Source organism: Columba livia, unplaced genomic scaffold (assembly GCF_036013475.1).
Source record: "Columba livia isolate bColLiv1 breed racing homer unplaced genomic scaffold, bColLiv1.pat.W.v2 Scaffold_135, whole genome shotgun sequence".
Taxonomy (NCBI): domain Eukaryota; kingdom Metazoa; phylum Chordata; class Aves; order Columbiformes; family Columbidae; genus Columba; species Columba livia.
In genome coordinates this window covers 311,902-382,094 of record NW_027043031.1, presented here as the reverse complement: position 1 = coordinate 382,094, position 70,193 = coordinate 311,902, and the positions used below count along the sequence as shown (strand labels likewise).

General features: G+C 53.7%; 3 protein-coding genes across 3 annotated transcripts in view; 1 reads left to right on the top strand and 2 right to left on the bottom strand.

Annotated features, from left to right (window-relative positions):
* The window catches only part of LOC135577731 (olfactory receptor 14J1-like), a 2,594-nt gene extending 464 nt beyond the window's left edge, over positions 1-2,130 (bottom strand). Inside the window, exon 1 of the mRNA XM_065047852.1 lies at positions 1,456-2,130. Coding sequence (XP_064903924.1) covers positions 1,456-2,130 — 675 coding nt within the window. The remainder of the gene's footprint in view (positions 1-1,455) is intronic.
* Positions 2,131-12,446: 10,316 nt separating this feature from the next.
* Positions 12,447-22,474, bottom strand: LOC135577757 (scavenger receptor cysteine-rich type 1 protein M130-like). The gene is given in 12 exon segments (XM_065047878.1): positions 12,447-12,727; positions 12,957-13,109; positions 15,096-15,131; positions 15,550-15,864; positions 15,947-15,997; positions 16,392-16,706; positions 17,047-17,361; positions 17,447-17,773; positions 18,292-18,597; positions 21,060-21,368; positions 21,640-21,954; positions 22,408-22,474. Coding segments are annotated over 12 exon segments (2,790 nt in total).
* A 22,533-nt stretch (positions 22,475-45,007) lies between these two features.
* Positions 45,008-56,830, top strand: LOC135577730 (olfactory receptor 14J1-like; the record flags this gene model as incomplete). The annotated part of the gene is made up of 2 exons (XM_065047851.1): positions 45,008-45,649; positions 56,588-56,830. Coding segments are annotated over 2 exons (885 nt in total), but the record flags the coding sequence as incomplete, so codon positions are not given.
* Between the last annotated feature and the right edge of the window lie 13,363 nt (positions 56,831-70,193).

Below are 70,193 nucleotides of genomic sequence, written 5' to 3'. Positions count from 1 at the left end.
GGACCTCAGTTCAAGGCAGCACATCCAAGTGCTGTATTCAGGCCTTCATGGAACATGCAAGAATAGCTGATGGTGTCTGTACTGAGTCGGGTTCATCTTATATACATGATATGCATGCTCATATCTCATCCATACAGTGGAAACATTGGCTTCTGACTTACTCATTCAGTGTTCTTGTGTTGAGGGATGAACAGCCTCTCTCAGCTGGGGTGAAGGGCCAGTGCAGGAAAAGGTGGTTATGAGGGGCTGGTCTGTGGTGACTGTGCTGGGCCAGTTTCCCCAGGTTGTCCCATGAACACGGGCACACACCAGCCCCTGCTCTGCTGGTGCTTCAGGGCTCTCCCAGGAGGCCTGGCTGGGAGAGGGCACTGCTGTGTGCCAGCCCTGCACACTCACACACTTCAGCCGTTCACTGGTATTTTCTTCTCTGGGGCATTTGCCAGTTCAGCCCTCCCACCCCCTCCTGAATTGTGCCACCCCCCTGCCCTCTCCCCAGCCGAGCCCGCAGAGCAGCCACACTGGAACTGGAACTGGTCCCACAGCAGTGGGGACCAGTGAGAATGAAGGACAGTGAGAATGTTCATCCAGCCAGCATGCTGAGTGGGTCTCCAGCACAGGCAGCTCCAGACCCAGGTCCAGACTGGCTCCCCAGGACAGCATGAGACATTTGGCCTAGGGGATCCTCAGGAAGGTCCTGCTGCCACAGTGCCAGGGCCACCTGCCCCAAGCTGCCACCTGCAGCAAAGGGTTTCTCGTTCCATGTCTTTCCTGCACACATACAGTGCCCCACTCTTCTCCTGGAACATCCCGTCTCCCCACAGAGCCCTTTCCCAAGAGAGCTGAGCTATGCTGACCTGGCCAGCTGTTCCTGCCCCCCTTCCCATGCTCCATACAGCCCCAACCTGGCGGTGCTGCTCTGCAGAGCAAGTGGGCTGTGGTGCCCAGGGCCATGGGGTGAGTCCGCAGATTCACGTTGGTCAGGGTGGGAGGAAGACCCAGCTCAGGGTGGCTCCTGCTCAGTCCCCCTCAGCACACAGACATGGCTCCTGCAGCCCCAGAGATCCCAGAGAGAGGATTCTGGGCAAACAAGTCAGTGCGGGGTCCTTTATTTCATTTATACACACAAAGATTACAGCTCCTTATTTACACAAAGACTATGGGACACACCAGACAGGTAGATATGGACACAGCCATAGGAAGACAAATAATTTTGCTTGTGAATAGCATTAATATAAGCAAGAAAAACAAACACTAAAGAGAAAAACAAACAAACAAACAAACAAAACCACAAAAGCTACAGAACTCAGGTTGAAATAGTAATGCGTTATATTACAAGTGACATGCAGAAGCAGGAGGTCACTTTATTACTGCTTTTGAAAAGCGAACAGTCATCACTTTCCTTATAGACTCCTTGAGTTCCCTGTTCCTCATGCTGTAGATGAGGGGGTTCACTGCTGGAGGCACCACCGAGTACAGAACAGACACCACCAGGTCCAGGGATGGGGAGGACATAGAGGGGGGCTTCAGGTCAGCAAACACACCAGTGCTGACAAACAGGGAGACCACAGCCAGGTGAGGGAGGCAGGTGGAAAAGGCTTTGTGCCGTCCCTGCTCAGAGGGGATCCTCAGCACCGCCCTGAAGATCTGCACATAGGACACCACAATGAACACAAAACAGCCAAATACTACTAATATACTAACCACAAGAAGCCCAGCTTCCCTGAAGTAGGAGTGTGAGCAGGAGAGCTTGAGGATCTGGGGGATTTCACAGAAGAACTGGCCCAGGGCATTGCCCTTGCACAGGGGCAGTGAAAATGTATTGGTCGTGTGCAGCAGAGCACTGAGAAACCCAGTGGCCCAGGCAGCTGCTGCCATGTGGACACAAGCTCTGCTGCCCAGGAGGGTCCTGTAGTGCAGGGGTTTGCAGATGGCAACGTAGCGGTCGTACGACATGACCGTGAGCATTGAATACTCTGCCACTACCAAGAAGACAAATGAAAAGAGCTGTGCAGCACATCCCATGTATGAAATGGTCATGGTGTCCCAGAGGGAATTCACCATGGATTTGGGGAGACTGGTGGAGATGGCGCCCAGGTCGAGGAGGGCGAGGTTGAGCAGGAAGAAGTACATGGGGGTGTGGAGGTGCTGGTCCCATGCTATGGTGGTGATGATGAGGCCGTTGCCCAGGAGGGCAGCCAGGTAGATGCCCAGGAAGAGCCAGAAGTGCAAGAGCTGCAGCTCCCGTGTGTCTGTGAACGGCAGGAGGAGGAACTGGGTGATGGAGCTGCTGTTGGACATTTGCTGCTGATGGTCATGGGAAACCTGTCATAGGAGGAAAAGATAGTGAAGGTTTAGATGAGACTTCTCTGGGAATAATCAAACCCATTTCCCACAGACCCTCCCACCCTGTCACACAAAGAGACACTTTTCTTTTTCCAGGAGAACGTCCTGGCTGAGCCCTCGTCGGTGCTTGATGAGTGTGCAATGAAGAGCAGGGTCTCTGCCCAGGGGCTCCTGAGGACTCAGCCTGACCCTGTGTGATCGGGTGGGGAGGGGCCAGTCCTGGGGTTCAGCTTTGTCAGCTGGAACCGCTCCTGGTGCAGAAGGGACTGTCAGCATCTGTACCCCCAGGCCTGAGAAACTGAGTTTGAGAGGTTTGGTGTTTCTACAGCTCCTTCTGCCCTCCCACCCTAGGGAGTGTTGTTGGGTGTCAGAAACCCTCAGCATTTCTGCTGCACTCAGGGAGAACAGAGCGAGTCCTGTGAGACCAGAGGGTGCCTGTGGGTCAGTGCAGAGTGAGGGCAGCTGCTCTGTCCCTCTGTCTTGCTCCAGCTGCCCTGGGCTGGCACCTTTCTGAGATGGAGCCTGATCACCCTCCCATGTTACCCTGAAAAGCCACCAGGCACTGCTGAGAACAGAGGGATCCACCTCAGACCATGACAGGTCTCATCCTTTCCTAAGGTCTCAGCACCCAACATTTAGTCCAGGACACACATGGCTCATTCCCCAGCCCCACAGACTGCATTGCCCACACCCCACAGGTCAGAGCAAAGCTGGGACACGTGTGCCCATGGACACACCTGCAGGAAAGGACCCACAAGATCAGGCTGTGGCTCTGCAGCTGAAACTGCCATCCCCAGAGAGCCTGACAGCAAGAACAAGATCCCAACAGCAGTGACCCAGAGCAGGGCAGCAAGAAGGAGAATGCGGTGAGGGTGGGTGTGAGAGAGGCCAGGGCAGAGGCAGCCGGGCACTCAGACAGCGTCACCCTTCCCCAGCTGTGCAGCACCTCCCAGACACCAACACTGCCGGGCAGCTGCTCTCAGCCCCTGTGCTCTGCAGAGGAACTGGAGCTGTGGCTGCACAGGAGCTGCTTCATGCCTTGGAGCCCCCGGCCCTGAGGGCAGAGGCTTTGCTGGGTGGGACAGGAGCCCAGGGGGCTGCTCACAGGAGGGATCTGCACTGCAGGGGGTCACAGGACTTTTCTCTGTTCTCCCTCCCATAACCATTCCGGGTTTGGTTTCCTCTCCTTTCTGATCATTTCCCTGCTGCCTGGAGATTCTCCCCTGGGAGGTGTTTCCCTGTCCATGTCTCTTCCCTGTCAGTGCTCACAGACCATCCCACCCTCTGTGCACTCCCCCTGGCCCTACAGATCCTGCCTGTTCACAGGGCACTGCCTGGGGGCATCTTCCTGTTTGCAGGCTGGAAAACAGGACAGGTCAGACTAAGGCTGACGGGTCCAGCCAAGGTGATGCAGGTGCTGTGCACAGGCAGAGGGGTGGTGAAGGGATGTCATGAGCCTTCTGGCAGATGTACTGATCACTCAGAGCTGCAGTTCAGGAGTCTCAGTGACGTGTTTAAGCATGAGAGCTCATTTTCATTTTATCCTTTCCTGCACCCCAACCCCTTGGGAGAGGAAACTGAAAAGACAGGCTCAGGAAAGCTCCTTATCTGTCTGGTAACCCTTGCACTGATCTTGTCCTTGAGGCATCCCCTTGGAAAAATCCTGCAGGTGATCTGGAGCTGTGAGCAGCCCTGACCCACACAGCACCCTCTCCACAGCAGAAGGACCCTGTCATTTTGGGTGTCACTCCTTCCCCCCACATCTTCTCCCCTCAGTGTTGTTGGGCTCTCCCGGGCAGGCTGAGCGCTGACCCTGGCAGGCGGCAGAGTCCCTGCCCGGCACAGCCCTGGGGTGCAGGGACCCTGCTCTGCAGGACAGCCCTGGGCACCCCTGCCTGCACATTTACATTTACACCCCACAGCCACCCTGGGGAGAACGCAGCATTCACGTCTTGACACTCTGACAGTGCAGAAGGCAACCCCTGCTCTGCAGCACATCCTCCCCTCTGATCAGAGAATCTCTGAGAGCTGTACTTACATCTCTCGCAGGCTCTGCAATGTGACAGCTTTCTGAGATCCTACCAAGATTTGCAGATGCAATGCCCTGCAGCCACAGGCTTCATATCTCTGAAGATTTCTCTCCAAGTGACATCTCAGCATCCTCCCACCCCAGACTGTGTTTCCTTCTCTCTGCCTGGCTCCTGTGCCCTCGGTGCTGCAGGCAGAGCCCTCAGCCCTGCTGCGTGTGCAGAGGAGCTGCTCCTGGGCAGAGCTGTCTCTCTGCAGCGCTGCCGCTGCCATGAGCTCCCTGTGTCCCAGGAGCCCAGCCCAGCTCAGCAGCACAGGAGCAGCCCAAGGCGCTTTAATGACCCCTCTGGTGGGTTTGGTGCTGAGTCCATGGACCTCAGACCCTGAGGGGAAGCTGAAGAAACTTCTCAGGAAGTCCAAGTCAGATGCAAACTCCAAAGTTTCCTGTAATATTAATGGGTCCCACTGAGGGACACAACTGAAGAACTGACCCCAGAGTTTGGTTAGAGCAGAAAACTGGAGGTAGAGATGACAGGTCAGAAAAGCAAAGTAAAGGTCTCTCTGATGCTGCGTAACCCTGGATGTGTTTCATTAACCAAAGGACTAAGCCCTGACCCCCAACCCTGGGGAGTCAGATCCTGTCCCTCCCATGTTGCCCAGGGCCCTTCCTGGGACAGTGTGATGTGGGGCTGTGCAAGGCCAAGGGCCGGACTATGGTCCCACACCTCCCAGGTTCCTGGCTGGGGACAAGGAGGGTTTGGAGCTCATTGACAACATTTCCTGACACGGGTGACTGAGGAGTCAGTGGGGTGAGGTGCCCTGTGGGACTTCACACTTACAAACCAGAAAGAGTTGGTCAGGATGGAACAGTCAGGGATGGAAAGTGGAGCTGAGGCTCCTGGGAGATGAGAACAAGGCCAAGAGCAGGATTTCAGGAGAGCAAGCTTTGGCCTGCTGAGGGACCTGCTTGGGTCCTATGGGATATGACCTTGGTGTCTGCAGTGCTTTTCTCTCTCATCTCCTCCCTCCTCTCTCCCACCTGCTGTTGTGCAGCGTTTTTTACCCTTTCTCAAATACAATATCCCAGAGGTGGTGCCAACATCACTGAGTGTCTCAGATTTGGCAAGGAGTGGGTCCATCTTGGAGCAGCTGAAATCGGCTCTGTCTGACATTGGTCAAACTCCTGTTGTCTTCCCAGAGAGGTGACAGCTGTAGCACACCCACACCTACCCCCAGTTCCAAAAGTTTGTCATTTAAACCCAATAGAGAGTGACAATGTGTTGGGTGTTACAAACTACATGATCATGTAGAAGAAATGGACAAGATCTTCTGTCAGCAACTCAAGGAGGAAGTCACCAGTCAATGAGCAGGTTCCTATGGGGAACTGTAATTGCTCTGACATTAACTGGCCTGGCAAAGTGGCAAGTGCCATCAGTCCAAAGGATCTTGGGCCAACTGCTTAACGTGTCTGCATTGTGGGCCAATGAGAGTGATGCTCAACTGGATCTGGAACTGGGAAACAAGGAATAGCTGGTGAGGGATGTGAACATCACTGTCCACCTTGGCTGTTGTGACCAGGACACAGTGGGGTCCCAGGCACCAGAGGGGAGGGAGGAAGGCCAGCAGCAGAGCACAGGCTGGTGGGTTCCAGAGGAGAAGACTTTGACATACTGGGGGATGGTGGGCAAAGTGGTGACATGGAAGTAGGTGTGAAGGGTGAAGGAGCTCAGGAAATCTGATCAGCCTTACAGGACAGGCTGCTCCAAGCACAAGAATGATCTCTCCAAGTACCCATGGAAAGAAGCATTTAACTCATGAGGCTGCTGATCTGAACCGATAGAGCTCAGGGCACAAAGGCAGCACACAGGAGGTGGAAGCAGGGGAAGCTAAAAACGGGGAATTTAGAAACCTTGGCTGTGGATGCAGAGAATATGCCAAAGCTGCCCTGGAATCGATACCTGCAGGGGAGGCTGAGGGCAGCAAAATGAGCTGATACAGCTTCCTTACAGAAAAAGACCAGGGTAACATAGACCTGCTCCTAAACTTTGTAAGAATAGAATCAGACAGGACTGAGGTTCTTCATGGCTTCTTTGCCTCCATCTTCACCAGCAAGGTCTCCTGGACTTTGTTCCTGAAGGCAGGAGTCTGGAGAACACCCAGCAGTGGATGGGGCTCAAGTCAGGGGTGACCTGAGCAAACTCAGACACCATTACAGAACAGGAGATGGGTCCCTTTACCAGCTCCTGAACACAAGTATCACTGCGCTGTGGCACCTGAGATTCCCAGGAAAACCTACCGGTTGGTCCAGAGGAGTGTGACTCCTCCTGATGTGTCCTGGCCTGTCTCCTCACTCACATGGTGATTTAGGCACCCACTTTTCTGACATATTCAGTCTTTATCAGGAGATGCAACACATCAATATGAACTGGAGGCTGCTGATGCCACCTGTTCTGGAAAGAGAGGGAAGGAAGAGCAGAGAACGAAATAGAAGAAATTTGGATTTATTGCTATTTATTTTAGAAATGCTCTCTGTTTGGCTATTCCTGAAATCTCTCTAATCATCCACACCAGACTTGAAGCCTTTAGGAAAATTATACACAGAGCCTTGGCTTGTAAGAGCATTTTGTATGTCAATGAGCCCTCTGCTGCCATGATCCTGAACTGCAGATACCGAGAGAATGAACAAACCTCTAGTGAAGTGAAAGGCAGAAGCAAACCCCAAGTTTTGAGGGTGTTTGGACCCCATGAAGGGCCATCACTGACACAGCTGTGAAGGAAACAACCAGTGCAGGTCCCTGTCCCTGGAGGCTGGTGGAGGAAAGACTTGGAGACACTGGTTCCAGGTGGTGATGGCCATGTGGAGGTGGCTCTGATACTGAGGTGTGGAATGACCTTAAGACCCTTGAGGTTTTATGGAAGGTATATATTTTACCTATTTACGACATCAGAAACACAGGGAAGATTTTCACTTAATACCAGTGTGTATTTCCAGTAGCTGTGAGCTTGGTTAAATGCAGTAAAGTGTTATATATGCATGAAATTTCTAGGAACACCTGTACATATTCATAACAGTTAAGGGTTAGCTCTCTGTTACCTCTTTAAGTCTTTACGTGTTAGTTCTTTAAGTGTTAATTAGTTAATTGTTAATTCCCTGTATCAAGGTGGTGAAGGTGAAGTCACCCTGCCCAGGGTAGGGGAGGATGTGGCTGCCAGCACCTCGGTACCACCCTGGTGTGTACATGGGGACAGGCACAGTGGGGCACAAAAGGTGCTAAGGAGCCATCACTGCCCTGTGGAAGCCTCTGGATCTCAGGGGGATGTGCAACTGCCACGGTGGGGCATTGTGATGTCACTGGTGATGTCACAAAGGGCCCTGCCCAGGCACCCCTTTAAATATGGGGCAGGGAGGCGGTCACCCCACCATGGCCTGGTCCCAGTGAAAGAGGAGATGTGGCCACTCTCGCTGCCACTGTGTCCCATCCCTGGAAACCGTGAGGCCACTAAGAGCCAAAACTTCCCATCCCTGGACACCTTGGGCCATTCAGGGCAAAATTTCCTGTCCCTGGACCCATTAGGGCACCAAGACCTAAAATGTCCCATCTCTGGACCCCTTGGGCCACCAAGAGCCAGAATGTCCCATGCCAGAACCCAGATATCCTATGTATGGAGACAGTGGGCCACTAAGACCTAAAATGTCACATCCCTGGATCCAGGATGTCCCATCCTTAGACACCTTAGGCCACCCAGGCCCAGAAGGACCCCATGAAGCCACCAAGACCCAGATTGAGCCATCCTTGGAAACTTTGGGGACACCAAGTCCTAAGATGTCCCATCCTTGCATCAAAGATGTCTCATGCCTGGAGACTTTGGGCCATCCAGGCCAAAGTGTCCCATCCCTGGACCGTGTGAAGCCACCAACACCCAAGATGTCCCATCCATGGACACTTAGGGCCACCAAGATGCAGGATGTCCCATCCCTGCACCCAAGATGTCCCATCTCCAGCGCTCTTGGGCTACCAAGGTCAAGATGTCCCATCCCTGGACCCCGTGAGGCCACCAAGACCCAGGATGTCTCATTTCTGCACCCTTTAAACCACCAAGACCTAAAACGTCCCATCCCTGGAGACTTTGGGCCACCCAGACTTATCATGTCCCAACTCTGGATCCAAGATGTCCCATTTGCAGCCATCTCGGGCCACCAAGACCTTAAATGTCCCAACTCTTGGATCCCTTAGACCACCCAGGCCATCCCTGAACCCCTTAGGCCACCAAGACCTATAATGTCCCATCTCTGGACCCCTAGGATCACCGCAAGCCAGGTTGCTCAATGTCAGACCTCCAATGTCCTATCCCTGGAAACTTTGGGCCACTCAGATCAAGATGTCCTATCTCTGCTCCCAAGATGTCGCATCCCTGGACACTTTGGGCCAACAAGATGTAGGATTTCTTCAGATGTCCCATCCATGGACACTTTGGGGACACCAAGACCCAGAACATCCCATCTCTGGCCCCAAGATGTCCCATCTCCAGCCCCCTTGGGCCACCAAGACCTAAAATTCCCCAACACATGGACCACCTAGGCCAACATGTCAATTCTGTGGATACTTTGGCCATCAAGACCAAGATGTCCTGTTTCTGGACCCCTTTTGGCTACCAAGACCAGCATGTCCTATATCCAGCCACCTTGGGCCACCAAAATGAAGATGTCCCATCTCTGGACCACTTGGGCCACCGAGAAACCAGATGTCCCATCTCTGGACATTGTGAGGCCACCAAGACCCCAGATATCTCATCCCTGGAGCCAGATTGTCCCATCTCCAGCCCTCTTGGGCCATCAAGAGCCAAAATTTCTCACCCCTTTATCCCTTGCATTACTCAGGGCAAGATGTCCCATCCCTGGGGCCCTTAGGCCACCAAGACCTAAAATGTCCCAGCCCTGGACACTTTGGCCCACCAAGACCTATAATGTCCCAACTCTGGATCCAAGCTGTCCCATTCCTGGACACTCTGGGGACACCAAGACCAGGGCCCGGGGGGACAGGGATGGGACATCTTGGGTCTGGGAGACCAGAGGCATCCAGGGATGGATCATCTTGGGTTTCAGTAAATCTCCAATGGGTTTGTGAGATCTGCAATGCGTTGGGGGATCTCCAGTGGGTTTTGGGGATCTCCAGTGGGTTGGGGATGATCTCCAATGGGTTTGGGGATCTCCAATGGGTTGGGTTGGGGGATCACCAATGGGTTTGGGGGGATCTCAAATGGGTTGGGGGATCTCCCATGATTGGGTTGAGGGATCTCCAGTGGGCTTGGGGGGAATCTCAAGTGGGTTGGCAGGAACTCCCATGGGTTTGGGGAGATCTCCAGTGGGTTGGGGGGGATCTCCAATAGCTTTGGGGATCTCCAATGGGTTTGGGGGATATCCAGTTGGTTTGAGGGATCTCCAGTGGCTTTGGGGGGATCTCCAATGGGTTGGGGGATCTCCAAGGGTTTGTGGAACTCCAATGCGTTTGGGGGGATCTCTAGTAGGTTGGGGGCCATCTCCAATAGGTTTGGGGATCTCCAATGCATTTGGGGGATCTCCAGCGGGTTAGGGTGTATCTCCAATGGGTTGGGGGATCTCCCATGGTTGGGTTGGGGGATGTCTAATGTGTTGAAAGATCTCCAATGGTTGGGTTGGGGGATCTCCAAGGGGTTGGGGTGGTCTCCAATGGGTTGGGGATCTCCCATGGTTGGGATGGGGAATTTCAAGTGGTTTGTGTTGGTGGATCTCCAATGGGTTGTGGGGTCTCCCATGGTTGGGTTGGCGGATTTCCAATGGGTTTGGGAGATCTGCAATGCGTTGGGGGATCTCCAATAGGTTTTAGGGATCTCCAGTGGGTTGGGGGTGATCTCCAATGGGTTTGGAGATCTCCAGTGGGTTGGGTTGGGGGATCATGAATGGGTTTGGGGGGATCTCCAATGGGTTGGGGGATCTCCAATGGGTTGGGGGGGATCTCCAATGGGTTGGGGGATCTCAGGTGGCTGGGTTGAGGGATCTCCAGTGGGCTGGGGGATCTCCAATGTGTTTGGGGGAATCTCCAATGGGTTTTGGGGGATATCCAGTGGGTTGGGGGGGATCTCCAATGGGTTTGGGGATCTCCAATGGGTTTGGGGATCTCCAATGGGTTGGGGGGGATCTCCAATGGGTTGGGGGGCATCTTCAATGTGTTGGGGTATCTCCAATGGGTTGGGAGATCTCCAGTGGGTTGGGGGATATCCGGTGGGTTTGAGGGGATCTCAAATGGGTTGTGGGATCTCCCATGGTAGGGTTTGGGGGGTCTCCAATGGGTTTGGGGGGTCTCTAATGGGTTTGGGGGATCTCCAGTGGGTTGGGGGATTGTGAGAGTTGGTCTGAAGATGGAGCAGTATTTGCCTGACCATCGCCATCAAGAACTGAGAGAACTGAGGCCCTGACTGAAAGAACAGATGGACAATGACTTGGAGAGAGGCCCAAGGAGAAGCATTGTGTTGAACTGTTTTCTCCGATATGGGGGGTCTCCTGCTTACAATGGCTGCTGTGTGGACTTTGCTGCTGCTTCAGCCAAACTAGCCCCCGCCTCCTGAAAGCTATTGTCATGAGGGTCTCTTTGACCCAGGAACAATAGCTGCCGTCCAGAAGATGTGTTCTCACCTGCAGCCTCAGTTACACATGTCCCTCACCTGCTCCCTCAAACAATGGCCAACAAAAAGGAGCATGCCCAGCAGCTCGCCAAGGGTCTTGAGGTCACCCAATGGACCAGAGAAAGACCCCTGAATGCTGGACATGTTGGCAAATAAAGCTTGAATCTTTCGAGCCTGCGCAGTACGAGCCTGGATTGCAAAGTCTAGGCGGAGACTGCCCTAAAACAACGGGAGCAAGGGGGGGTGAAGAAGCATAAAAGGTGACTCCAGAATGGACACCGTTGAAGATCTTCCCATCAGAGGATCCTGAATCACGGCGGAGAACCGGCAGGACTCCGTGGGACCGGAGATCAGAGGGACACTTCTGGAACTGGACTGGTAATAAACGCAACCTCATTTCTCATCTTTTCCTTTACTTTTCCCCGTTTCTTTCCCCTTTCTCTTTCTTACTCTCTCTCTCTATCATGTGCCACTTCACGGGCAAATTAATAAAGCAACACTGCTTGATTGAACTATAACCCCTTGGCTTTTTGGTCGCCTTAATTTTGCACTCTGAGATCAAGGTAAAAGAACCATCACGAGTCCATCATCGATGGACCGTGACACCCGCCCGCTCCCATCCCTCCCGCACCTGCACACAAGTGCTGCCCCGACACAAACCCGCGCTGACACCCCGGCGAGGCAGCAGGAGGGCAGGGCGGGGGCTGCAAGCAGCAGGAGGACGGGGTCCCAGGGCTGCCGTGGGGCCTCACAGCCCCTGTTCAGGGAGAACACGGCTCTGTGGCTGTGACAAGAGTGCTCGGGGTCTGTGACGGCCCAAGGCAGCAGGAGCAGCCCATGGAGACTGGGGCCCTGGCAGAGCCAGAGGAGAGGGCATCCCAGCCTTGTGTGTCCCAGAAAGTGGCTCCGCACCCTGTGCTGGTCACTGGGGAGCACAGCTGCCTGCTGATCATTGTGGGAGGTGATCTGGGGTGTGATCCCCTCTGGGCCATCTGGAGTTTAAAGGGCACGGTGATGACCTTAGGGCTCACATCTGTGGGGTCGCAGCCAGGACTTACCCTGGCACAGCAGCTCTGTCATGGCCTCTGCACTGTGGGACCAGCCTGGCCCAGGCAGGGCCTGGGGGAAAGAGCAGCTGGGGAATCTCGGGGTGAAGAGATGGGCACTGGGGAGCATCATAGGACCTGTTAGAGAGTCATTTTGACTAGAAACTGCCTGTGGCAAGCAGGATGGAAACCACCCCAGGGGTGTTTTTTAGTCTCTGCTGCCCCTGATCAAACTCAGGAAGATTTCCTGATGCCTGGGCAGACACAAACCAGCTCCAAGTCAAAGTCCACTGACATTTTTAATAAGAACAAATATGATACACAGTGGAAAAAAGGGGAAAGTAGAGCAAACTGTGCTGTTTGTGCTGCTCATGGGCAAAGGGAGGCGGTTCCCGGTGCTCGCGGCTCTCCCAGCTGCACGGACCTCTCCTCCCTCCCGGCTGCACCCACCTGCACAGCAGGGACGGGCTCTCCTGGCCGGGGGCTCAGGGGCTGCTGTGCACCCAGCTCTGTCACAGCCTTTGTGTGTCACAGATGTGCCAGAGAGATCTCTTCAGCGTCATCATAGCCCATGCTCCCCGGGGACAGGGACGCGGTGTCTCCTTCAGCTCCAGGGACCCCAGCACTTCTCTGGGAGCACAGGCTGCCCCCTGCAAGCAGCAATGCGGGACATTGCAGCTCACCCCATGGGGTCTGTGCACCACCTTCCCCCCTGCTCCTCACCACACTCAGCTCCTTCTCCCACCCTTCAGTCCCTCCACGGGAAACTCCTGGGGCAGGTTCCCCCTTCCCAGGAGGTTTAGGTCTCAGTACAGCAGCAACCAGGGTGGCAGTGGGGATGGCACCCCTGGAACCAGCAGCACTGAGTTTCCCTCTCACCTCTGGGTGCATCGCTGGGTCCTGTTCCCTCCTCTGGCATCCTGGGCATTTCCCGAGCTCGCTGTCCAGGGGCATCGTCCTCCCCAGGGAGAGAAACCTCCCTGGCATCATCATAGCCATCCACTGGGTCACCCCCAGGCAGAACAGGAACATCTGAAAAGAGAGGGGAGCTGGTGACAGTGAGAAGATCCCTCCTGCAGAGCAGAGGATGGGAGGCGCTGGTGTTGGCAGCAGCACAGGAGACCCCCAGGTCCTCCCCATCTCTGACGGTGACACCCAGTGACACCTCTGTCCATCACTTGTCTGCAGGCAGATCAGCCCCTTCCTGCTTCATTACCTGGTGCTGATCCCAGACCATCCTCCTCCTCTCGGTGCCCAGGGTAGGGCTGCAGCTGGGTCAGGGACTGCTCTGAAGAGGAGCCTGGAGAGATGCGCAGCGGCTGTTATGGGATGAGCCCACTGACCTGGTTCGTGGCCAGTGCTGCTGGGGAGGGGGGACCCACAGAGCTGGGGCTGCATGGGGAGGAGGGCTGGGAATTCACCCTGCTCCCCTGGGACAAGCCCTGTCTCAAAGGTGCTCCCAGAGCTGCCCCAGGACAGCTCTTCCCTCACTCGTCAGTGGGTGCAGGGGCAGGAAGAGAGGGGCTGTCCAGCTGCGATGGGCAAAGCGAGTTGGGAGGCAGCTCCTCTCCCGGGCCCAGGGCTGGGGTGCTCTCCCCACAGACCACACAGCCCCAGCACTGCCGGGACCACGGGCTGGGGGCTTCAGGGGATCAGCCCTGGTTTGGGGTGAGGGGACAGGGTCCTGCAGATGTGCCCACACCCACCTGAGTGACCAAACCTCTCCTGCTTCTCCCACGCTGGGCTGTGACCGATCTCCTCGTACACGGCCTCGGGGAAGAGCTCCTGGGCTGTCCTGGAGCCTGGGGACAGAGGCAGAGCTGGCATGGGGGCAGGCAGAGGGGCAATGGGACCCCACTGTGCTCCCCAAACCTGTTCCTTGGCCCACCCCAGGACTGCTCCAACAGCACAGCCCCAGGGTGCTGTCCAGGAACAGCTGCCACATCCCCAAGTGAGGGCCACATCACTGTGGAGAAGATCTGGGGCAGCATCACCCTCACCTCAGCCCCTTGGAGACAGTGCTCAAGCTGCTCTGGCCCCTGGGTCATCCTCTTGTCTGACCCCAGAGCAGCTCCCATGTTTCCCCTCCACCTGGAGCCGACCCCTGTCTGCCCCACGAGTCCATAGCAGGGCCCCCAGCAGGCAGGGCTGGGCAGAGGGTCAGCCTGGGGCCTGACTCCGTGGAGATGGGCCCTGCTGCCCTGTGTTCCTCCCGTCTTCTCCTTTGCCCCAGAGCGCCCTCCAGTACTACCCAGAGCACTGCCAGCCTTGGCCATCTCCCCCAGAATAACTTCTCCCCCAGGATGACATCTCCCCAAAGATGACATCTTCCCCAAGATGACATCTTCCCCAGGATGACATCTCCCCTGGTCCTGCTCTGCCATGTCTCTCCTTGCCCATCTCTTGCTCCCACCACCTCTGGGCTGTCTCCACCCTTTGCTGCTGCTGCCCTATAGCCAGACAGTCAATGGGGTGCATGGGACAGGTGGCAGCACACAGTCTCCTCCCCTCAGCTCTGCTTGTGCCCCTTACTGACCCCCCGCAGCACCCCCAGGCCTTCCAGGAGGCATCATTGGGAGCTCTGTGGAAGGACCCACCTCTGCGCCCAGCCCTGGCCCTGAGCGCTTGCCTGGCCAGCAGGGCCAGGAGCAGGCAGAGAAGGGCCCCCAGGATGATGCAGATGATGACGGGCACTGAGATTCCCCCACTGACAGTCGGACGGCCCCGGGTGGGATCTGCACGGGCAAGAACATGGAAGAACAGCACCAGCCCTGGGAGAGGTGGAGGCAGCACCAGACCTGATCCCCATCATACAAGGCAGCAGAGAGTGGAGGGCCCCAGGGGGGATGATGGAGAAGCTTCCACCCTGCTGACTGAGTTTCACCCCCTCCTCAACCCCCACACAACCACCCCAGTGCCTCCTCCTGGGAGTTTCATGCCCCAACAAGGAGCCCCTTGCACCCCACTGTGGGTCAGAGCCTGGCCCTGGGATACCCAGCCCTGGGGAGGACGAGTTACCTGCTCGGGGTGGAGATGCTGCTGTCCTGGGTGCAGCTGCAGAGGAGGAAAAGGAGAGCTGGGCTGAGGGGGTGGGAGTGCACGTACCAGGGAGCCTCCCCTGCGACACCCCGGTGTGTGTCTGTAGTGTCCCTGACATATGCCACCCCAATTGCCCCTCCCTTAGTGCTAGAAAGGGACCCAGGACAGGGCCCGGGGCCTCTGCTCTGGGCGGCGGGCAGAGTGGCACAGGCAGCCCGGGGATGGATGGTCCTGGAGCTGCAGGGCCCCACGGGCAGTGGCCCAAGGACACCCAGTTCCACCGAGGCTGCTCCCTGCTTGGCACCAGACTGCTGCACCCCACAGGAACGTTCCTGCTCTCGGGAGCTCAGGGGCCGTGCCAGAACCAAGCGGGTGAAAGGCCTTTCCCAGCTCCCTGCCAATACCTGACCAAGGGGTCCCAGCCCCCACTCACCCGAGCAGCGCACGGCAGCGTCTTCCTTATGCCGGCAAGCACGTCCATCCCCAGGCCGGGCCCAGCAGTCCTGCAGAGACGACTCCGTCCCCCGGCACTCCACCCGCTCCAGCCAGATGGGGCCCTGGCCCACCCCAAAAGCAGCCTCATGCAGGGCAGACACCGCGGGGCCACAGCCCAGCTGCCTGCACACCACCTGGGCATCCCGCATGTCCCAGGAGTCATCGCACACTGTCCCCCAGGAGCCGCGATGCCAGAGCTCCACTCTGCCCGAGCACCCGTCCTCGCCTCCCACGGCACGGATCTTCTCCCTGTCTGGAGAGGGCAAAGAGCTCCCACGGCACTCAGACAGCAGAGGAGCCAGGTGAGCGCAGCACGCGGAGGAGCAGCTCCCTACCTGTGCAGCTGCTGGAGTTGGGGCACGGGGCCAAAGGCTCTGGGGGCATTTCTGGGCGTCTTCCTGAAGAAGGAAACACTGTGGTGAAGGGGCTGGCTCGGGGGATTGTGCAGAAGAGAGCGGGGCTGAGCTCTGTTTGTGCCTGTGTGTGCCATCTTGGTCACAGAGCAGCAGGAGGGTGTCCATGGAGGGGAGGCTGCTCTGAACCCTCTCTGGTCTCCGCTGAGACCACTTGGAGATGTCGCTGCCTCCCCCACGCACTGCTGGGTGGCGACTGCTGCTGGACATGTGGGGCACTGAGAACTGTGGTCACATCTGTGCCACCAGCAGCAGAAGAGTCTGACATGGCAATGAAATCCCCTCCAAGCTCTTTCTCTGCATTTGGCCGTGCCCAGAGGGGAGCAGAAGCTGGGGTGGCACTGGTGCCTGAGTGGCTCAGAGTTACCATTGCAGGTGATGTGGGTCTCTTCTTGCAGGTAATCGCACGACTGTGGGTCCCAGGGGGTGGATGGACACTGCCAGAAGGAGCTGGTTCCCTTCTCACACTGCACGTAATCCAGCCAGGCAGTGCCAGACACCCTGCCATAGGGCAGGCCTGCTTCCAGGGATCCTCCGTCCCCACAGCCCAGCTCCTTGCACACCAATGACACCGTGTCAGGAGTCATCGAGTTGGAGCAAACGCTCCCCCACGTCCCGTTGTAGAAAACCTGGAGGCGCCCGGAGCAGCCGTCACTGTTCTCCAGCCTCAGGGCCACGAACTCTGGGAGGAAAGGCAGCAAGAGGCACAGGCTGGTGTGGGGCTGTGGGAGCCAGGACACCCCTGCGCTCCCCAGGCCCCCAGCCAGGCAGGGCAGGGCCAGCAAGTCCCCCTTGCACCCAGGGCAGAGAGAAGTCCCTGATGGACACAGCCCCTGCTCTCCCCACTCACCCTGGGGGACACTGAGCTCCCCAGGGACCCCGGTGAACTGAGGGCACCCGTGCATGGGTGTCTGTAGGCCGGGCTCAGGCAGGGGCTCAGCCAGGGACAGCCTTGGCCATGCCCGGCTTTCCCTGTGTCCTGTCCTCCTGGGAACCATCCCGGCACAGCTCCCGGCACACACCTGAGCACATGACACCCGCGTCCTCTTTGTGCCCGCAGTCGTGCTGCCCCCAGGGCCCGGCAGCGCAGTCCCAGAGAGCAGCTTCGGCCCCGGAGCAGTTCACACCGTCCAGCCAGATCTGCCCGGAGCCTTCCCCAAACCGAGCGGAGCCGGCCACCTCCACCGCCCCTCCGCAGCCCAGCTGGTGGCAAACGACGGCGGCATCAGACAGGTCCCAGCCATCGTCACAGACGGTCCCCCAGCTGCCCTGGTAGTAGATCTCCACTCTCCCTGCGCAGCGTCCGGGCCCGTTCACCAGCCGGACCCGCCGGCTTCCTGCAGTGGGGAGAAAGCCCATGAGCTGTCAGGGGGTGCCTTCCCCCCCACCCCATCATCTGGGGGCTCGTGCAGCGCCGCTCACCCCAGCAAATGACTCCCACGTCCTCCACAACCCCTCCCAACAGGGCACTCCCGGGCAGGGAGGTGTTGCAGAGGGTCAGGCTGGCCTCGTGCCCTGCGCACCGGACCCCTCGCAGCCCCACGGGGCCCGTCCCTCGCTCAGGCTTTGGGGGGCTGTAGGCTTTTTCTGCCTCTCCACACCGCAGCTGCCGGCACACCACGCTGGCCTCCCGCACGTCCCACTGGTCGTCCAGCACTCTGCCCCACGTCCCGCGCTGGAAGATCTCCACTCGCCCGTCGCACCGGCTCCCGCCGCCCACCAGCCGCAGGGACTCAGAGTCAGCTGGGCCTGGGAAGAGCAGAGGAGCCACAGCCATCAGCGGCACCGGGCAGCACGGCAGCCTCCAGGGAGGAGGGCAAGGGGGGTTGTCCGACCAAACAGGGCGAGAGCGAGCCCTGTGCTGACAAGAAGCGAGGGCAAAGCCCAGGCCCTATCTGCAGCTCACACCGGGTCTGCTGCTGCTGGGTGGTGGGATGGGGCTCTGCAGGGCTCTCTGTGGGGATGGGATGTGTTTGTCTGCAGCCACAGGGATGGAGCAGAGCCGCACCAGCCTGTCCTGGGCTCATCCTATGGAACCCGGGCTGGGCAGTGGTACCAGGGCCTAAGGCGCTGCCCTGGGGACAGGTGTCTGTGTCTGTTCAGACCTCAGCTCTCCCAGGGCAGAGCAGTCAGTCTGAGCAGGGAAAGCCCCCCAGGGATCCTCCAGGGAGAAATTCAGCCTGGTGCTGCCATGGGACCCCTGCTTTGGGTGGCCGTGTCTCACACAAAGGGAAACAGAGCTAATGCACCATTTTCCCAGCACTCACCTGAGCAAATGACAGCAGCGTTGTTCCCCGGGGAGCATGGGGAGGCCCCCAGGGTGACCACTGGGCACTGTCCCAGGTCAGATTCAGTCCCGTCACAGTGGAATGAGTCTCTCCAGACAGGGCCAGTCTCTCTCCCAAAATGCTGTCCTCCAGGAACGGACTCAGCAAACCCACAGTTGAGTTGACGACACAGAACGTGGGCATCCGAGAGATCCCAGCGGGAGGCACAGAGGGTCCCCCAGGTCCCCAGCACCTGGACCTCCACCCTCCCCGCACACGCTGTGCTGCCGTTCACCAGCCTGAACCCTGTGTACTCTGAGGACAGAGGAAGAGAGAGGGCGGGTTTGTGCCTTCGTAGCCTTGGTAGCTGGTGGAAAGGCCAGAGGGGCAGAGGCCTTTCTTCTCCTTCTGCATGGTTTTCATGCTGCAGACTGTCCCATGACCCCGCCGGCCCTACACCCACCCAGCACAGTCCTTGCTCTGTCCCCAACCCCCCGCACAGCCCCAGCGTTCAACACCCCACCCCGAGTCCTCACGTGTGCAGCTGACAGCAGCGCTGTTCATCTGGGGGCAGGCCTGGTCCCTGGAAGACCCCGTGCGGCAGGAGGACAGGAGGGACTCATTCCCCACACACTGCAGCTCTCCATCCCACATGGGACCAGCCCCTTCTCCAAAGTGACCTCCTCCAGACACGGGCAGGGCCACGCCGCACCGCAGCTCCCTGCAGACCACCTCAGCAGCCTTGGGGCCAAAGCCGGAATCACAAACAGTTTTCCACTGGTTCCCATCACGGATCTCCACACGTCCTGAGCAGCGGCTCTTCCCGTCCACCAGACGGACAAATCCTGGAAATAAACACCAGCAAACCTGGGAGTTCCCAGAGCCCTCTGGCAGTTACTTGGCCACATCCCACATCACCTCCAAGGAATCCCTGGACAAACCGCACATTGCACATCCCAGCGGAAGCTGTTGGGGGAGTGTTGGTGCCACAAACACATCCAAGGCTCCTCTGCCCCTTCTCTACAGCACCAGAGCACTCGAGGTGTGTGTCTGCCACACACTCACAGCCACAGGTGTGCTCAGACAAAGGGTCCCACAGAAGGTCCTGTGTGCTGCCCGGCACGCTCCCCCAGCACCGCACCCGTGTGAGCCGTTGGGGTCCAGGAGAACTGGCCCAGATGGTGACGAAGCTGCAGCTGCTCAGCCCCTGCAGAGCTCGGGACAGGCAGGACCATCATCACCTGGTGCCACCAGAGGCTCACTCTGATCCCAGGGTGTTCCTGGGTGTTGGGAGGTTCCTTTTAGGTGGGAGGTGTCCCAGAGCACAGAAATGGAGTAGCTGTTATCACAACTGGTGCTTTCCAGAGCCCTCCCCTGCCTGCTCTAGGGGCATGTCCTCATCCAGGGACACTGTTATCTGGGTGCACGGGTCCCAGGCCAATGGCCAGGGTGGGGACAGGAGATCCGCATGTCCCTCTGGCCTCCTGCTGCCCCAGAGGGTGACAGCAGCACAGACGAGAGTCAGTAAATGCTGGCAAAGACCCTGTTTCATGGGTCAGTGTGGGGAGCTGTGGGCACGCAGGAGGGGTTGGGCAGCTGGTCAGCGCTGCTGGCATGGGGTCCTGTCCCCACAGGGCTGTCACAGCTTTCCCCAGGGACCAGTTATACCAGCAATGACAGTTCCAGCTCAGCAGCATGATTGCCATACTGGGCCCTACTCCAGCATGTTTGTTGCTCCCTATGGCACAGCCAGGGCCATTCCATCATCCCAGCGCCAAAGGTGGGGAACAAACTGACCCCTTACCTGAACACGTCACTCCAGCATCGAAATCGTGCACACAGTTATGTTCACCCCATCCTGCATGTTTACAGTCAGACAGGGCAGATTCGGTGCCATTACAGCCAACATCATCCATCCAAATGGGGCCAGATCCCGGCCCAAAGTGTCCATACTGAGGAGCTCCAACAGCAGATCCACAGCCCAGCTGCTTACAAACCACTGCTGCATCGTTCATACCCCAGTAGTCACCACACACGGTCCCCCACTGTCCCTGGTGTTTCACCTCCACTCTCCCGGCACAGAGCCTGCCGCCATCCGCCAGCCTCACCTCCGCAGCACCTTCAAACACCAACAAGGGATGAGTCAGGAGAGCACCGAGCCCCAGTGCTGCAGCTCTGGGAACCTCCTGCCTGGGCAGAGTCAGGGGCACCAGGGTAGGAGCCCTCTCCCCTGCAGGCTGTTCCCAGGGTGGTGCAGAGGTCCCTTCTATCCCCACAGGCTGTGCAAGGCTGGGGTGACCAGCTCCAGCCCTGCTGGATCACTTGTGCCCCACAGCCTTCCTTCTACCCTAATGGTCCTTTCAACCTGCCTCTAGCCCAGGCCCACCCAGAGCACCCACTCCTCCCCAGCCAGCACCCTGGGAACAGACCTGTCTCCAGGGATCCCCAAGCACATACTGCTGCTTCTCCCAGGGCCCCCAGCTCCCATGGGCCACAGTCTGCCCTGGGGACCTCCCAGCTCATCATCTCAGCCCTATGCGTATCTTCTGTGGAGAAACATGATGATCCCAGGGAGTCCTCCCAGCCCATGGCCCCCTTTGTCTTGGGGCATCAGCCCAGTCCTGCCATTGTCTATTATCCCCAGGAGGGTCAGGTCTCTGTCGCCTGTGGGAACAGATGCCCCAGTTCCCTTGTCTCAACAGCACCAACTGTCCCCTCCTCAGGCTGGGTTTCACCCCAGTGTTCAGCACCCCACCCCGAGTCCTCACGTGTGCAGCTGACAGCAGCGCTGTTCATCTGGGGGCAGGCCTGGTCCCTGGAGGACCCCGTGGGGCAGGAGGACAGGAGGGACTCATTCCCCACACACTGCAGCTCTCCATCCCACATGGGACCAGCCCCTTCTCCAAAGTGACCTCCTCCAGACACAGGCAGGGCCACGCCGCACTGCAGCTCCCTGCAGACCACCTCAGCAGCCTTGGGGCCAAAGTGGGAACTACAAACAGTTTTCCACTGGTCCCCATCACGGATCTCCACACGTCCTGAACAGCGGCTCTTCCCGTCCACCAGACGGACAAATCCTGGAAAAAAACAGCAAAAAGCAAGTCATACAAACCTGTGGCGAGGCAGGAGGGGCTGGGCAGCTGGTCAGTTCTGCCTGCACGGGGTCCTGTGCCCACAGGGCTGTCACAGCTTTCCCCAAGGACCGGTTGCTCCATCAATGACAGTCCCAGCTCAGCAGCACGACTAGCCACACTGGGACCTGCTCCAGCATGTTTGTTGCTTCCTGAGAGCACAGCCAGGGCCTTCCACCATCCCAGCCCCAAAGGTGGGAACAGGGTGACCCCTTACCTGAACACGTCACTCCAGCATCCTCATCATGATCACAGTTATGTTCACCCCATCCTTCATGTTTGCAGTCGGACAGGGCGGATTCGGTGCCATCACAGCCAACATCATCCATCCAAATGGGGCCAGATCCTGCCCCAAAGTGTCCGTACTGAGAAGCTCCAACAGCAGACCCACAGCCCAGCTGCTTACAAACCACTGCTGCATCGTTCATGCTCCAGTAGTCACCACACACGGTCCCCCACTGTCCCTGGTGTTTCACCTCCACTCTTCCGGCACAGCGCCTGCCGCCATCCGCCAGCCTCACCTCCGCAGCACCTTCAGACACCAACATGGGATGAGTCAGGAGAGCACCCAGCCCCAGTGCTGCAACTCGTGGGGTCAGGCTTCCCTTTGAACAAGGGGCAGTGAGCAGCACACAAACCCTCTGGGGCACCCCAGAGGTTGGCAGTGCCCTGGGGATGTCTGGGTGCTGCCATCGCCAGTGAGGCTGCCACTGGTCCAGAGGCAGAGTGCTGGGAACAAGGGGTCCCCAAAGGTACCCCAGGACAGGGGGTCTGTGAATCCAGCCAGGCACAGAACACTGGAGCCCCGGAAAAGGAGATACTGTCTCCCACCCAGACAGGCACAGGGAAAAGCACAGGCTCCATGGAACTGAGAACCTTCTGCCCCTTGTCTCAGCAGCAGCTGCAAAGGAACCCCATTCCCAGACCCATGACCACACTGGTACCCGCTGGCCCTGGGTGGTGGGACAAGGGAGTCAGCACTTACCCCTGCACAGCTGTACCCAGAGGAGCAGCCACAGCGTCTGAGGGGACACAAGTCCCTCTGTGCCCATCCTGAGCCTCCTGCCCTGATGGCACATCCCTCTGTGCCGCAATCCCTGCCACAGCTCCAGGGACTTGTGGGATCAACGATGATGGGAGGGCAATATATCTCTGCAGATGCCCCCCGGTTACAGGAGGAGCCAATCGAAGCAGCAGCACCTTTTTAGACATTATCGGGAGCTATCTCCCCTCCGACATGGCCCAGTCCTCCAATGAACTTCTCCAGCGCTGTTCATGACCATATATGAGGGTTGGCTCTGCTGCAGGTGTCACAGCACTGCAATGGTAGAACGTGAGAGAACAGGGCTGGCTGTAGTGGGGGAAACAGTTTTTCACCCCTTGAGCTCTGAGTGTGGACCAGGAGCACTAAGCATGTGCTGCGACAGGCACATCCAAGAGCCCGAGGTGAGAGTGCCCAGTCACCCCGGTGCCATAAGACCCATGGGGCTGGGACTGCACCAGGGCTGTGTCAGGAAGGGAAGGAAACAGCCCCTGTGACAGAGCCCGCTGTGCGGGGAGCAGCAGCTGGGAAAGGGCCTTAGCCCAGGGCAGAGCCCCATCCCCGGAGCGCTGGCTCACCCACCGCTCCCTGGAGAGCCCGCGGAAGGTCCCTCACAGGAGCTGGAGCTGGGACACGTCCCTGTCCTGGCAGCAGACGTGCAGCCCAGAGGCTCAGACGTGTCCCTGACTGTCAGCGTGTCACCGAGGGGCCGTTATTCCCCACGGGTGGATCAGAGCTGCAGCCTGCAGGTGCACAAACCACAGCCCCCGCGCTCCCCCCACGGCACCCGGGCAGGAAGTCTGTGGTTTCCTCCTGGCCCCGTGCCAGGCACATCCCTGTGGTGCCCCGAGACACCCCCAGCCCGACGGCTGCAGCCAGGGCTGCAGGGGCTGCTCCTTCAGCCTCGCAGGCACGGGGCCGGGCAGCTCCTGTACCTGCTGGGGACCCTGTGACAGCACATGGACGGTCGGCACCGGGCTCCATGGCCATGGGGTGTCACGGGTGACATGAGCACTGCTCCTCCTACTGCCACTGCTGTGTGCTCATTGGTTAAAATGACAGTGACCTCACACCCTCTACTGCCACCGCTGTGTGCTCATTGGTTACACTGACAGTGACCTCACACCCTCTACTGCCACCGCTGTGTGCTCATTGGTTACACTGACAGTGACCTCACACCCTCTACTGCCAGCACTGTGTGCTCATTGGTTACACTGACAGTGACCTCACACCCTCTACTGCCACCGCTGTGTGCTCATTGGTTACACTGACAGTGACCTCACACCCTCTACTGCCACTGCTGTGTGCTCATTGGTTATACTGACAGTGACCTCACAGCCTCTACTGCCGTCGCTGTGTGCTCATTGGTTACACTGACAGTGACCTCACACCCTCTACTGCCACCGCTGTGTGCTCATTGGTTATACTGACAGTGACCTCACCAGCTCCTGTAAGGACGTGCACCTGGTCCTGGCCTATCAGCCGTCCAGCCAGGAGCGACATCACTGCCCCTTGTCCTACCATTGGTTGCCACCCAGAGTAGCCTGGCTCCATCCTCCTGACACTCGCCCTTTCCATATTGATCCCCAGGAATGAGTCCCCCCTCAGTCTCCTCTTGTCCAGCTCCAGAGCCCCAGCTCCCTCAGCCTTTCCTCACACGGGAGATGCTCCACTCCCTTCAGCATCTTGGTGGCTGCGCTGGACTCTCTGCAGCAGTTCCCTGTCCTGCTGGAACTGAGGGGCCACAGCTGGACACAATATTCCAGGTGTGGTCTCCCCAGGGCAGAGCAGAGGGGCAGGAGAACCTCTCTGACCTACTGACCACCCCCTTCTAATCCACCCCAGGTACCATTGGTCTTTATGGTCTCCCATCCAAGCACTGACCAGGCCTGACCTTGCTTAGCTTCCCAGATCAGACGAGATGGGGCATGCTCAGGGTGCTATGGCTGTGTATATATATGGTCTCCCATCCAAGCACTGACCAGGCCCAACCCTGCTTAGCTTCCCAGAGCAGATGAGATGGATGTTCTAAGGGTGATGTGGCTGCATATATTATATATATATGTTCCTCAAGCATATTCTGGTAGTATCCAAACTAAACCCTTTTTTCAAGAGCAGAGTAGAGGTACAGGAGAACCTCTCTGGCCTACTGACCATCCCCTTCTAATCCCCCCCAGGTACCATTGGCTTCCTGGCCACAAGGTCTCCTATCCAAGTACTAACTGGGCCCGACCCTGCTTAGCTTCCCCAATCAGCCATTCTCAGGGTGCTATGGCTGTATATATTGTATATAAGTATATGATCCTCATGTATATCCTGATAGTAACTGAACTAAACCCTTTATTCAAGGGCAGAGTAGAGGGGCAGGAGAACCTCTCTGACCCCCTTCTAACCCACCCCAGGTACCATTGGCTTCCTGGCCACAAGGGCCCAGTGCTGGCTCATGCTCACCCTGTTGTCCCCAGGACCCCCAGGTCCCTTTCCCCTACACTGCTCTCTAATAGGTCATTCCCCAACTTATACTGGAACCTGGGGTTGTTCCTGCTCAGATACAAGACTCTACTGAGACCCCAGGGACGTCACCAGCACAACCTGTTTGCTCTGTGCACATGTTGGGGGTGACCCCATGTGGCAGCGCCCACCCAATCACTCACTCACACCCCACCAGTGGGATGTGGGAGGGAATGGAAGGGCAGAAGCAAGAAAGAAAACCTCATGGGTCAAGATAAAGACAATTTAATAAGTGGAGAAATAGTTACTGACAGCAGGAGATACATATGCCCAGCCTGCCTCTGAGCAAAGGATGTTTTGAGGAACCCACCTGCCTCCTCAGTTTTATTGCTGACCCTGATATCAGATGGTGTGGAATATTCCTTTGGTCAGTTGGGGTCAGCTCTCCTGGCTTCGTCCCCTCCAGCCTCCTGTCACCTCCAGCCTCCACACTGTTAGAGCAGCGTGAGAAACAGCGAAGGCTTTGAGGCTGTGCCAGTGCTGCTCAGCAACTGCTACAACGTCAGTGTTGTCAGAGCTGTTCTGGGCACCATCAGCAGGGGTTTTGAAGAGGAAAATCAGCTCCATCCCAGCCAGTACCATCTCCACCCCTTGTTCCACACCGTGTGCACCCTACTCAGGTCCTTACAGTGTTCAGACATTGACATCCAGCACCACCCCTTCCCCAGCCCTTGCCATGACACACGCACACACTGTTTTGGCTGGTGTGGCTCAGGTGGACCAGGGCAGGTCCCAGAACTCCTGACTTCTCCCCTCGCTCAGCCAGAGCAGTTGGGAACATTCAGTCAGATTATGAGCCTAAGGACAACGTGTCCCGTCCCAACAGATGGGATGAGGGATGAGTCAATCCTGACTCAACAGATGGGATGAAGAGGGAAGAAGGAAGAGAGAGAGAGAAGAGGAAAACTAAGATATCAGAAAGAGAAAGGGAGAGAGAGATATCACAGATATCACCACCCCACGGGTACATTGGTCCTGGGATGACTCCATGGGTCCCTATGGATCTCTATGGTCCCTATGGGTGTCTATGGTCTCTATGGTCTCTGCGGGTCCCTATGGGTCTCTGTGGTCTCCATGTGTCTCTATGGGTCTCCATGGGTCTCTATGGTCCCTATGGTCTCTATGGGTCTCTATGGGTCTCTATGGGTCTCTATGGTTCTCTATGGTCTCTATGGGTCCCTGTGGGTCTCTATGGGCTCCATGGCTCTCTATGGTCTCTATGGGTCTCTGTGGGTGTCTATGGGTCTCTATGGGTCTCTATGGGTCCCTATGGGTCTCTATGGTCTCCATGGTTCTCTATGGTCTCTATGGGTCTCTGTGAGTCTCTATGGTCTCTATGGGTCTCTACGGTCCCTATGGGTCTCTATGGTCTCTAGGGGTGTCTATGGGTGTCTGTGGGTCTCTATGGTCTCTATGGGTCCCTGTGGGTCTCTATGGTCTCCATGGGTCTCTATGGTCTCTATGGTCCCTATGGGTCTCTATGGTCTCTATGGTGTCCGTGGGTCTCTATGGGTCTCTATGGTCTCCATGGGTCCCTATGGGTCTCTGTGGTCTCCATGGTCTCCATGGGTCTCTATGGTCTCCATGGGTCTCTATGGATGGTTTGTGATTTCTTCTGGTAGTTGGTCGTCAGACAGATGGTTCATCTCTATCCCAATTAGGCCATGAGGCCTTTCACAGCAACACTGTTAATTGTCCTTATCTTCTGCCTCCATGGCCATAAAACTTCGGGTGTCATCTATGTCTTCCTCCCAAAGCAACAAAATCCAGACGTTTAAGGCATAACAAGGTCTTTGTTCTGCTAAGGATGGGGGGAGCGCTTCAAGGTTGTCACACAAGGAAACCTGTTTATCACCAGCCTGCACCCCCCATTGGCCTTACAAGCGGCTGGGAGACGCCCACAACAAGGGGGGTGTCTCTGTATGGCACCTCAACATCCAGTTTGTGGTTCAGGGTTCATTGGTGAGTTCCTCTGCTTCACGTGGTCTATTTTGAGATCCCCTTTGAGATCCTAAGGACAAGGAAACCTATTTATCACCAGCCTGCACCCCACAGTGCCCTTACAAGCAGCTGTATGATCCCCTACAACCATGGGGAAAGGCAGTTCCCCACCACCATTCCTCTGGCACCTCAAAATGGAGTTTGTGGGCCATCAGTTCATTGACATGTGGGGAATGTGGGGAACTTCCAGTCCAGCCCACAGGACTGGGCTTTTCTTTGTATGTTAAAGGATTTGCGCTGAGGGTCCATTGGTGGTCCCCTTGGGGGATCTTGGCCCTTGGGCGTGATCCAACTTGCCTGTGTGCTCCCCACCTTCCGGAAGTTCCTCCACCCCACACATCTGTGGGTGCTTCTGCACCTGATGAAGTGGGAAATGTGGACCCATCCTTGTACTTTTCTTTCTACTCTCATTAGGTCTTATTAAAAAAGGTGTTATCCATTTTATATGTAGGTTATAATGGTTATGTATATTTAATTTCTCTGGTTTTATACATATCTATATAAAATATATACAAATATACATATTTATAGAGGTATATACACATTTTAAATACCGTATTTATTCATAAATAAAATGAAACAAAATAATAAAATAAAAATATTGTCTGCTCATGGCTTGAACAGGTGTACTCCTGCTGGGTAAAGAACTGGCTGGATATCTGGGCCTGAAGAGTTGTAGTGAATAGAGTCAGATGCAGTTGGTGGAAAGCCCTTGAGGCCCTGGAGTGAGTCTAGAGAAGGGAACGGAGCTGGTGAAGGGTCCAGAGCACAGGTTTGATTGTGGGTTGTGGGATATTGAAACAGGCTGCCCAGGGAACTGGTGGAGTCAGACAGGTCAATCAGTGAGCTGTTCCCTACCATTAATGTCATGCTCAATATAAAGCTGGAGATGCCTTCTCCAGCTAGTTAGTTCAGGCTTTCTGGCTCCTTCGTTAGTTCTGTTCAGAAGTTCCATTAGTGCAGTGTGAGTCCAGCTTGATGATGTTTTGCTGTTTTTCAGTTGGCCCTTGGGCCTTTCTGCCTTTTTCATTTTCACTTTCTCATGCTGGGATCACCTGTTCAGGACCAGGGTGTTCCCTTCTTTTGGGCTGCTTGTTCCAGGTGACTGGAGTCATGTGGAGGATTGCACTATCATATATTTTATTTTATGTATATTTTAGTATCAGTATATAAGTAGTAGTGTATTATTATTTTTTTAAATTGTTTTAATAATTTTATTTTCTTAGCCCACGAGCTTTTCTCTTCCCTTTCAGTCCTCTCCCTTGGCCCACTTTGGGGGTTGGGGGCAGGATGTGAGCAGCTCTCATGGTCGTAGTTGGTGGTTGTGGTAAAACCATGACAAGAAAGAGTAGCAGTAGATTCAGAAATCTTGAAAATCGCTTTCTAAGATGATGGGAGGAAGGAAACAGCATGAGAAAGGTAAACCATCAGTAACTGCAGCTCTGGATGTCCAGAGTGGAGCTCAGAATAGAGAAACGTCATTCTGAGCACAGCGCTGTGGTCATTCAAAGAGACTCTGGATCAGCCATGGCTTTTTGTTTCCAGAAACAGCTGGTGAGGATGGAGAGACAGCAGCACAGGTGGGGACACACTGGGCTGAGAACAAGGTGGGGAAGCGCATGGGGTGTCTGCAGCCTGTGGGGAAACAGCCACAGGTCTGGGACAGTGCAGGATGGACTGTGGTGGACATGGCCAAGGGCACTGGCAAGGCTGGATGTCCCTGAAAGACCCTAAGTCTTTGTCCCCTTGGCTATGGCTGATGTCCCTGCCAGCGAGGCCTAAGAGGAGACACATGGTTGTCATGGCCATGGCACCCCATTGCCTCCTTGCAACCCCAGGGAGTGTCACACCATTGTCCTGCACTGGGCATCGCACTCCCCACAGCCCCAGGAAGAACCTGAGCCACACGTGAGGGACAGGATCTCCCTTCCCAGGGGCAGGGGCTCAAGGCTTGGCCATTGTCCTTCATCAGACAAACCAAGGGCTTTCTCAGCATCAGAGCTGCTGCACTTTGCCTTTGCCTGATGCAATCACAGCCTCCAATTATCTGCTCTAACGAGTCCCTGGGGAGGCTTTGTCAGGAACAGCCCTCAGTGGGGCCCATTAATGCTTCAAGGTACTTTGGAGTTTGTTCTGACTTGGACTTCTTGAGCAGATTCTTCAGCCTGTCCTTGGTATCTGAGGTTCATGGACTCAGCACCAAATACACCACGGGGCTCATTAAAACACAGAAAGCCCTAACGAGCGATGTTTCTTTCTGTAATTTTCTTTAAACCTTCCAGACTTGTAGAACTAACTGGAGAGGTTTCAATGGGACACTTGCTGATGAAGATTTCAAAGAAGATTTCATAAAGGAGGGTTTTTTCTTTCCAGGGTGTTTTCTATCATTTTTCAGTGTGTGGAAGAAGTGACAGCAGCATTCTACACTGGACATTGATCCAGAGGGTCTCCTGAAGACATCTGGACAGGCAGGAGGACAGTCCTTGAGGCTGGACACTGTATGGACAACCTGGCTCCTCACCCCCACCCCCAGTCTGCCGGTTCCCTCATTGGCCACCAGAGATTGCATCACTTTTCCTACATCAGTTTAATAAACAGCAAAACACTTTCCTCAGCTGTGTGTGTAAGCTGGATCTGGTGAGGTCCAGCATCCACAAGGGACACCCACACAAGAACTGGTTTAGACAGAGAGATAGGAGAGGATAGAAATAAACACAATGAACGTGTTGACTGCCATGTTAATTAGAGCTCTGAAGAATGGGGCAAGTTTGTAACTCCCTGAAGCTCAAAGCAGAAACCAGACAGCTGAGAGGCCACTGAATGACCAAAGAGCAAGTGGAGGAGAAACCTGAGAGCACTGGGAAGGGCAAACGTCCAGACAGTGCTGGAAAGTTGTCCTTGGACAGGGACATTTAATCAGGAGAGGTGGGAACTCCTGAATGACGAGGGAGATGAAATAATAGACTGTTGGTAATAGAAGTACAGAGGAAGACCAATATTTCTTCTCCTATCCTTAGTACACTTCCAGACAGACATCAGTCATCAGCTGTCTCACCATAGACAGCCAGGGCCATTTTAGGGGCCCAGTGTACCTGAGGTGCTGGCCTGGGATTGGCATCTCTCACACAGGACCTGGGGAGACCAGAGCACCTTGCAGTGCAGGTGGAGCCTGGGCAGGGGTTCCCGGGGCATCTACACTGGCACCAGGTGTTTGTGTCCCTGGAGCTGAAGACATTTGTATCCTAAACCCATGCCCGGTTCTGGAGAACTCTTTCCTTTACAAAGAAAAAAGACTCCCCTACAAAGACGTTAAAAAGAATGAATGAATGAATGAATGAATAAATAAATAAATAAATAAACAAGCAAATATATAAATAAATATGTACATAAATAAATAAGTAAATAAGTAAATAAGTAAATAAATAAGTAAATAAATAAATAAATAAAGCAGTAAGTAAATAAATAAATAAGTATGTAAATAAGTATGTCAATAAGTAAGTAAATAAGTAAATACATAAATACATACATGAATAAATAGAAAGAAAGAAGAGAGAGAAAGAAAGAAAGAGAGAAAGAAAGAGAGAAAGAAAGAGAGAAAGAGAGAAAGAAAGAGAGAAAGAAAGAGAAAGAAAGAAAGAAAGAAAGAAAGAAGGAAAGAAAGAAAGAAAGAAAGAAAGAAAGAAAGAAAGAAAGAAAGAAAGAAAGAAAGAAAGAAAGAAAGAAAGAAAGAAAGAAAGAAAGAAAGAAAGAAAGAAAGAAAGAAAGAAAGAAAGAAAGAAAGAAAGAGAAAGAAAGAAAGAAAGTATGTTGACACCTTCCTTTGCTTTGGATCTTTGTCTTCAGTTCTTCTCATTTTAATTTTCATTGACATCAACTGACATCTGATGGGCCTGCAGGCATGAAGCCAAGATCATGTTGTGTCTTGCACAGCGCCCCATGCCCTCTGAACCTTCCCTGCCCAGGACTCCTCACACGTTGCCCAGAGCGAGTCACACTGAGGGGTTGGCTGGTTCACTGGCTGAGATGTTGGTTTAGATGGTCACCTACAGCACAGGTGGATCCTGCCCCATCATCGCCTGCTCTGCTCCAGTCTGAAACAGAGCCCAACATCACAATGGGATCATGAGAGAACTGAGGTTGAAGGGACCTCAGGAGTCTGCAGTCCAACCTGTCACCAACTGGGTCACACCAAGGTGTTCAAGCCTTGATTCAATCAGAGCTTTAGCAGGACTAGAGAAGTGATCATCCCTTTGTACTGGGCACTGGTGAGGCTGCACCTTGAATCCTGGGGGCAGTTTTAGGCCCCTCATGGCAAGGAAGACATTGAGGTGCTGGAGAGAGTTCAGAGGAGGGTGACAAGGCTGGTGAAGGGTCTGGAGCACCAGTCTGACGAGGAGCGGTTGAGGGAGCTGGGGCTGTTCAGCCTTGAGAACAGGAGGCTGAGGGGAGACCTTATTACTCTCTACAGCTGCCTGAAAGGAGGTTTTATCATGGAGGGTGTTGGTCTCTTGTCCCAAGTAGCAAGTGACAGGACAAGAGGAAATGGCCTCAAGTTGCACACGGAGAGGTTTAGATTGGATATGAGGAAAAAATTCTTCACGGAAACCACCAGTGATGTTCCTTAGGACTCAGTCCTAGGGCCAGGTCTGTCCAATATTTTTATCAATAATCTGGATGCAGGAATTTAATGCACCATTAGCAAATTTTCTGATAATACCATCCTCGGAGGTGCTGATGACTATCCCAAGGGACAAGGAACCTTGCAGAACGATCTAGATAGATTGGAGCATTAGGCAATGATCAACGGCATAAAATCTAACAAGTCCACATGCCGGATTCTGCACCTGGGATAAAGTAATGCCAGGCACAAGTCTAAATGGGGAGAGGATTGGCTGGAGAGCAGCCCTGCAGAAAGGAGCCTTGGGGCGCTGGTTGACAGGAGGCTCAACAAGAGTCAGCAGTGTGTGCCCTGGCAGCCAAGAGTGCAAATCCCATCCTGGGGTACATCAGACAGAGCAGAACCAACCGCTCAAAGGAGGTGATTATCCTGCTGTATTCAGAGTTGCTGTGGCCTCACCTTGAGTGCTGTGTGCAGTTCTGGGCCCCACGATTTGACAAGGATGTTGAAGTATTCCAATGTGTCCAGAGAGCAACAAAGCTGGTGAGCGACCGGAAGGCATGTCCTCTGAGGAGTGGCTGAGCAATCTGGATTTCTCTAGTTTGGAGAGAAGGAAGCTGATGAGCAAGCTCATTGCCCTCTAAAAGTTCCTGAGGAGGGAAGTGTATAGGGAAGTGCTGGTCTCTTGTCCCTGGTATCCAGTGACAGGACATGTGTGAATGGTGCAAACCTGGGTCAGAGGAAGTTCAGACTTGACCCTCTACTGAGAGTGTGGTCAAATACTGGAACAGCCTTCTGAACGATAGGATGAGGGGCAACGGGCACAGCATAGGAGGTCCCATCTGAATATTAGGAAAAACCTCTTTACTGTGAGGGTGCCTGATCACTGGAACAGGCTGTCCAGAGAGGTTGTGGAGTGTCCTCCTCTGGAGACATTCAAAACCCGCCTGGACACCTTCCTGTGCCATCTGCTCTGGGCGAACCTGCTTTAGCAGGTGGGTTGGGCTAGATGATCTCCAGAGGTCCCTTTCAAGCCCAACCATTCTGTGATTCTGTGACAGCTGGTTGATGCCCCAAGCCTCAGCATTCAAGAGGCATTTGGCCAATGCACTTACTACCCTGTTTTAACTTTAGATCAGCCTTGAATTGGTCATGCAGTGGGACTAGATGGTCATTCTAGGTCCCTTACAGCTGAACTATACCTCACTTCCCTTCTTCCCTTTCTCCTCCTTTCCCTAGCAGGGGCAAGCTGCAAAGCCCCCCCACCACAGTCCCACCCAGCACCCTTTGCAGGAAGCCTTTGGGGTGCTGGCCCCAAGGCAGTCCCGGTGCCCAGGAGTTCCAGGGGGCTGTCCCTGCCCTTGGTGTCCACGTGCTGGGCACAGCTGCTGGCTGTCCCTGATGCCTTCTCTGCCCTTTGGCTCTCCAGGACAAAGCTCCTGCTCTTCTCTCCAGTCATGGCAGAAACCAGCCCTGCAACCAAGAGAAGAGCCCTGGTAGCTGTCCCCTCTCTGCACCAGAGCTGATGTCCATGAGGCCCCACAGCGAGGAGGACCAGGGTCACAAAGCCTTTTCTGAGGGGATAACAGGATGGTTTCAACCACTGCAGCGTGGAGAAAATCCCCAGTGTGACCAGAGCCATAGGCTGCGCTGGACAGTGCCAACAGACCGCCATGGAAATAAGACTCGCTTTGAATCCATTCCCAAAGCACAGCCAGGCAAATGATGACTCTTCCCAAATGAGCAAAAAGAGTCCATTGCTGCTACTGCAGTCATGTTTCCTTTTCTACCCAAACCAAGATCCACAGTTGGCCATCTGTACAGGGGATGCAAAATGCACTTCAGCCGCAGGGTAAACCTTCCACACCTCCTGTGTGACTTGCACCTTTCTCGGAGTTATTTGCCTACCTTGATTGGTGGGAAGAGGTTCAGAACTTCTGGAAAGCCTTTAAGAGATACTCTTTTGAGTACTCAAAGAGTAAGGAAGCTGCTGCCATTTTGGACATTTGCGTCAAAACTCATACACACATGGGATAGTGTGTGGTGTGTGACATGGATTTCTTTTTCTCCTTGTTCTCCTTTTTAGTAATGCCTGAGATCTTTGCTTTGGAAAAAACATACCTAAAGAAAAGAATCTGAGAACAAAAGTCCTGATCAGAGAGAAGGTCCATCTGGGCCAAGACTCAGTCTCCAAAGCTGCCAGCCATCCATGTCTACAGGGTCTTGGGGTGCTCAAAGGCCTCAGTGGCTGGGACCGGCCTCCCTGGGGACCATCTCCTGCAGGGGCCCAGGGGCCGTGTCTCAGCTCAGCCTGGGACCTCTGGTGCCTGCCTGAGCCATGTTGTAGGTGTGTGTGCCTGTCTCTGCCCCATCTCCTGGACGGGCCTGGGCCCTGCCCTGCAGAGAGCGGCTCTCCTGGATGGAGTCCTCAGGCCTGGCTCAGAGCTCATCGTGCTCCAGGCACAGCTACTGAGCACAACCATGCTGTGCTGTGCTGTGCTGTGCTGCTCTATTCTGTACGCTCACAAGGAGTCCAATAAAGATGGGACTGTTTGACTGAAATGCCAGACAGGTTTTAGATCCAAAAACAGTTTCAGGGACACAGACACAAAGGATACAACTGGAAACAGTATTTTTTTTTTTTTAAATATTTATTTTATTAAAATTACAAATGTTACTAGAAGAAGGAGAAGGAGGAGAGCTGGCTCCTGCTGCAAACTTGCCCTGGGAGAAAGAACCCGAGAAAGCCAGGGCACGAGTGGTGCCTTGGAGGGCAAGAGCAGTGGGCGTGAACCGAGCCAAAAGGGCCCAGAGGAGCTCTGACAGGTGGTCATGCTCAATGCTGCAGAGGAAGGCAAAAAAACCCCGGGGACCAGGGCCAGTCTGCCCCGGGGGAAAATTCCTTCCTGACCCCAACACTGGCGATCGGCTGTTCCCTGAGCATTTGAGCGAGACCTGGCTCCTCGGCCCACAGGCTGGTCATGCCTCCCAGAAGACCACAGAATAACAGAAGGATAGAATGATAGGATGATGATGTCTTCTTCTCTTCTCTTCTCTTCTCTTCTCTTCTCTTCTCTTCTCTTCTCTTCTCTTCTCTTCTCTTCTCTTCTCTTCTCTTCTCTTCTCTTCTCTTCTCTTGTCTTCTCTTCTCTTCTCTTCTCTTCTCTTCTCTTCTCTTCTCTTCTCTTCTCTTCTCTCCTCTCCTCTCCTCTCCTCTCCTCTCCTCTCCTCTCCTCTCCTCTCCTCTCCTCTCCTCTCCTCTCCTCTCCTCTCCTCTCCTCTCCTCTCCTCTCCTCCTTTCTTCACCTCTTCCCTCTTCTCTCTCCTTCTTTTCCTTCTCCCTCCTTTCACTAGCAGTACATGCTGGGGAAATCCCTCACAAACACTTGGAACCTTGCCCAGATTAGCCGTCCGCTCCATCACCTTGTGCAAAGGACGCATGTACCTTCTGGTGGCCGGGAGAGCACCGGCCCCCCTTCAAACCACTCTGCATTCCACTTCCTACAGCTGCTGACCCTAGCTCCCCACTCCATCAGGACGGTGAGCTCTGCAGTGCTCCTCAAGAAGGCATTCCCTTCATTTGGCTACTGCTATCCAGCTGAAAAGGATGTTCATCCGTCAGATGAACCTGGAAGGTTGCCCTGCTGGGAGATGGCCTTGCAGCGGAGAAACTCCAGCTGCCTCGTCCAGCTCTTCCTCCTTCAGCCCCTGTCAAGGGATTCCACCGGCTCCTCAAGGACTTCCTCTCCGATGTCTTCAGGCTGCCTCCAGGCCAGCTCTGGCAGCAGACACGGGACGCTGCTCCCTTTTATACTGCCCCGGGGCATTGTGACATCAGCATTGCCCCGTGGTCGCATTGTGACATGGAGGTGACATGGGCCCCCAGTGTCCCACCCCGTCTGCTGCCCATGCACCCAGCACTCCTTGGAGGAAGGACTTCGGGGTGCTGCTGGCCCCGAGGCTGTCCTTGTGCCCAGGAGGCCCAGGGCGCTGTCCCTGCTCTTGGTGGTCACGCACTGGGCATGGCTGAAACCACCTGGGAATGGCGGTGGCATGAAATTACTGAGGAGGTTATTCACATACAAAGGAACTTCTCTTTTCCTTTAAAGTTACTAAAAGAAACTATGAAAAACAATCCTCTAGTACATGATGGTAATGAATTGCTCTGCGAAAGTGCTGCCATGGGTGCAGGAACCTGCCAGCCTACGTCTATTCCATTAAAGAATCTCAACATTTTGGTGCCGGCTCCATGTGTTTGGCATGTGGCCTCTCTCACCTCCTAGATGTCCAGGTAGGAAAACAGGCAGGGGAGCAGGTCTCAGCTAAACCCCAGGGCACCTGCTATGGAAAGCATAGGTGTGAAAGCATAGGCATAGCCTCTGGGCTCAGGCACCAGGTTCTGTGGGCTGGCAGATGGCTGCCTGACAGCTCAGACATGGTAATTATCCCTAATTCAAGCACTCGGGGTAATGCAAGGTGGTGCCGTGTTGGAAGCGCTTCATTAACTGCAGAAGAGTAAAGACAGGCCCACGGGCAGATCCTCTGCTGCAAAGGGTCTTCACATCCTTTGGTCTCACCGTGAACCCGTGCCCTCACGTTCTGGATTAAAGTGACTCCAATTAGACTTAGCTTAATTCTCCCTAGAAACAAAGTAAGAACCTACCCAGTCTACTCAGCCAGTTCCACTGTCCTAAAAGTCCCCAGGCAGATGAATCTCCAAAACCAGAACATGGGCGGCTGCTCATCCTGTTGGTTATTTTTCTATCACATGCCATTTATTGAGTGTGACAGCAACCAGCAACTCAGCTGAGTCAGTTTTAAGGATCACAGATGTGTCGTTTGTGAAATGTTCTCTAATTTTATCTGCTAAAAATCTGTTCTTACTTTGAAATCTTTACCAATGGTATTAGAAAAAAAACCCATGTAGATTGTCTCTGTGCCTCACTGTGTTAAACTGAAGTCGGGAGGAGTGGGAAGAAAGTACAAAAACAAATATAATAATGTGCATTCTTTTCTCAGAATTCTTGTTGAATATTTCCCTCCTAAGTGTTTTGACGTTTCAGCAAGTTTATAAGGTTTGGAATTTCAGCTGCCTAGTGCATTAAGGGAAGGCAGTAGATGTAGTTTGTCTGGATTTTAGTAAATCCATTGATACTGTCCCTCCCAGCACACTTCTGGACAAGTTGTCCAGCTGTGAGATGAGCAGATACGCAGTGTGCTGGGTGGAGAGCTGGGTGAATGGCAGAACTCAAAATGCTGCAGTGGATGGTGCTACATCTGGCTAGAGACAAGTGACCAGGGATGTTCCTCAGGACTCAGTCCTAGGGCCAGGTCTGTCCAATATTTGTATCAATAATCTGGATGCAGGAATTTAATGCACCATTAGCAAATTTTCTGATCATACCATCCTCGGAGGTGCTGATGACTATCCTGAGGGACAAGGAGCCTTGCAGAACGATCTAGATAGATTGGAGCATTAGGCAATGATCAACGGCATAAAATCTAACAAGTCCACATGCCAGATTCTGCACCTGGGATAAAGTAATGCCAAGCACAAGTCTAAATGGGGAGAGGATTGGCTGGAGAGCAGCCCTGCAGAAAGGAGCCATGGGGCGCTGGTTGACAGGAGGCTCAACAAGAGTCAGCAGTGTGTGCCCTGGCAGCCAAGAGTGCAAATCCCATCCTGGGGTACATCAGACAGAGCAGAACCAACCGCTCAAAGGAGGTGATTATCCTGCTGTATTCAGAGTTGCTGTGGCCTCACCTTGAGTGCTGTGTGCAGTTCTGGGCCCACGATTTGACGAGGATGGTGAAGTATTCCAATGTGTCCAGAGAGCAACAAAGCTGGTGACCGACCGGAAGGCATGTCCTCTGAGGAGTGGCCGAGCAATCTGGATTTCTCTAGTTTGGAGAGAAGGAAGCTGATGAGCAAGCTCATTGCCCTCTAAAAGTTCCCGAGGAGGGAAGTGTATAGGGAAGTGCTGATCTCTTGTCCCTGGTATCCAGTGACAGGACATGTGTGAATGGTGCAAACCTGGGTCAGAGGAAGTTCAGACTTGACCCTCTACTGAGAGTGTGGTCAGATACTGGAACAGACTTCTGAACGATAGGATGAGGGGCAACGGGCACAGCATAGGAGGTCCCATCTGAATATTAGGAAAAACCTCTTTACTGTGAGGGTGCCTGAGCACTGGAACAGGCTGTCCAGAGAGGTTGTGGAGTGTCCTCCTCTGGAGACATTCAAAACCCGCCTGGACACCTTCCTGTGCCATCTGCTCTGGGCGAACCTGCTTTAGCAGGTGGGTTGGGCTAGATGATCTCCAGAGGTCCCTTTCAAGCCCAACCATTCTGTGATTCTGTGACAGCTGGTTGATGCCCCAAGCCTCAGCATTCAAGAGGCATTTGGCCAATGCACTTACTACCCTGTTTTAACTTTAGATCAGCCTTGAATTGGTCATGCAGTGGGACTAGATGGTCATTCTAGGTCCCTTACAGCTGAACTATACCTCACCTCCCTTCTTCCCTTTCTCCTCCTTTCCCTAGCAGGGGGAAGCTGCAGAGCCCCCCCACCACAGCCCCACCCAGCACCCTTTGCAGGAAGCCTTTGGGGTGCTGGCCCCAAGGCAGTCCCGGTGCCCAGGAGTTCCGGGGGGCTGTCCCTGCCCTTGGTGGCCACGTGCTGGGCACAGCTGCTGGCTGTCCCTGGTGCCTTCTCTGCCCTTTGGCTCTCCAGGACAAAGCTCCTGCTCTTCTCTCCAGTCATGGCAGAAACCAGCCCTGCAACCAAGAGAAGAGCCCTGGTAGCTGTCCCCTCTCTGCACCAGAGCTGATGTCCATGAGGCCCCACAGCGAGGAGGACCAGGCTCACAAAGCCTTTTCTGAGGGGATAACAGGATGGTTTCAACCACTGCAGCGTGGAGAAAATCCCCAGTGTGACCAGAGCCATAGGCTGCGCTGGACAGTGCCAACAGACCGCCATGGAAATAAGACTCGCTTTGAATCCATTCCCAAAGCACAGCCAGGCAAATGATGACTCTTCCCAAATGAGCAAAAAGAGTCCATTGCTGCTACTGCAGTCATGTTTCCTTTTCTACCCAAACCAAGATCCACAGTTGGCCATCTGTACAGGGGATGCAAAATGCACTTCAGCCGCAGGGTAAACCTTCCACACCTCCTGTGTGACTTGCACCTTTCTCGGAGTTATTTGCCTACCTTGAGTGGTGGGAAGAGGTTCAGAACTTCTGGAAAGCCTTTAAGAGATACTCTTTGGAGTACTGAAAGAGTAAGGAAGCTACTGCCATTTTGGACATTTGCACCAAAACTCATACACACATGGGATAGTGTGTGGTGTGTGACATGGATTTCTTTTTCTCCTTGTTCTCCTTTTTAGTAATGCCTGAGATCTTTGCTTTGGAAAAAACGTACCTAAAGAAAAGAATCTGAGAACAAAAGTCCTGATCAGAGAGAAGGTCCATCTGGGCCAAGACTCAGTCTCCAAAGCTGCCAGCCATCCGTGTCTACAGGGTCTTGGGGTGCCCAAAGGCCTCAGTGGCTGGGACCGGCCTCCCTGGGGACCATCTCCTGCAGGGGCCCAGGGGCCGTGTCTCAGCTCAGCCTGGGACCTCTGGTGCCTGCCTGAGCCATGTTGTAGGTGTGTGTGCCTGTCTCTGCCCCATCTCCTGGACGGGCCTGGGCCCTGCCCTGCAGAGAGCGGCTCTCCTGGATGGAGTCCTCAGGCCTGGCTCAGAGCTCATCGTGCTCCAGGCACAGCTACTGAGCACAACCATGCTGTGCTGTGCTGTGCTGTGCTGCTCTATTCTGTACGCTCACAAGGAGTCCAATAAAGATGGGACAGTTTGACTGAAATGCCAGAGAGGTTTTAGATCCAAAAACAGTTTCAGGGACACGTACACAAAGGATACAACTGGAAACAGATTTTTAAAATTATTTTTTAATATTTATATTTATTTTATTAAAATTACAGATTTTAATAGAAGAAGGAGAAGGAGGAGAGCTGGCTCCTGCTGCAAACTTGCCCTGGGAGAAAGAACCCGAGAAGGCCAGGGCACGAGTGGTGCCTTGGAGGGCAAGAGCAGTGGGCATGAACCGAGCCAAAAGGGCCCAGAGGAGCTCTGACAGGTGGTCATGCTCAATGCTGCAGAGGAAGGCAAAAAAACCCCGGGGACCAGGGCCAGTCTGCCCCGGGGGAAAATTCCTTCCTGAAGCCAACACTGGCGATCGGCTGTTCCCTGAGCATTTGAGCAAGACCTGGCTCCTCGGTCCACAGGCTGGTCATGCCTCCCAGAAGACCACAGAATAATAGAAGGATAGAATGATAGGATGATGATGTCTTTTCTCTTTTCTCTTCTCTTCTCCTCTTCTCCTCTTCTCTTCTCTTCTCTTCTCTTCTCTTCTCTTCTCTTCTCTTCTCTTCTCTTCTCTTCTCTTCTCTTCTCTTCTCTTCTCTTCTCTTCTCTTCTCTCCTCTCCTCTCCTCTCCTCTCCTCTCCTCTCCTCTCCTCTCCTCTCCTCTCCTCTCCTCTCCTCTCCTCTCCTCTCCTCTCCTCTCCTCTCCTCTCCTCTCCTCTCCTCTCCTCTCCTCTCCTCTCCTCTCCTCTCCTCTCCTCTCCTCTCCTCTCCTCTCCTCTCCTCTCCTCTCCTCTCCTCTCCTCTCCTCTCCTTTCTTCACCTCTTCCCTCTCCCTCTTCTCTCTCCTTCTTCTCCTTCTCCCTCCTTTCACTAGCAGTACATGCTGAGGAAATTGCTGACAAACACTTGTAACCTTGCCCAGATTAGCCATTCGCTCCATCACCTTGTGCAAAGGACGCATGTACCTTCTTGTGGCCGGGAGAGCACCGTGCCCCCTTAAACCACTCTGCATTCCACTTCCTACAGCTGCTGACCCTAGCTCCCCACTCCATCAGGACGGTGAGCTCTGCAGTGCTCCTCAAGAAGGCATTCCCTTCATTTTGCTGCTGCTATTCAGCTGAAAAGGATGTTCCTCTTCCTCTTCCTCCTCCTCCTCCTCCTCTTCCTCCTCCTCTTCCTCCTCCTCTTCCTCTTCCTCTTCCTCCTCCTCTTCATCTTCCTCCTCTTTCTCTCTTCTCTCTTCTCTCTTCTCTCTTCTCTCTTCTCTCTTCTCTCTCTTCTCCTCTTGCTTCACCTCTTCCCCCTCTCTCTCTCCCTCTTCCTCTTCTTCTCTCTCCCTCTTTTCCTTCCCCCTCCTTTCACTACCAGTACATGCTGGGGAAATCCCTGACAAACACTTGGAACCTTGCCCAGCTTACCCATTCGCTCCATCACCTTGTGCCACCAACGCATCTACCTTCTGGTGGCCGGGAGAGCACCGGGCCCCCTTCAAACCGCTCTGCATTCCACTTCCTACAGCTGCTGACCCTAGCTCCCCACTCCATCAGGACGGTGAGCTCTGCAGTGCTCCTCAAGAAGGCATTCCCTTCATTTGGCTACTGCTATCCAGCTGAAAAGGATGATCATCCATCAGATGAACCTGGAAGGTTGCCCTGCTGGGAGATGGCCTTGCAGCGGAGAAACTCCAGCTGCCTCGTCCAGGTCTTCCTATTTCAGCCCCTGTCAAGGGATTCTACCGGCTCCTCAAGGACTTCCTCTCCGATGTCTTCAGGCTGCCTCCAGGCCAGCTCTGGCAGCAGACACGGGACGCTGCTCACTTTTATACTGCCCCCGGGCATTGTGACATCAGCATTGCCCCATGGTCACATTGTGACATGGAGGTGACATGGGCCCCCAGTGTCCCACGCCACCCATGTACCCAGCACTCTTTGGAGGAAGGACTTCGGGGTGCTGCTGGCCCCCAGGCTGTCCTTGTGCCCAGGAGGCCTAGGGGGCTGTCCCTGCTCTTGGTGGTGAGATGAAGGGTGGTCTGGCAAACGTCACCCTTTGTGTTCCCAGGTGATGGACACAGCTCATGTGCCTCTGCAGAGAGTGGCAGGAGCTGGATCCCCTTCTCGGGACAGACTCCTTCCAGGAGAGACACAGACACAGGGGGAACTCACCAGGGCTTTACGGCATTTCACTCGGCATCAGTTTTGACATATTGGGTGTTGTCCTGTGACTGCCCTTTCTGCACAAATTATCATAAAAACACCTTGACTTCCGTAAAGCCTTTGACACAGTCTTCCACAGCATCCTTCTGCTAAAATCAGGAAGTGTGGTCTGGATGATTGGGTAGTGAGGTGACTGTGAACTGGCTGAAGGGAAGAAGCCAGAGGGTCGTGGTCAATGGGGCAGAGTCCAGTTGAGGCCTGGATCTAGTGCAGTGCCTCAGGGGGCAGTGCTGGGGCCAGTACTATTCAATAAATTCATCAGTGACTTGGATGAGGGAATAGAGTGACTGTCAGCAAGTTTGCTGATGACACCAAGCTGGGAGGAGTGGGTGACACCGGGAGCTGTGCTGCCATCAGAGACCTGGACAGGCTGGAGAGCTGGGCGGGGAAAATGTAATGAAATAGAACAAGGGCAAGTGTAGAGTATTACATCTGAGCAAGAAGAACCCCAGATTCCAGTATAAGTTGGGGAAGGACCTGTTGGAGAGCAGTGTAGGGGAAAGGGACCTGTGGGTCCTGGGGACAGCAGGGTGACCATGAGCCAGCACTGGGCCCTTGTGGCCAGGAAGGCAATGGGACCTGGGGGGGTTAGAAGGGGGTGGTCAGTAGCTCAGAGAGGTTCTCCTGCCCCTCTGCTCTGCCCTGGGGAGACCACACCTGGAATATTCTCATACCAATTTATTTTTTACTAGCAAGAATACAATGCTGGCAAGAAGTATCTCTGCAGAGCAGACACAACTAACATTACTGATTACTATAGGTTGTCTCAAAGGATGTGCCCCTGGAGCCTGAGGGACACCTGGAGGAGACCAGAGGGGACAGAGAAAGGGACATCATGGGCTGCTCCTGTGCTGCTGAGCTGGGCTGGGCTCCTGGGACACAGGGAGCTCATGGCAGCGGCAGCGCTGCAGAGAGACAGCTCTGCCAGGAGCAGCTCCTCTGCACACGCAGCAGGGCTGAGGGCTCTGCCTGGGGATCTCAGGAGACGAGCAAGGCAGAGAGAGATTAAAGGTGGTCAGGACTGGGAGGATGACTGAGAGCTCACTGGAGGAGAAACCTTTGCAGCCCTCGCCATGGTAAGTCTCTGGGTGCAGGGCAGTGCAGCTGTAGCTCCTGGAGGCATCTCCTGAAACTGGCACAGGCACAGCTTGTGGGATCTGTAAGGACGGGGCTCTTGTCAGGCCATGTTGAACAGCTGTGAAGCCGGGTGAGCACCCAGGGGTGCCCAGGGCTGTCCTGCAGAGCAGGGTCCCTGCACCCCAGGGCTGTGCCGGGCAGGGACTCTGCCGCCTGCCAGGGTCAGCGCTCAGCCTGCCCGGGAGATCCCAACAGCACTGAGGGGTGAAGATGTGGTGGAGGAGCAAACCCTATTGGGCAAGAAAGGTGCCTCTGCTGTGGAGAGGGTGCTCTGTGGGTCAGGGCTGCTCACACATCCAGATCAGCCCCAGCATTTTTCCAAGGGGATGCCTCAAGGAGAAGATCAATGCAAGGATTACCAGACAGATAAGGAGCTTTCCTGAGCGTGTCTTTTCAGTTTCCTCTCCCAAGGGGTGGGGGGTGCAGGAAAGGATAAAATGAAAATGAGCTCTCATCCTTAAACAAGTCACTGAGACTCCTGAACGGCAACTGTGAGTGATCAGTCCATCTGCCAGAAGGCTCATGACATCCCTTCCCCACCCCTCTGCCTGTGCACAGCACCTGCATCACCTTGGCTGGACCCGTCAGCCTTAGTCTGACCTGTCCTGTTTTCCAGCCTGCAAACAGGAAGATGCCCCCAGGCAGTGCCCTGTGAACAGGCAGGATCTGTAGGGCCAGGGGGAGGGCACAGAGGGTGGGATGGTCTGTGAGCACTGACAGGGAAGAGACATGGACAGGGAAACACCTCCCAGGGGAGAATCTCCAGGCAGCAGGGAAATGATCAGAAATGAGAGGAAACCAAACCCGGAATGGTTATGGGAGGGAGAACAGAGAAAAGTGCCTGTGACCCCCTGCAGTGCAGATCCTCCTGTGAGCAGCCCCCTGGCCTCCTGTCCCGCCCAGCAAAGCCTCTGCCCTCAGGGCCGGGGGCTCCAAGGCATGAAGCAGCTCCTGTGCAGCCAGAGCTCCAGTTCCTCTGCAGAGCACAGGGGCTGAGAGCAGCTGCCCGGCAGTGTTGGTGTCTGGGAGGTGCTGCACAGCTGGGGAAGGGTGACGCTGTCTGAGTGCCCGGCTGCCTCTGCCCTGGCCTCTCTCACACCCACCCTCACCGCATTCTCCTTCTTGCTCCCCTGCTCTGGGTCACTGCTGTTGGGATCTTGTTCTTGCTGTCAGGCTCTCTGGGGATGGCAGTTTCAGCTGCAGAGTCACAGCCTGAGCTTGTGGGTCCTTTCCTGCAGGTGTGTCCATGGGCACACGTGTCCCAGCTTTGCTCTGACCTGTGGGCTGTGGGCAATGCAGTCTGTGGGGCTGGGGAATGAGCTGTGTGTGTCCTGGACTAAACGTTGGGTGCTGAGACCTTAGGAAAGGATGAGACCTGTCATGGTCTCAGGTGGCTCCCTCTGCTCTCAGCTGTGCCTGGTGGCTTTTCAGGGTAACATGGGAGTGTGATCAGTCTCCATCTCAGAAAGGTGCCAGCCCAGGGCAGCTGGAGCAATACAGAGGGACAGAGCAGCCGCCCTCACTCTGCACTGACCCACAGGCATCCTCTGGTCTCGCAGGACTCGCTCTGTTCTCCCTGAGTGCAGCAGAAATAAACACAAGAACACTCAACAGGGGAAATGGGGAGCAAATGTAAAAAACATAGAACTCTTAAACTGCCTGGACACTTCCCATCCCATAGCATTGGCAGTGCAGATGCTGACAGGCCTTTCTGCATTACAAGTGGTTTCACCTTAGAAAGCTGAACACCAGGACTGATCCCTGTCCCTGCTCAGTTCTGTAGAGGCGGATTGATTTATGAAGAGCCCGCAGGCAGAGGCATCAAACAAGGCTCTGGCCATGGAGCTGAAGGAATATGCCCTGTACAAAGAAGAGTCTCTGTCTGTGATAGGTGGAGCGTCTTTGCAAAATAGTTTTCATTGTACTTGAAAAAGTCTCACCTAACTTGTAACAGTTTTTCCTCCTATGACAGTGCCTCCTGTCCGAGGATGCAAATGTCCAACAGCAGCTCCATCACCCAGTTCCTCCTCCTGCCGTTCACAGACACACGGGAGCTGCAGCTCCTGCACTTCTGGCTCTTCCTGGGCATCTACCTGGCTGCCCTCCTGGGCAACGGCCTCATCATCACCACCATAGCCTGGGACCAGCACCTCCACACCCCCATGTACTTCTTCCTGCTCAACCTCGCCCTCCTCGACCTGGGCTCCATCTCAACTACTGTCCCCAAGTCCATGGCCAACTCTCTGTGGGATACCAGGGTCATTTCCTATGCAGGGTGTGCTACACAACTCTTTCTGTTTGTCTTTTTAGCTTCAGCAGAGTTTTATCTCCTCACCGTCATGTCCTACGACCGCTACGTTGCCATCTGCAAACCCCTGCACTACGGGACCCTCCTGGGCAGCAGAGCTTGTGTCCACATGGCAGCAGCTGCCTGGGCCACTGGGTTCCTCTATTCTCTGCTGCACACGACCGATACATTTTCACTGCCCCTGTGCAAGGGCAATGCCCTGGGCCAGTTCTTCTGTGAAATCCCCCAGATCCTCAAGCTCTCCTGCTCACACTCCTACCTCAGGGAACTTGGGCTTCTTGTGTTTAGTGCCTGTTTAGTTTTCATGTGTTTTGTGTTCATCATCCTGTCCTATGTGCAGATCTTGAGGGCCGTGCTGAGGATCCCCTCTGAGCAGGGACGGCACAAAGCCTTTTCCACCTGCCTCCCTCACCTGGCCGTGGTCTCCCTGTTTGTCAGCACTGCCATGTTTGCCCACCTGAAACCCTCATCCATCTCTTCCCCATCCCTGAACCTGGTGGTGTCTGTTCTGTACTCAGTGGTTCCTCCAGCAGTGAACCCCCTCATTTACAGCATGAGGAACCAGGAGCTCAAGGATGCTGTGTGGAAACTCATATCTTAGTGTTTTCTGAAGCAATAAATTGCCCATCTGCTTCTACTTAGCAGTTTTAATGTAACTAGTTACAGGTTCAGCCTCTCATCTCTATTTTCTGTTGTTGTTGACATTGGTTTTGTTGTGATAATGTTGTCATCCCCTTTCTAAATCACTGTCTGCCTTTATTTTATAACCACTGGCTGTGTAAATGAGAAGCTATGATCTGTGTGTATTTAAACAAAATAAAGGCCTTTTGGAGTTGCAGGGACAGTTCCTGTGTACATGGGTGGAAGGGAAAAGAGTCCATCCTGGCAGCCCTGCCAGGGAGCAGCAGCGCTTGTTCTTCCAGAGCTGTTCTGGTTCCACTCCCACACTCTCCTTCTCATCCCTGGTGTTGGTGCAAGGCCTGAGTGCTCTGGCAGCTTGGTCACCGTCCTGCTGTGTGTCAGTGCTGTGAGCGCAGGCAGGGACAGGCAATGGGCACTGCTGTGACAGAGCTGGCCTCACAACAGCCTTTCCAGATAGAAAGGTGATCTCCTCAGGGCAGTGCATGATGGTTTAGATCTTCTTGCAAAGTTTCTCTCAATCATATTCCTACAAAAGTCACCCACAGATTAAACACCAGAGTACAGCTGAGCAGTGTGTGTGTGCAGGGCTGGCACACAGCAGTGTCCTCTCACAGCCAGGCTCCTGACAGAGACCTGCAGGACCAGCAGAGCAGGGGCTGGGCTGTGCCCCTGTGCACTGGACACCCCATGGAAGGAGCCTCAGGTCAATCATCATGGACGGGCCCCTCACAACCTCCATTTGCAGCACTGTCCTCTCACCCACAGAGGTTGTTCTTCCCTCCATGGATGGACAATGAATGAGTAGTTCAGCAGTCTGGGTTTGCTTTGTACAGATGAGATGTGAGCACGCACATCATGTATGTGGGGTGACATGACCATGAGCCAGCACTGGGCCCTTGTGGCCAGGAAGGCCAATGGCATCCTGGGGTGTATTAGGAGAGGGGTGGTTAGTAGATCAAGAGAGGTCCTCCTTCCCCTCTACTCCGCCCTGGTGAGACCACATCTGGAATATTGTGTCCAGTTCTGGGCCCCTCAGTTCCAGAACGACAGGGGACTGCTGGAGAGGGTCCAGCGTAGGGCAACGAAGATGATTAAGGGAGTGGAGCATCTCCCTTATGAAGAAAGGCTGAGGGAGCTGGGTCTCTTTAGTTTGGAGAAGAGGAGACTGAGGGGTGACCTTATTGATGTTATATAAATATATAAAGGGTGAGTGTCAGGAGGATGGAGCCAGGCTCTTCTCGGTGGCAAACAATGATAGGACAAGGGGTAATGGGATCAAGCTGGAACACAAGAGGTTCCGCTTAAATTTGAGAAAAAACTTCTTCTCAGTGAGGGTGGCAGAGCCTGGCCCAGGCTGCCCAGGGGGGTTGTGGAGTCTCCTTCTGTGCAGACATTCAAAACCCGCCTGGACACCTTCCTGTGCGACCTCACCTGGGCGTTCCTGCTCCAGCAGGGGGATTGGACTGGATGATCTTATGAGGTTCCTTCCAATCCCAAACATACTGTGATACTGTGATACTGTGATACTGTGTGACATGAACACGAGTGAGCACAAACATCATCAACTGTTCCTTGGGGTTCCATGAAAACTTGTGGCACACACAAGGTCCTGAGGTCACTTCCTGTTGGAAGTAACACCCCACGGGAAACTGCCTGAATGCAGCACTGGGTTGTGCTTCCTTAATTGAGCTCCCCGTGTCCATTCCTCATGATGTGGGACATCTCAGATTAGTGCAGAGCAGGGTGACTCACCATAGCTGAGGTGTCTCCCACCCCTTTGGAGTGGCAACGGGAGGCCAGAGGGACAATGTGACTCCTGCCTCTGTGTGTAAAAGGGACAGATTCTGTCTCTGAGCATCCCTGGGTGCACAAGGAGTCCTGAGACCAGCTGAGATATTGATGCCTGATGGAACCCTGGCATTTCTGTGTATGACTCCAGGAACAAACCTCAGTGTCCCAGTGAGATTCATCTCAGCTGCTGGGACAGGCTCATTGCAAGTGCTCCTGTCTGCTGTCACCCTTGCCTGTGATTCTGGGTTGTGCTCTCAAAAGTAAGACAAAGTGGTAAGAGGGTTTCCGAGGTCTTTGGAAAGGCAGATATCAAACCCATCTGCATGAAAAGCATGAAGGAGAATTAATGGCTGGTCAACCTGCCACCATAACCGGAATTTTGCAGGGTCACAGACATGGTGTTCCTTGGTGTCCTAGTAGCCAGATCAGTGATCTCTGGGCTGGAGAATTGGAAGCTGGGTGGGAAGTTGGCTGGACAATCAAGCCAAATGTCATCAGCGGTACAAAGCCCTCCGTGCAGCCAGTTACTAGTAGCATTGCTCAGTGACCAGCACTTGGACCAGCACTGTTAAACATCTTTATTCTCCATCTGTATGATGTGACGAGTGCACATTCAGCTTCTCTGTGGATGATGCAGAGTTGTGAGGAAGCCTTGAACAGCCTCACCTGGTTAACCCTGCCTGGAGCAGAACAGTGAGACAAGTGAGACAAGGGCTTTCTTCAAACCTGAAGTTATTCTGCGATTCAGTAAATCTTTCCCTTGGAGAGGATTTTGAAGGCAGAATAGGCAGAGGAAGAATAAAAAGAATAAAAGACAGAAAAGGAGTTCTAAATGTTGTCAACAAAAATACAGCAGTTCCTCTGAAGAGTGTTTTTCAACTCAAATCTCTAGTCGGGAATATATTTGATAAATTTGATAAAACAAGTATACTTTTATCTGATCGGGTTCTGGGCCATAAAAAAGGTGATGGATAGTTATGGTATTATGAGTTCAGTTGTGTCTCAGACACTCATAACCCAGTCAGAATCCTGTGGCTGTGAAGGGGACAGTGAGGCCAGTTCTGTCTCTGGAGGTGACAGCCCAGCAGCAGGGACATGGCTGGGAAAGAACCTCAGCCTAAGTATGACAAATCCTACCCAGGAAGAGATCTTGGAGACAGGTTGTCACATCCATCCCACCTGAGAACATGACGGGACAGCAGCAGGGACATGGTCGTGTGTATCACAGAAGCTGAAAGGCCAGGAGCACTCATGGGATTTAGGAGATCATGGTGAGGTTACTTCTCGCTGGTCAAGTGCAAGACCACATGAAGAATAACAGGTTGGGATCTCTGCTTGATGGGCAGTTTCTGAGGTGGTGAAGCTTTCTCAAGTAGTGGGAAAAAGCAGCAGAGAAAAAAAAAACAAACCACCAAGTGCAGATTGGGAAGTGGAGACTGGATATCAGGAGTAAGAAATGTCACTGGAAGGGCAGTGCTGTGGGGCAAGAGGTGACCCAGAGGGAGCTGGATCAGCCCATGGTTTGTGTGCCAAAGAGCAGCCAGTGAGGGTGCAGACACAGCAGTGAAGGTGCAGAAATGCTGGGTGAGAGCAGGTGGGGAAGCGAGATGGGTGTCTGCAGCCTGCAGGGAAAGAGGGGCAGGGGTAGCACCGTGTAGAACAGCCTGTGGTGGAGATGGCAAAGGGCGCTGTAAGGCTGGAAGGGACCCACAGAACCCAGGTCTCTGTTCCCTTGGCCAGGGCAGTTGTCTCTGCCACTGAGGCCCAGGAGAAGACATGTTGTCCTCATGGCACTGGGGCCTCGGTGCCTCCTTGCAGCCCCATGGGGAAGCTGGAAGTTGTTGTCCCAGTGTTGTCCTTCCCTGGGCCTTGCACACCCACATCCCACGGTCCCAGGAAGAGCCCTGAGCCGTGTGTGAGGGACAGGATCCCCCTTCCCATTGCCTGGAGCTCAGGGCTTCTCCTTTCTGCTTCAGAAAGCAAACCAAGGAGTTTCTGAGCATCAGAGCTTAAAAAAGGACTCAAAGGAGACCTCATGGTGGCTACAGCTTCCTCACAAGGGGAGAAGGAGGAGAAGGGACTGATCTCTTCTCTGTGGTGACCAATGACAGTCCCCAAGGGAAAAGCAGGAAGATGAGACAGCGGAGGTTTAGGCTGGACATGAGGAAAAGGTTCTTCACCCAGAGGTGCTGGACACTGAACAGTCTCCCCAGGGAGGTGTCACGGCCCCAACCTGACAGTGTTCAACAAGAGACTGGACAACGTCCTCAGACACACGGGGTGACCTGTGGGGTGTCCTGTGCAGGGACAGGAGTTGGACTCGATGATCCTGTGGGTCCTTCCAACTCAGGACATTCATTGATTCTATGAAATACTAGGTCAAAAGTCTATGTTTTCATTGTGCAGATGAGTTGTAAACATACACATCATGTGCATGTCCAGTGTGTGCATGTGGTGAGATGAACCCAAGTGAGCACAAATGCCGTCAGCTATTCCTTGGGGTGCCATAAAGGTCAGTGGGACAGAGATGGTGTTCAAGGGTCACCTCCAACCAGTGTTCTTGTAGGATTCCATGAATCTGTTCCTTCTAGAGCTTTTCATTTCAGAAAAGACAGAGAAAGAAGAAGAAAATTAGTTGCAGAAGCAGAAATGTAAAATGTCCCAGAGTAAATGGAGCAGGTCCTCTGAGGAACGTTTCTCCACTCAAACCCTTGATAGGAATTCTATCAGATACATTTGATGAAAGCAGCTCAGTTTGATCTGCTCACACACTGGACCACAAGGAGGGTGATGGTGGGTACGATGCCATGTGGTCACTTGTGTCTCAGGAACTCATAGTCCAGTAGGAACCAATGGCTGTGGAGGGCACTGTGAGGTCACTTCTGCCTCTGCAGGGGATTGGCCAACAGCAGGAACAGGGCTGGGAAAGGACTGTGAGGTCACACAGACCAGACGAGCAATCGGGCCCAATCAGCATGGCTGGATGAAAGGCAGGTCCTGCTTGACCACCCTGATCTCCTTCTGTGACAAGGTGACCGGCTGAGCAGATGAGGGAAAGTCTGTCGTGGGCAGTGAATCCGCCACACGGGCTGTGCGTGTTGTGTCCTTAGACTGCAGTAAAGCCTTTGACACCGTATCCCACAGCATCTCCTGGAGAAGCTGCAGCTCGTGGCCTGGATGGGTATATGTGCAATGGAGGGCTGGACCAAAAGAATTGTGGTGAACAGAACCAAATCCAGTTGGTGTCTGGTCACAAGTGGTGTCCCCAGGGCTCAGTATTTGACTCAGTTCTATTTAAGCTTTATCAGTGATGTGGATGAGGGGATCAAGTGCACCCTCATTAAGTTTGCAGATGACACCAGGTTGGGTGGGAGTGTTGATCTGCTGGAGGGTGGGAAGGCCATGCAGAGGGATCTGGACCCGTTGGATCATTGGGCTGAGGCCATTTGTATGAGGTTTGACCAGACCAAGGGCCGGGTCCTGCACTTGGGTCACAACAACCCCAGGCTCAGGGAAGAGTGGCTGGAACATTGCCTGTTGGAAAGGGATCAGGGGGTGTTGATCGACAGCAGCTGAACATGAGCCTGTGTATGCCCAGGTGGCCAAAAGGGCCACCAGCATCCTGGCTTGTATCAGGAATGGTGTGGCCAGCAGGAGTAGCGTGATTGTGCCACTGCTCTCAGTGCTAATGAGGTCGCATCTTGAATCCTGTGTTCAGGTTTGGGCTCTTCATCATAAGAAGGACACTGAGGCACTAGAGAGAGTGCAGAGGAGGGAATGGAGCTGGTGAGGGTCTGGAGCACAAGTGTGATGAGGAGCAGGTGAGGGAACTGGTGGGTTCAGTCTGGAGAACAGGAGGCTGAGGGGAGACCTTCTCGCTGTCCACAACTACCTGAAAGGAGCTTGGAGCATGGAGGGTGTTGGTCTCTTCTCATGACTAGCAAGTGATAGGACAAGAGGAAATGGCCTCAAATTGTGCCAGGGAAGGTTCAGATTGGATATTAGGAAAAAATTCTTCCTGGAAAGGGTTGTCAGGCATTGGAACAGGCTGCCCAGGGCAGTGGTGGAGTCACCAGCCCTGCAGGGGTTTAAAAGGAGTTTATACGAGGTTCTTAAGGAAGATGGTTTAGTGTTCGAGTCAGGTTATGGTTCAACTCGATGATCCTGAGTGTCTCTTTCACCAGAAACGATTCTATGATTCTGTTATATCAACTGCATAATTCTTCTATCACTTCTTCTCAGTGCTCTTCACGTACCTGCCTCTTTACCTACAGTCCTGAAAGTTTTCTAATTAAGCACACAAGTCTTGAATACCAGATGTAAATGATGGAAGTGACATGGCTCTATCAGTCTGGTCTGATACCTGCCAGTCCAAGGCAAACACCTCAGGTACACGGGGCCTCTCGAGGTTTGCACTGGGTGCTTATAGTGGGACAATGGAGCTCAGCCCGAAAACCTGAGAACATCCCTCAAAACTGAAAACCAAACCAACCCAACAACAACAACAAAAAGAACAAAAATCCCCACACTCCATTTTTTAATCAGATGAAATAATTCAAAATTTCCAATAAAATGTCTGTGGAATTTCTATCCTGCCAAAATATGAATTTTCAGAATGTGTACGGACTGTGGGAGATGAAACGTTGGCCTTTCCCTGTGCTTGCAGTGCCAGGACTCTGTCTGTCACTACGTGTATTTAATCCCCTGCACATCCAGGAGTTTCCACCTGTCCTTACCCAGCTCCCCGTGTCTGAACTCATCTCTTCAGAAGCCTGTCTGGACATTTGCACTTTCCATCGCTCCCCAGAGGTTCTTCACCTCTCACTCTTGGCTCATTCAGAGCCTCTCAGCTCTCACTCTGCTTGGAGCTTCAGGCAGGTCAAGCCATTCAGCAGTTGCTCTCCTACTCCCTACAGGCAACTCCTCAATTATGGCAATGGACCTCGCTGGAAACTGCTTAATTTAACCACAGAACTGAGAAACATCATTAAGTTCTATTGTGTTTTATGTTTTGTTTCCTGTAATTAAAAATTCCCCGGTGCCTGTTTACATCCAGTTCTCTAAGGAAACATGAAGCAATCCTGTGAAGAAGCTGTAACAATCAGTGCAAACTTCAGTGCAGAATCTGATGTAAAGAAATGTGCTGTAAATCCCAGGGGCCAATGAGCAGAACAGGGAGTTTGGGGAGCTGGTTACAGATTTCCTGCTAACAGTTTGAGCAGAGAAACATTCTTCAGAGAACTGCTCTGTTTATTTGACACCTTTGAGGTCTCCTCCTCTGCCTGTATTTTTATTTTCTTGTTCCTCCACCTCTTCCTTCTTCCAAAACGTTTCCAAGGGAAAGATTCCTGGAATCACAGAGCAACTCAGGTGTGAACATCATCTTGTCCCAATTTCCTGCTCAGGGCAGGGTGACCCAGGTGAGGTTGTCCAAGGCCTCTGCCCAGCTTTGCACCATCCACTAAGGAGCTGAAGGTTCACTGCGTCACATCATACAGGGGGAGAATAGAGACGTTCAACAGTGTTGGCCCAAGTGCTGGTCCCTGAGGGATCCCACTGGTAACTGGCTCTGTGGACACTTTGTACCACTGGTGACATTTGGCTCTACGGGGGACTATAGAAGCTATATAAAATGCTATAGAAAAAGATGTGCTCATGCTTTTGTGACAGTAGTGTACTGAAAAATTAAAATGTCATGAGTTTGCCCATTTAAAAGTTGTGGTGTTCAGATCGAGAAGAGAGGCTCCTGGGAGACCTTATTGCAGCCTTTCTGGACCGAAAAGGGGCTGATAAGAACAATGGGGACAGACTTCTGAGCAGGGGCTGTTGCGACAGGACAAAGGGTGATGGTTTAAACTAGAAGAGGGGAGAGTCAAGGAATGAAATGAGGAAGAGATTTTCTACACTGGGGGTGGTAAAACACTGGGACAGGCTTCCCAGAGAGGGGGTGGATGAACCATCCCGGAGACATCCCAGGCCAGGCTGGATGGGGCTCTGAGCAACCTGAGCTGCTGAAGATGTCCCTGATGGCCGAGGGGAGTTGGACCAGACGGGCTGTGAATGTCACTTCCAACTCCAACTACTTTGTGATTCTAGGATTCAGTGACAGAAAAGACTGGATGCATCGATGCTGATAACCAGCAAAGGTCTTGTCTGGCTTGTGCGAGCCAGGCCGGCAGCTTCACCCAGCAGCTCTCCCCACCCGAGTGGAGAGCTGACCCACTTGTGTACAACCGACCCTGCCCCTGCCCCACAGTGCCCAGAGGATGCTGCCCAGGGCCCCAGGATGGACATTTGTGGGGGAGTATTGGGAGCACTGGGACGTTTACTGGGAGCACTGGGGGATTACTGGGACTTCCTGGAGGTTTCCTGGGAACAATGGGGGTTGCTGGGATCACTGGAGAGGATAGTGGGGGTTACTATGTACACTAGAAAGATTAGTGGGGGAGTACTGGGAATACTGGGAGGGTTCCTGGGAGCATGTGGGGTTGCCTGAGTGTTACTGGGAGTACTAGGTGGTTACTGGGAGCACTGGGAGGGCTACTGGGAACACTGGGGTTTTACTGGGAGTCCTTGCAGGATTACTGGGAACAATGGGGGTTGCTGTGAGCACTGGAGGGGTTAGTGGGGGCCACTGGCTGCTCTGGGGAGGTGTCTGGGAACACTGGGGGTTGCTGGGGAGTTACTGGGAGCACTATGTGGTTACTGGGAGCACTGGGAAGGTTACTGGGAACAGTAGGTTTCTTAGTGGGGGGTTTCTGGGAACACTGGGAGGGTTACTGGGAGCACTGGGGGTTTACTGGGAGTTCTTGCAGGATTACTGGGAACATTGGGGGTTGCTGGGGCTTTACTGGGAGGGTTATTGGGAGTGTAACTGGGAACATTAGAAGGATTATTGCGGGGTTATTGGGAACATTGTGGGGGTTACTGGGAACGTTCCAGTTGGTGGGGGTTACTGGGAGCACTAGGTGGTTTCTGGGAGCACTGGGAGGGTTACTGGGCGCACTGAGAGTTTACTGGGAATTTTTGGAGGATTACTGGGAACAATGGGGGTTGTCGCGGTTGAGACGGACAAACAACATGGACCAAGTTCTTTCAAGATGAAAGTAATAGATGCCATTTATTGCTACAAGTGCATTTTTATACAACTCTACCAGTTCATGTGTCTTTTCACCATTGGTTACAAGTTACAGCACTAACATCTCATTGGTTAATTTTTCTATCGTCCATGTTATTCTTCTATCCCCTTCTCTCTCACGGGTACATCTGTCCTCTCTCTGGATACTCCTTTACTCCCATCCTTCTCAAGGGTAAATCTTAATATCTCAAGGCTGATCTCTACTCTCATATTTTCTGTCAAGGATTCCACAGACCCGCTGCAGTTTCCCACAGGGGGTTGCTGGGAACACTGGAGGGGTTAGTTGGGGGTTACTGGGAGCACTGGGAGGGGTTACTGGGGACAGTGGGGGTTGCTGAGGGCTCACATGAAAGCACTAGGTGGTTACTGGGATCACTGGGAGGGCTAGCGGGGGATTACTGGGAGCAATGAGGGGGTTGCTGGGGCTCACTGTGAGCACTGGGGGGGTTGCTGGGAGCACTGGGAGGTTTACTGAGAGCACTGGGAGGTTTACTGGGAGGATTACTGGAAACAGTAGGACGATTAGTGGGGGGTTAATGGGAACACAACATGGTTACTGGGAGCACTGTGGGGGCCTGCTGGGAGCACAAGGACAGTTAGTGGGAGCACTGGGGGTTAACTGGGAGTTCTTGGAAAATTACTGGGAACAACGGGGGCTGCTGGGAGCACTGGAAAGGTTAGTTGGGGGCTAATGGGAGCACTGGAGGGATTAATGGGAGGGTTACTGGGAGCACTGTAGGGGTTAGTGGGAGGGTTACTGGGAGCACTGGAGGGGTCAGTGGGAGGGTTACTGGGAGCACTGGAGGGGTTAGTGGGGGTTACTGGGAGCACTGGAAGGTTATTGGGGGCACTGGAGGGGTTAGTGGGCGTTACTGGGGGTACTGGAGAGGTTAGTGGGAGGGTTACTGGGAGCACTGGAAGGGTCAGTGGGAGGGTTACTGGGAGCACTAGAGGGGTTAGTGGGGGTTACTGGGAGCACTGGAGGGGTTACTGGGAGCACTGGAGGAGTCAGTGGGAGGGTTACTGGGAGCACTGGAGGGGTTACTGGGAGCACTGGAGGGGTGAGTGGGAGCATTACTGGGAGCACTGGAGGGGTCAGTGGGAGCATTACTGGAAGCACTGGGAGCATTAGGGTGACACTGCTGTGGGTGTCCATCACAACCCACCAGCTCAGGGTGCGGTCGTTGCCGAGGCCTCTCCAGCAGCTGAGAGCGGCCTCAGTCACAGGCCCTGCCTGTCGTGGGGGTTTGAACTCCCCTGATGTTTCTGGAAGGACGACTCAGCCAGACACAGCCCAGGAGGTTCAGCAAGTGCATCCATGGGAACTTCCTGATGCAAAGGGTGGAGGAGCCGACCAGGAGAGGAGCTGCTGGACCTCATCCTCACTAACAAGGAGGGGCTGGTTGAGGCGGTAAAGGTCGAGGGCTGCCTTGGCTGCAGTGACCATCAGATGGTGGAGTTCAGGATCTCGTGTGGCAGGAGCAGGATAGCAAGCAGAATTGCAACCCTGGATTTCAGCAAGGCAAACTTTGGCCTTTTCAGGTAATTGCTGGGGGAAATCCCGTGGGCAAGGCTGCTTGAAGGTAAATCCATAAATCCATGGGTCTGGATGGGATGCACCCGCGGGTGCTGAGGGAGCTGGCTGAGGTCATTGCTGGGCCGCTCTCCATCATCTTTGCTAAGTTGTGGCAAATGGGAGAGGTGCCTGAGGACTGGAGGGAAGCAAATGTCACTGCAGTGTTCAAAAAGGGCAAGAAGGAGGACCTGGCGAACTCTAGACCGGTCAGCCTCACCTCCATCCCTGGGAAACTGAGGGAATGACTTCTCCTTGGTGCCATCTCAAGGCATATCTGGGATAAGAGGGTCATTAGGGGCAGTCAACATGGCTTCACCAAGGGGAAGTCGTGCTTGACCAACCTCATTGACTTTTATGAAGACATAACGATGTGGATACATGGTGACGAAACAGTGGATGTGGTCTACCTTGACTTCAGTAAAGACTTTGACACAGTCTCCCACAGCATCCTCACAGCTAAACTGGGGGAGTGTGGTCTGGACGATCGGATAGTGAGGTGTACTGTGAACTGGCTGAAGGGAAGAAGCCAGAGGGTCGTGGTCAATGGGGCAGAGTCCAGTTGAGGCCTGGATCTAGTGCAGTGCCTCAGGGGGCAGTGCTGGGGCCAGTACTATTCAATAAATTCATCAGTGACTTGGATGAGGAAATAGAGTGACTGTCAGCAAGTTTGCTGATGACACCAAGCTGGGAGGAGTGGGTGACACCGGGAGCTGTGCTGCCATCAGAGACCTGGACAGGCTGGAGAGCTGGGCGGGGAAAATGTAATGCAATAGAACAAGGGCAAGTGTAGAGTCTTACATCTGGGCAAGAAGAACCCCAGATTCCAGTATAAGTTGGGGAAGGACCTGTTGGAGAGCAGTGTAGGGGAAAGGGACCTGTGGGTCCTGGGGACAGCAGGGTGACCATGAGCCAGCACTGGGCCCTTGTGGCCAGGAAGGCAATGGTACCTGGGGGGGTTAGAAGGGGGTGGTCAGTAGCTCAGAGAGGTTCTCCTGCCCCTCTGCTCTGCCCTGGGGAGACCACACCTGGAATATTCTCATACCAATTTATTTTTTACTAGCAAGAATACAATGCTGGCAAGAAGTATCTCTGCAGAGCAGACACAACTAACATTACTGATTACTATAGGTTGTCTCAAAGGATGTGCCCCTGGAGCCTGAGGGACACCTGGAGGAGCTCAGAGGGGACAGAGAAAGGGACATCAAGGGCTGCTCCTGTGCTGCTGAGCTGGGCTGGGCTCCTGGGACACAGGGAGCTCATGGCAGCGGCAGCGCTGCAGAGAGACAGCTCTGCCCAGGAGCAGCTCCTCTGCACACGCAGCAGGGCTGAGGGCTCTGCCTGGGGATCTCAGGAGACGAGCAAGGCAGAGAGAGATTAAAGGTGGTCAGGACTGGGAGGATGACTGAGAGCTCACTGGAGGAGAAACCTTTGCAGCCCTTGCCATGGTAAGTCTCTGGGTGCAGGGCAGTGCAGCTGTAGCTACTGGAGGCATCTCCTGAAACTGGCACAGGCACAGCTTGTGGGGTCTGTAAGGACGGGGCTCTTGTCAGGCCATGTTGAACAGCTGTGAAGGCGGGTGAGCACCCAGGGGTGCCCAGGGCTGTCCTGCAGAGCAGGGTCCCTGCACCCCAGGGCTGTGCCGGGCAGGGACTCTGCCGCCTGCCAGGGTCAGCGCTCAGCCTGCCCGGGAGATCCCAACAACACTGAGGGGAGAAGATGTGGTGGAGGAGCAAACCCTGTTGGGCAAGAAAGGTGCCTCTGCTGTGGAGAGGGTGCTGTGTGGGTCAGGGTTGCTCACACAGATGCAGATCACCCCCAGCATTTTTCCAAGTGGATGCCTCAAGGAGAAGATCAATGCAAGGATTACCAGACAGATAAGGAGCTTTCCTGAGCCTGTCTTTTCAGTTTCCTCTCCCAAGGGGTGGGGGGTGCAGGAAAGGATAAAATGAAAATGAGCTCTCATCCTTAAACAAGTCACTGAGACTCCTGAACGGCAACTGTGAGTGATCAGTCCATCTGCCAGAAGGCTCATGACATCCCTTCCCCACCCCTCTGCCTGTGCACAGCACCTGCATCACCTTGGCTGGACCCGTCAGCCTTAGTCTGACCTGTCCTGTTTTCCAGCCTGCAAACAGGAAGATGCCCCCAGGCAGTGCCCTGTGAACAGGCAGGATCTGTAGGGCCAGGGGGAGGGCACAGAGGGTGGGATGGTCTGTGAGCACTGACAGGGAAGAGACATGGACAGGGAATCACCTCCCAGGGGAGAATCTCCAGGCAGCAGGGAAATGATCAGAAATGAGAGGAAACCAAACCCGGAATGGTTATGGGAGGGAGAACAGAGAAAAGTGCCTGTGATCCCCTGCAGTGCAGATCCCTCCTGTGAGCAGCCCCCTGGCCTCCTGTCCCACCCAGCAAAGCCTCTGCCCTCAGGGCCGGGGGCTCCAAGGCATGAAGCAGCTCCTGTGCAGCCAGAGCTCCAGTTCCTCTGCAGAGCACAGGGGCTGAGAGCAGCTGCCCGGCAGTGTTGGTGTCTGGGAGGTGCTGCACAGCTGGGGAAGGGTGACGCTGTCTGAGTGCCCGGCTGCCTCTGCCCTGGCCTCTCTCACACCCACCCTCACCGCATTCTCCTTCTTGCTCCCCTGCTCTGGGTCACTGCTGTTGGGATCTTGTTCTTGCTGTCAGGCTCTCTGGGGATGGCAGTTTCAGCTGCAGAGTCACAGCCTGATCTTGTGGGTCCTTTCCTGCAGGTGTGTCCATGGGCACACGTGTCCCAGCTTTGCTCTGACCTGTGGGCTGTGGGCAATGCAGTCTGTGGGGCTGGGGAATGAGCTGTGTGTGTCCTGGACTAAACGTTGGGTGCTGAGACCTTAGGAAAGGGTGAGACCTGTCATGGTCTGAGGTGGATCCCTCTGCTCTCAGCAGTGCCTGGTGGCTTTTCAGGGTAACATGGGAGTGTGATCAGGCTCCATCTCAGAAAGGTGCCAGCCCAGGGCAGCTGGAGCAAGACAGAGGGACAGAGCAGCTGCCCTCACTCTGCACTGACCCACAGGCACCCTCTGGTCTCGCAGGACTCGCTCTGTTCTCCCTGAGTGCAGCAGAAATGCTGAGGGTTTCTGACACCCAACAACACTCCCCAGGGTGGGAGGGCAGAAGGAGCTGTAGAAATACCAAACCTCTTAAACTCAGTTTCTCAGGCCTGGGGGTACAGATGCTGACAGTCCCTTCTGCACCAGGAGCGGTTCCAGCTGACAAAGCTGAACCCCAGGACTGGCCCCTGCCCACCCGATCACACAGGGTCAGGCTGACTCCTCAGGAGCCCCTGGGCAGAGACCCTGCTCTTCATTGCACACTCATCAAGCACCAACGAGGGCTCCAGACAGGACGTTCTCCTGGAAAAGAGAAGTGTCTCTTTGTGAGATAGGGTGGGAGGGTCTGTGGGAAATGGGTTTGATTATTCCCAGAGAAGTCTCATCTAAACCTTCACTATATTCTCCTCCTTGCACAGGTCCTCATGCCCATAGGCAGCCAATGTCCAACAGCAGCTCCATCACCCAGTTCCTCCTCCTGCCGTTCACAGACACACGGGAGCTGCAGCTCTTGCACTTCTGGCTCTTCCTGGGCATCTACCTGGCTGCCCTCCTGGGCAACGGCCTCATCATCACCACCATAGCCTGGGACCAGCACCTCCACACCCCCATGTACTTCTTCCTGCTCAACCTCGCCCTCCTCGACCTGGGCTCCATCTCCACCATTGTCCCCAAGTCCATGGCCAATTCCCTCTGGGATTGCAGGGCCATCTCATACTTGGGATGTGCGGCACAGCTCTTTTTGTTTGTCTTCTTGATCACAGCAGAATATTGTCTCCTCACCGTCATGTCGTATGACCGCTACGTTGCCATCTGCAAACCCCTGCACTACGGGACCCTCCTGGGCAGCAGAGCTTGTGTCCACATGGCAGCAGCTGCCTGGGCCACTGGGTTTCTCAATGCTCTGCTGCACATGGCCAATACATTTTCACTGCCCCTGTGCAAGGGCAATGCCCTGGGCCAGTTCTTCTGTGAAATCCCCCAGATCCTCAAGCTCTCCTGCTCACACTCCTACCTCAGGGAACTTGGGCTTCTTGTGGTCAGTGCCTGTTTAGGTTTTACGTGTTTTGTTTTCATAGTGGTGTCCTATGTGCAGATCTTGAGGGCCGTGCTGAGGATCCCCTCTGAGCAGGGACGGCACAAAGCCTTTTCCACCTGCCTCCCTCACCTGGCCGTGGTCTCCCTGTTCCTCAGCACTGGCGTGTTTGCCAACCTGAAGCCCCCCTCCATTTCTTCCCCATCCCTGGAGATGGTGGTGTCTGTTCTGTACTCGGTGGTGCCTCCAGCAGTGAACCCCCTCATCTACAGCATGAGGAACCAGGAGCTCAAGGATGCCCTGTGCAAACTCATATCCCTCTGTTTTCTGAAGCAATAAACTGGCCATCTTCTTCTATACAGGAGTTTTAATGTAGCTAATTACAAGCCCAGCCTGTCAACTGGATTTTCTGTTGTTGTTGGTTGTTTTCTTATTGTGATAATGTTGTCAACCCCTTTCTAATTCACTGCTGGCTTTTCTTTTATAACTGTTTTCCTCTTAAATGAGCAGCACTGCTCTCCTTGTCTCTAAAAAGAATAAAGGGCTCTTTAGTGACTTGTTTTTCACTATATCTTTCCTGCAAGGCCTTATGGAACTGCAGGGACAGTTCCTGTCCATGGGAGGAGGGGAGAAGAGTCCATCCTGGCAGCCCTGCCAGGGAGCAGCAGCGCTTGTTCTTCCAGAGCTGTTCTGGTTCCACTCCCACACTCTCCTTCTCATCCCTGGTGTTGGTGCAAGGCCTGAGTGCTCTGGCAGCTTGGTCACCGTCCTGCTGTGTGTCAGTGCTGTGGGCACAGGCAGGGACAGGCAATGGGCACTGCTGTGACAGAGCTGGCCTCACAACAGCCTTTCCAGATAGAAAGGTGATCTCCTATGGGCAGGTCCAGAGGTTTATGTCTTCTTACAAAGTTTATCTCAAGAACATTCCCACAAAAGTGGCCGCAGATGCAACCAACACTTTACAGTTGAATATTGTGTGTGTGCAGGGCTGGCACACAGCAGTGTCCTCTCACAGCCAGGCTCCTGCCAGAGACCTGCAGGACCAGCAGAGCCGGGGCTGGGCTGTGCCCCTGTGCACTGGACACCCCATGGAAGGAGCCTCAAGTCAATCATCATTAACTTCACAACTACCTTTTACAGCACTGGCTTCTCACCCACAGAGGTTGTTCTTCCCTCTATGGGTGGACACGCAATGAATAGTTCAGCAGTCCCTGTTTGCTTTGTACAGATGAGATGCGAGCACACACATCATGTACGTGAGGTGACATGAACGTGAGCGAGCATAAACACCATCAACTATTCCTTGGGGCTCCATGAAGGTCTGTGGCACAGAGAGTGGCTTGAGGTCACATCACATTGGAAAACCACCTGAATGCAGCACTGGGATATGCAACCTTGATCTGAGGTCTCCGTGTCCATTCCTCATGGCGTTGGACATCTCAGATGAGTGCAGAGCAGGTGACACACCACAGGGACGAGGTGTCTCCTGTCTCTTTGGAGTGGCAATAGGAGGCCAGAGGGACACTGTGACTCCTGCCTCTGTGTGTAAAAGGGACAGACTCTGTCTGTGAGCATCCCTGGGTGCACAAGGAGTCCTGAGACCAGCTGAGATATGGATGCCTGATGGAACCCTGACATTTCTGTGTGTGACTCCAGGAACAAACCCCCCTGGATCAGTGAGATTTGTCTCAGCTGCCTTGGACAGGATCATTTCAAGTGTTCCAGTCTGCTCTGTCACCCGTTCTTGTGATTCCAGATTGTGATCTCAAAACTGCCCTAGAAATGGTTCTGGGGTCCTAAGGAAATGCAGACCTCAAACCCATCTTCAAGAAAAGCAGGGATAGGAACTGGGATAACTACAGGCTGGCCACCCTTCCTCCCTCCCTGGGAAGGGGATGGGACAAGCCTCCTGAAGCCATTTCCAGGAATGTGAGGATTGCTGAACCTGAATGGACAGGGAAAGAAAGGCATGTTGTGTACAGGGTGTTTGCAAGGCTCAGCCATGGTCTCCTTCTGGCCGGAGTGGTGCTGATGGGGCTCAAAAAGCGGATGCTGGGTGGGAAGTTGGCTGAACCATCCAGCACAAATGTCATCAGTGGTACAAAGTCCTCCGTGCAGCCAGTTACTGGTGTCATCTCTCAGTGACCAGCACTTGGACAACACTGTTGAACGTCTTTATTCTCCCTTTCCAAGATATAAGAGACAGCACTTTAAGGGCCTTGAGGATGATGCAAACCTGGGTGGAGGCCTTGAGCAACCTCACCTGGTTCACCCTGAGCAGGAGAGTGAGACAAGAAGAGTGAGACAAGGGCTCTCTGCAAACCTGAGTTATTCTGTGGTTTGACAGAGCTTTCCCTTGGAGAGGTTTCTGGAGAGAGAATAGGTGGAAGAATAGGAAAAAAAAAAAAAAAGGTAAGGCAGAAGAAGAGATATGGAAGGTGTTAACGGAAGTACAGGAGTTCCAGTGAGGAGCGCTTTTCACTCACAGTGTTAGTAGGAAATATATTTGACAAATTTGAACAAGGTGAGGAAGCGAGATGGGTGTCTACAGCCTGTGGGAAAGAGGGGCAGGTGTAGGAATGTATAGAACATGCTTCAGTCTGGCGAGGTCCTGGATGCTAAGGAGGGGGATGGACAGGTGTGGTATTATGAGGTCAGTTGTGTCTCAGAAACTCATAATCCAGTCAGAATCCTGTGGCTGCGAAGGGGACAGTGGGGTCAGTTCTGTGTCTGGAGGTGCCAGCCCAGCAACAGGGACATGGCTGGGAAAGAACCTCTGCCCAAGGGCCCACAGGCCCTACCCAGGAAGAGAGACGGGTTGTCATGTCCATCCCACCTGAGAACATGACAGGACATCGGCAGGGACATGGTCATGTCTGTCAGAGAAGCTGAAAGAACAGCAGCAGTTGTGGAATTTAGAAGATCATGGTGAGGTGACTTCTCTCTGGTCAGGTAAAAGACCATAAGAAGCCTAACGGGTTGGGTTCCCTGCATGAAGGGCAGTTTCTGAGGTGGCTGAGCTTTCCTTGATACTGGGAATAAGAAGGAAACAGAAAAAAAATATCAGAAAGTACAGTTTGGAAGGTGAGGACTGGATATGAGGAGGAAGAAATGTTGCTGGAAGGGCAGTTCTGTGGTGCAAGAGGTGACCCAGAGGGAGCTGGATCAGCCCATGGTTTGTGTTCCAAAGAGCAGCCAGTGAGGGTGCAGACACAGCAGTGAAGGTGCAGAAATGCTGGGGTGAGAGCAGGTGGGGAAGTGAGATCGATGTCTGCAGCCTGCAGGGAAAGAGGCTGGATGTCATGGCTTCTCCTTTCTGCTTCAGAAAGCAAACCAAAGGGTTTCTGAGCATCAGAGCTGAAGAAAAGACTCAAAGGAGACCTCATGGTGGCTACAGCTTCCTCACAAGGGGAGAAGGAAGGGAAGGTACTGATCTCTTCACAGATCTTCACTGATCTCTTCTCTGTGGTGACTAGTGAAGGAACCCAAGGTAATGGCAGAAGATGTGTCAGGGGAGGTTTAGGTTGGACATGAGGAAAAGGTTCTTCCCCCAGAGGTGCTGGACACTGAACAGGCTCCCCAGGGAGGTGTCACGGCCCCAACCTGACAGTGATCAATAAGAGTCTGGACAACGTCCTCAGACACACGGGGTGACCTGTGGGGTGTCCTGTGCAGGGACAGGAGCTGGACTCCATTATCCTTGTGAGTCCTTCCAATTCAGGACATTCTATGATTCTATGAAATACTAGGTTTAAAGTCCATATTTTTGTTGTGCAAACATACACATCATGTGCATGTCCAGTGTGTGCACGTGGTGAGATGAACCCAAATGAGCACAAATGCCATCAGCTGTTCCTTGGGCTGCCATAAAGGTCAGTGGGACAGAGATGGTGTTCAGGGGGCTCTTCCATCCTGTGTTATTGTAGGATTCCATGAATCTTTTCCTTGGAGAGCTCTTTCACGTCAGAATAGACAGAGAAAGGAGAACAAAAGCAGAGGCAGAAGCAGAGATGCAAAATGTCCCAGAGTAAATACAGCAGCTCCTCTGAGGAACGTTTCTCCACTCAAACCCTTGATAGGAAATCTATTGGATAAATTTGATGAAAGCAGCTTCCTTTGATCTACTCACAAACTCACCACAAGGAGGGTGATGGTGGGTACGATGCCATGTGGTCACTTGTGTCTCAGGAACTCATAGTCCAGTAGGAACCAATGGCTGTGGAGGGGACTGTGAGGTCACTTCTGCCTCTGCAGGGGATTGGCCAACAGCAGGAACAGGGCTGGGAAAGGACTGTGAGGTCACACACACGAGACGAGCAATCGGGCCCAGTCAGCATGGCTGGATGAAAGGCAGGTCCTGCTTGACCACCCTGATCTCCTTCTGTGACAAGGTGACCGGCTGAGCAGATGAGGGAAAGTCTGTCATGGGGAGTGAATCCGCCACATGGGCTGTGGGTGTTGCGTCCTTAGACTGCAGTAAAGCCTTTGACACCGTGTCCCACAGCATCTCCTGGAGAAGCTGCAGCTCATGGCCTGGATCGTGTATCTGTGATGGATCAAGAACTGGATGGAGGGACGGGCCCAAAGAGTTGTGGTGAACGGAGCCAAATCCAGTTGGTGGCTGGTCATGAGTGGTGTCCCCAGGGCTCAGTAATGGGGTCAGTTCTCTCTCATCTCTTTATCAATGATCTGGATGAGGGGATCAGGCGCACCCTGACTATGTTTTCAGATGATACCAAATTGGGTGGGAATGTTGATCTGCTGGAGGGTACGAAGGCTCTACAGAGGGATCTGGAGCTGCTGCTTCATTAGGCTGAGGCCATTTGTGTGAGGTTTAACAAGGCCAAGTGTCAGGTCCTGGACTTTGGTCATAACAATGCCCTGCAACACTACAGGCTTGGGGAAGAGTAGCTGGAAAGCTGCCTGGTGGAAAAGGACCTGGGGTTGTTGATTGACAGCAGCTGAACATGAGCCAGCGTGTGCCCAGGTTGCCAAAAAGGCCAATGGCTTGATGTGCATCAAGAATAGTGTAGTGGGCAGAACCGGAGCAGCGATCATCCCCTTGTACTCGGCACTGGTGAGGCCACAACTCAAATCCTTGGTTCAGTTTTGGGCCCATCACTATAGGAAAGATCTTGGGGTGTTGGAGTGAGTGCAGAGGAGGGGGACAAGGCTGTTGAGGGTCTGGAGCACAAGTCTGCTGAGGAGCAGCTGGGGGTTCTGAGGCTGTTTATCCTGCAGAAAAGGAGGCTGAGAGGAGACCTTTTTGCTCTGTACAACTATCTGAAAAAAGGTTGTAGCATGGAGGGTGTTGGTCTTCTCCTGAGTAGCAAGTGAGAGGATGAGAGGAAATGGACTCAGCTTGTACCAGAGAAAGTTCAGAATTGATATTAGGAAACATTTCGTCATGGAAAGGGTTGTGAAGCAGTGGAACAGGCTGCCCAGGGAAGTGGTTGAGTCACCATTCTCTGTTCCTTAGCACAGCTTCTAGGAGGATCTGTTCCATCACCTTCCCAGGCACAGGTAAGAGGCTGACAGGTCAGTAGTTTTCAGGATCCTCCTTTCTACAGCAGAGAAACACTGCCACACATCGCAGGTTAAAACGTGGAGACAGGACATGAGGAGGAAGAAATGTCACTCAAAGGGCAGTGCTGTGGTACGAGAAATCATCCAGAAGGAGCAGGAGATCAGTCCATGTACTTGTGTTTCCAGGAACAGAGCATGAGAGTGGAGACACATCAGTCAATGTATGGAAATACCAGGGTGAGAGCAAGGGGAGGAAGTGAGATGGGTGTCTACAGCCTGCAGGGAAACAGAAGCAGCTGAGGGACAGTGTAGGACAACCTGTGGTGGAGATGGCAAAGGGCACTGGCAAGGCTGGATGTCACCAAGAGAACCCAAGTCTTTGTTCCCTTGGCTATGGCAATGGCCTCTGCCACCAAGGCCTGTGAGGAGACATGTTGTCCTCAGGCACTGGGGCACCTCGTGGCCTCCTTGCACACCCCCAGTAAGGCTGGGAACGGTCACACCATTGTCCTTCACTCAGCACCACACAGCCCACACCCCCTGCCCCAGGAAGAGCCCTGAGCAATGTGTGAGGGACAGGATCTGCCTTCCCAGGGGCTGGGGGTCAGGCCTTGGCCTCTCTGCTTCATCCAACTAAACCAGGGTTTTCTCAGCACCGCAGCTGCCTGCACGCTTCGCTTTGTTTATCTGCCATCATGGCCTCCAATTCTCTGCTCTAACGAGTCCCTGGGGAGGCTTTGCTGGTACTTGCCCTCAGTGGAACTCATTAATACTTCAAGGAACTTAGTGCTTTCTTCTTCTGGCTTTGACTTCTGGAAAGGTTTGTGCAGTCTCCTCTCAGCACCTGGGTAATGTTCAAGGACTCAGAACCAAATGCACCATGGGGCTCATTACACTCGAGAAAGCTCTAACAAACCATGTCTCTTCTTGTTATGTCCTTCCAATCTTGTACAGTCAATTAGAGAGTTTTCTTTGTGTAATTATGGAGAAAGATTTCAAAAAGCTTCTGATAAAAAAGTCTTTCTATTGTAAAGGGTGTATTTTAATCCTTTTCAGTTTGGAGAGGATGCGATTGCAGCATTGTCTGATGTTGATCCAGGGTCTCTCCTAAGGAGGTCTGGACTGGCTGGAGAAGCTGTCCCTTGAGGTCTCACACCGTGTGGACAACCTTGCTCCTCACCTCCCCAACCCCATCGTTTCTCTCATTGGCCCCTGGGCCTTGCATCCCTTTTCCTCACACCAGACTTCACTGCAGTCTGCAGCTGGATGTGCCAGCTCCTTTGCACCAGCTCCCACCTGCTCTCCTTGCAGACCCAAGTGCACACAGGAAACAGGGACTTTGCTTTCCCCTTGAACAAACAAAACACAACTGATGAGAGTCATGATTAAAAGAAAACAGACTCCTCAACTGTACACCAAGGACAAGCTGCCACCACTGAGGTTCACCTTCTCCAAGGCAGAACCATGCAAGAAATGTTTTAGACAGAAAGGAAATTATAAAATTAACACAATAAAAGAGTTGGCTAAAGACAGAATTAGACAGACTACTGAAAGACAAGGAAGCTTTTAACTCCTTGAAGCTGAAAGCAGCAACCGGGTTGTTGACAAGTGTCTGAGTGATCAAACAGTAAGAGGAAGGGAAACCCAGAGAGCACTCGCAAGTGTTGTGTGCAGATCAGCTGCTGGAAATGGGACCTCAGACATGGCCAGTTTAGTCAGGGCAGGAGGAAATACCTGGAGGATGAGGGAGATGAGATGCACAGATAACAGAGAGAGTGCTGAGAAGGCAAATGTAGTGGAGGATCAGAAGTTCTCCTCTTGCTCTTAATGCACATCCTGAAAAGTCTCATTTTGATCTAACGGGAAAACACTGATATTTGAAGTATTCAAAAGAAAGAAAGGAGAATTACAACACCAACAGTGTTTGATGTTTAAAGTTGCAAGAACACATTTCCTTCACTCTGCATATTTCAATTGGTTTCTTTTTCCCTCCATTTTTAAAAAAGGTTCTCTAGATTTCTCTCCTACCAAAGCCTCCAGCATTAAGAAAGATAATCCTTGTGTCTTGTACAGAGCCGAAGGCACCAAACAATCCACAGCCATGGGCTGTCAGTGCCACTTTTTACCCTTGGCACACAGTGAGTCGTGCTGGAAGCTGTTGGCCACTCTTGACTGATGGAGGAAAGAGGGATAAAAAGGTTAATTGAGCTTCTTCTCTTTTTAGATGGCCATGTTGACAGTGATCTCAACAGACCTGTGTTGTCTGTCTTTCTATCTGATTGTAAGGAAAAAAATATATTTATGTGTTAGTAAATATATAGTAAAATGTATAAGTGTGTCCAGTTACATTTCCTACCAGCACTCTCCAAGGAAGAATCTTTCTTCAGATAAATTGCTCGTTTGATATTGTCTTTGTCACCCATCCCCTGCCCCACTGGCCACTGGGACCATCCTTGTGCTGACAATATCTTTGGAGAAGCCCTCCTGGGTGCCCTCCCCTTGCACGGCCATTTCAGCCACTGCTCAGCGTTGGCTTTGCTGGCTCCATCCCTGCACCCCCAGGCCAGGTGTCTGTCTGTCCGTCTGTCTCCTGGGCAGCCTGTTCCCCTCCAGCCTCCCTGCATGTCCTTCTGCTGTTTGATCTCCTAAGTCAGGGGGTCCCTGTTCATCCATGCTGACCTCTTGCAGGCCCTGATGGACTCCCTGGCCATCAGGTTGGTTTCTTCCTGGGCTCTGAGGACATCGCCCCTGAACAGGGACTCACAGCCTGTTTGTTCTCCAGGACAGCCAAAGCAGATCCTCCAGTAATGAAATCAGCTCTCCTGCAGGACTGCACTCTTGTTCTGCAGTTGTCCTGCTTCTCCACCATCTCATGGTCACTGCAGCCATGGCCACTCTCATCCTTCAGATCCCCGGCCTGATCCACCTTGTCTGTCAGTAGGAGACCAGCCCTCGTCAGCTCGTCCGTGTTTGTCTCAAAATGCTGTATTCCACACCTGCAGGAGCCTCCTGGGTTGCTTGTGCCCAGTGCTGTTGCCCTCCCAGCAGACCAAGACATGGTCCAACTTGCCATGTAATCAAGGACCTGTGAGCATGAAGCTTCCTCCAAACCAAGGCTCTGTGCACACCAGGCTCCCCTCTGCACAGAGCTCATCTCCAGCTCCTCATCCACCCGCCTGCCTTCCCGAGGAGCCCCGACCACCCCTGGCTGCCCTCCCACCACTGAGCTGTCCCACCAGGGCTCTGCAGTCCCCATGGGGAGCACGGTGCTGCCTGTCCAGCAGAAACGACAGTGCTGGGTGGGAAAAAGGAGAGGCAGGTGCAGGGGAAGTGTCTGGAGGTCGGCTGTGAGGTGACCCCTGGTGCCAGAAGAGGATGATGCAAGGTGAGGTGTCATGGGAGGGAGGTACATTTTGAAGTCCCATCTTTGAGAACAACCCAGCTGGGCATGTGGTGAGTCAGGCCTAGTGATGTCACCTGGATGCTGGAAAACACACCCAGCAGTGCTGAGAGCCTGGGAGACGGGAGATGCAGGAGAAGGGGAAGATGACACGGCTGGAGGTGGGTTGTGATGCCACTTCTATTGCAGATACATGGGGTAGATGTAGGCCAAGCAAACATGGATGCATTATTACTTGTGAGGTCACCTCATGACAGCAATGTGATTGGCCAGAGTTAGGCAGGTATGATGAGGTCATCAAGGACACCAGATGGGAAGGCTGCAGACAAGTGACCGTGCCTCTGGTGAGGCCCTGCCCTGGGTCAAACCACCTGTACATGCCATGGGAAACTCTGGGACCTGCGTGAGAAAGTGAGGGATGTGAGAAGGGACCAGAGGACCAAGGCAATGGAATCCAGACTATCAAATTTGAGTGCAAGTGGAGAAAACCTGAGCCCATTGGGGAAAAAGTAACTGCTGATGGTTCTGAATTGTTGAGGAGACCGGGGCAGAGAAAGGGAGGGATCAAGGTGGATCATGGAAGAAGCAGCTTGTGGAAGAGTGGGGAGGAGAGGGATTCAAGTGACCAGCTGCTCATGGGGAGGTGGCTGGTCAGTGCTGCTCTGGCCACCCCCTCTGCCTGATCACCATGGTCTGTCCTGCTTATTAAACTAGTTTCAGCTGGGGTAGAGTTAATTATCTTCATAGCAACTCTATGGCACTGTGTTTTAAACCTGTGATGGAAACAGTGTTGATCGCACGCCCATGTTTCAGTCAGCGCTGAGCGGTGCTTGCACAGAGTCAAGGCCTTTTCTGCTTCTCACACTGAGAAGTGAGAG